The sequence below is a fragment of the Tasmannia lanceolata genome, unplaced genomic scaffold (genome assembly GCF_043159265.1).
Source record: "Tasmannia lanceolata isolate RefF3 unplaced genomic scaffold, GAP_Taslan_0.1 ptg000023l, whole genome shotgun sequence".
Classification (NCBI taxonomy): domain Eukaryota; kingdom Viridiplantae; phylum Streptophyta; class Magnoliopsida; order Canellales; family Winteraceae; genus Tasmannia; species Tasmannia lanceolata.
In genome coordinates, this window is record NW_027518700.1 from 16,267,578 (window position 1) to 16,339,666 (window position 72,089).

General features: G+C 39.1%; 1 protein-coding gene and 2 long non-coding RNA genes across 3 annotated transcripts; 1 reads left to right on the top strand and 2 right to left on the bottom strand.

The window, feature by feature from the left end:
* Positions 1-7,310: 7,310 nt before the first annotated feature.
* LOC143856572 (uncharacterized) lies at positions 7,311-9,915 on the bottom strand. Its single transcript, XR_013238275.1, has 2 exons — positions 8,832-9,915; positions 7,311-8,194 (listed from the first exon to the last, which is right to left on the bottom strand). It is a non-coding gene; the product is annotated as an uncharacterized LOC143856572 (long non-coding RNA).
* A 10,225-nt stretch (positions 9,916-20,140) lies between these two features.
* Positions 20,141-22,383, bottom strand: LOC143856656 (uncharacterized). The gene is made up of 2 exons (XR_013238293.1): positions 21,662-22,383; positions 20,141-21,024 (listed from the first exon to the last, which is right to left on the bottom strand). It is a non-coding gene; the product is annotated as an uncharacterized LOC143856656 (long non-coding RNA).
* A 27,682-nt stretch (positions 22,384-50,065) lies between these two features.
* On the top strand, positions 50,066-57,192 carry LOC143855873 (putative polygalacturonase At3g15720). The gene is made up of 9 exons (XM_077365927.1): positions 50,066-50,554; positions 53,750-53,863; positions 54,896-55,045; positions 55,149-55,169; positions 55,648-55,855; positions 55,963-56,044; positions 56,172-56,280; positions 56,624-56,746; positions 56,907-57,192. Exons 1-9 carry the CDS (start codon positions 50,066-50,068, stop codon positions 57,147-57,149), a joined length of 1,539 nt encoding a protein of 512 aa, XP_077222042.1. The 3' UTR covers positions 57,150-57,192.
* Positions 57,193-72,089: the final 14,897 nt, after the last annotated feature.

The following is a 72,089-nucleotide window of genomic DNA, read 5'->3' on the forward strand; positions in this document are numbered from 1 at the left end:
TGTGGTTCCCGAGTGGTTCCGCGGTGAAAAATGTGGTTCCCTAATGGTTTCGGGGTGAAAAATGTGGTTCCGTAATGGTTCCAAAGTAGAAAATGTGGTTCCGTAGTAGTTTCGGCTTATAAAATATGGTTCCCTACTGGTTCCGCGGTGAAAAATGTAGTTCCCTAGTGGTTCCGGGGTGAAAAATGTGGTTCCCTAATGGTTTCGGGGTGAAAAATGTTGTTCCGTAATGGTTCTGCCGTAGAAAATGTGGTTCCGTAGTGGTTTCGGCTTATAGAATGTGGTTCCCTAGTGGTTCCGGGGTGAAAAATGTGGTTCCCTAATGGTTTCGGGGTGAAAAATGTGGTTCTGTAATGGTTCCGACGTAGAAAATGTGGTTCCGTAGTGGTTTCGACTTATAAAATGTGGTTCGAAAAGTGTAATAGTTATGTTTTGGTCCAATTAATATCATAAGTGTACTAATAATGGTTCTTATTGAAACAGGGTGTGCAAAAATGGTGGAAAACAGGGCTTCTTTTATGTTACACGTTGATGGGTACTTGAAGGATGAAGTATCATTCCAATATATTGGCGGGACGAAAATGTGTTTAACTGTGAATCGCCATATAAATTTTCTAGAATTTCAGTCTCTAATTCACCAAAGGATTGGGACCACTGGATGTCGCATGTCATTATCTATAAAATGTCGATATGTCATGGATCCATATCAAATCGTGTTATGCGACATTCGAAATGATCATGACCTAGGTATGGTGGTGATGGTTTTTGAGAATAGCCTCTTTAATTCTATCAGCCTGTACATACGTAAAGAGTACAGAGTTGGAGAAATTATATCTGCACCCATGAAGAGGTAAAATATTAACTCAGCTGGACTTTGGCATTCTTTAAATTCTCATTCCATTAGAATATTATCTCATGTGGCAATTTTCATTGCTCAGAAATATAGTTCAGATAAATGAACATTATGAAGCGTCTACTCCAATCGAACCTGCTTTGAGTCCCAAAAATAATTCCGTTCATGCAGTGTCAGCAACACCTATTGCAGCTGAAGCTCCCAGCAAACGAAGACGACATGGCGAAGGACATACCAACAATAGGTACTATCCGTGTATGAAATTGTGATTCCATTGATGAATTTATGATTCCATTATTGTTACTCTAATGTTGATCGGGTTGGCAGATATTCAGTAGACTTGGATGAAGATTATGAGGATCCAATTTTTAATGAGACAGAGGAAGATACAACTGAACATAAGAGCACTTCCATGTAATAAATTAAAGAAATTATATTTAGTTGGGAGGTTTTATTTTTGTCTCATTGAATTTCATTCTAACCTAGTCCTTACCATACAGGCACGATGCACGGTTCAGTAGGGATTTTCATAGTGATATGCATGTTAATGATGCCATTTGCGAGGATGGTAATGAGGACTTTGATGAGGACAATGAGGACTTTGATGAGGACGATGACAGCCAAGGTGTAGAGCAGGATGGTGTAGATGATCAGGATAGTGTAGATAACATTATCGGGGACGAGGATGGTGTAGATAACATTATGGGAGACCAGGATGGCGTACATAACATTATCGGCGACCCGTTCGGTAATACGTATACAAGGGAGCCGATGGAAGTAGATGAAATGGTTGTGGATGAATTAAATGTGGGGAGAATAGAACTTGAGGAGTTGAAGGTGGGGGGAATCTTCCCGAATTTTAAAGTATTTAAGAACAAAGTTAGAGAATATGCAATTGATGGGCGTTTTGTATTCGTCCTAGTAGACTCAAAACCTACAAAGTATGCTGTTAGATGCAAGAATGGAAGTTGTCCTTTTAGAATTACTGGGACAAATTACCTGGATTCTGTCAGGGTGAACAGGTTTGTGCCAGAGCATACATGCTCAAGTACAATGAGTGGTAATGACCATCCCCTTGCCACAGCATCTTGGGCAGCTGAAACCTGCCTAGGGTTATTTCCCCGTCCAGGAGACGTGACACCTAGTTTGATAAGAGCATACGTCAAGGATAAGTGGAGTATAACCTTAAGCTATACGAAGGCTTTCAATACGAAGGTCATTATACACGAAATTATGTGTGAAAATGCGGAGGCTTTTTACCGCATCCTTCCTGCATATGCTCAGGAGATGGAGAGATGTAATCCCGGCACCATTATGCGTGTATACCGAACCCGGCAGCTATGGGCTAGTGGAGATGACACATTTGGTCGTTTATTTTGGTCATTCGGCCCCAGCATCCGTATGTTCAGTCGAACAGTTAGACCCCTGATACTAATTGATGGGACACATTTGCGGGGGAAATATAAAGGAATCTTATTAGCTACGACAACTCTAGATGGTGATGGTGGATTATTTCCGTTAGCTTTTGCTGTGGTTGAGAACGAGAACTTTGACAGTTGGCTATGGTTTCTTCTTTTACTCCGCCAGAGGGTAATGCCAGTAGAAAAAAACAACAATGAATTTACGATTTCCTCCGATCGGATGAAGGGTCTGGTTAGAGCTGTTGCTGAAGCATTACCGGGATCATACCATAGCTACTGTATTCGTCACCTCAATGCCAATCTGTTGAAGACCTTTAAGAGTCAAAAACTTTGTAAACTATTTTTGAGAGCGGCATATGCCTTAAGGGAGAGTGACCATAAGGAGGCGATGGAACTCATAAAAGCAAAGAATGAAAAAGCAGAGAAATGGATATCTGAGATTCCTAAAGAAAATTGGGCTAATGTACATTTTAAAGGGGCCAGGTGGAATGTGCTCACCACTAATGCAACAGAGTGCTTCAACAACATATTGAAGGGTGCAAGGGAGTTGCCGATTGCTGCTCTAGTCGATCACACTAGATGGAAAGTACAAGACTTCTTCCAGTTTCGCCGGAAAGCTGCGGCTACATGGAAAACGCATTTAACTCATAGAGCAGAAAAGTGGTTGGACAGATCATGTTCGTTTGGCAGTAAGTTTCTACCCCGCGCGTGTAGTTGGAATGAATATGAAGTGCTCTCATCCACTCATACAGATAGTGTGGATTTAGAGAAGAAAACATGTACGTGTGGTCTTTTCCAAACGATGGGATTGCCGTGTGGGCATGCCATAGCAGCTATGGGATTAAATAAGCTTGACCGATATAAGTACTGCCAGGATTGGTTTTTGGCTTCAACATATCAGAGTACGTATGAGGAGGTGATTCATCTAACTTTAGATCGAACACAATGGCCCGAGCCATCCTATGATTTAGTAGTACTATTGCCACCACGAGTAAGACGACAGCCCGGACGACCCAAAAAAGTACGAATAGAGAGAGGGCTGCAATTTGGAAAACATCACAACTGCAAATCATGTGGGGAACCTGGACATAACAAAAGAACGTGTAAAAATCCTCCCCTCGTAAATCGTCAGTTAAATATGACTCCCATCGGTCCATCCGCACCTACACAGAACAGGTATGTTTCATTATTACGCACTCGATATGATTTTCATATTAAACCCATAATTTTTATTGATTGTACCAACTTTCTCTTGTAGGTCCGGAGTGTCCTTCGCACCTCCTTTCTTTACTTAGAGATGGAGTTGTTGGTTTTTCTGTACAAAGTGGCAATGATTTTGGGAACCTTGTTACTACACATGATACTTACTCACACGAAAATTGTAAAAAGTGGCAATGATTTTGGGAACCTTGTTATTACACATGATACTTACTCACACAAAAATTGTTAAATTTATACGTTGTTGTACCTACTAGTTGCCCGGAACTGTACATTTTTTGGCACCACAATTTTGGAACACCTGCTTGAACAATTTTGTTTGGAACCACAATTTTAATTGCTATTGGATACACCCTGTTCATATTCGAACAACTGCTTCAACACTTTTGTTTCGTTATTGCCATGTTTATGTTGACCTCTCTCTATCTCTCTATCTCTCTATCCTCTCTCTCTCTCTTTCTCTCTCTCTGTGTATAGAGTTGGTTTCCAATCTGGGTTTATTTGGGAGTCCGAAAGAACCTTCGGAAGTCTTATCCGGAAGACCGACGATTAATTCGGACTCCCGAATTCATGCGAGTAGAATTGGCATCCAATCTGGGCATCATCGGGGATCCGAGTAGAATTGCATTAAAGTAAATTTTAGTTCGTTATGGATCATCGGGAGTCCGAAGGAATAATCGGACGCCCGACTCAGTATTCCGAATAGTCATTGGGCCTGCCGATGGATGTGCGGTATTTTTTGGTTCCAACATGACGTCCTTAGGGAGTCCGAATTCATATTCGGACTTCCGACGCGGAATTCCGACGGTTCATTCGGACTCCCGAAGGATGTCCAGTTGTGGACCCCGATCCGAGAGAGTCGCGGTGAGGGACGTGCCCCCACGCGCTAACAGTCTCAGGATCATCCACGTGAATGGAGAGCTCTACCAAGGAACTCTCGAAAGAAGTGCCCCTCACAGCATGAGTGGCGATAAAGGGTGAGATACCTCTCGATTCGGGGACTAGCCCAGATTCGAGGCGTACCTTAAACAAAGAAGAGTCGCCATCCAAGGAAGTGGGCCAAGGATCCCATACTATGCTCTGTTGCAACGGATAACCAGAGATATAAAAGAAGGTTCGTGCCTGGTTACGAATTCGGAAGGTCCAAAGAGCACCTCGTCCGCCCAAGTGCAAGCACCTGGTCTCTTATGCCATTTACTTAATGATTTTGAAGAGTTTTGGGCAAAAGTCATATGAAATGGGAATCAATATCTCCGAGAAGACGTCTATCTAATCATGCATGTCTCGGAGATGAATAATAAGCACACATAAAAGAAATGAAAGAAGTGTCGCCTAAGCAAAACTAGGTTATAAGTGACATGCCTAATGGGTGTCTAAGTTCTGGTGTGCAAACACATGCATGTTACAGCTAAATGTATAGGATCTGTACATGAAAGTAAGAAAACACAGCAAAAACATACAACACAAATCAACTCTATACCTGACTGGACAAAATGAGTCCTAACTCTAATGCGACCTGACTCGGACCAAGATGGCCGTCCATCCCAGCTGCTCTACGTATCCCGGCCTCGGGAAGAATCGGAGTCAACGTAGTTCGATGCCCTATTCTAAACTACTATGCCTAACCATCTAGAACCGCTATCCCAGACTCAATTCCACTAAACTCGACTGATTTTTAAAGCTTTTTTGTACAATTGCTTAAGTTCATGTGAGTTGTAATTTTTAGGACTCTATATGCCCTAACTAATGCAAGTTGGTTAGCCTTAAGCTAATGCAGGTGGGCCCTACATCCTACGTGTATCTAGGCTATGCAACCTAAGGAAAACCATGGGCTGACTATATGCTTCCTAGTCTAGCCATCGGTTGGACTAAGTGTCTAACCGATCAACTTGAGGCCTCCTAACTCTAGGGACACTCACACGACAGGACACACCATATCAACAAATCAGGACAGACTCCTAACTCTAAAACACCCTAAATAGCTAAGACAGACTCCTAACTCTAGGGGAAGATCTTTTTTCAAAAAGATTTCGAAGAATTTTTGTATTTTTGGAAAGGTTTGAAATGTTTATTTTTTTTTAAAGGTTTGGCTGGACTTGGGATGTGGATCCCAAGCTGCACTACGTACCCTGTTGAAAGGGATCAAGCCAACGTAGTTCGGAACAGATTTCCTAACTACTCCTAATGACTCAAGATTTTTGAGATTTTTGGTTTTTCAGATGTTTTTGATGTTTTTAAGTGTTTTTGAAATATTTTTGTTGTTTTTGACACCAGAGAATAGAATCCTATCATCATAAGGGTAGAGTACACTTCTGGAATCCCGCAAAGGTCGGACAGCATCCTATGCTTTGCGAGGGAAAAAGACAGAAACACGACTCTGCAAGGGTTGGACAGCATCCTATACCTTGCAAGAGCGGATAGAAGAACATGATCTGATGAGAGGTTGGATAAAATCCTAACCCCTATGATGATAGAATTTGATTCCTGAACAAGAGGACTGACTCTCTAGACTAAGGACGGATTCCTATGCTAGTGGACTATCAAACCAAAATAAAGCTCACAAGTAATAAGGAAAAAGAGACCCTGTGCATATTTGGCAAAGGTAAAACACCCAGCCGGGCCGGACAGCTACCTAGCCCTAGGGTGTAACAAATGTGCATCCCAATACCCATAAGAGTAGGGGTATGTTGCCAAGCCGAGTAAGGTGTTCTCCCAAAACCAAAGGACGCACAAAGAGGAGGTTTAGCAAGAGAATGAGACTGGGTAAGTCTCTTAGACACAGAGGTAGGATAGAGAAAATTGCTAACGAGACTAGGCAAGTCTCTTAGGCACAGAGATGAGATAGAGAAAAATGCTAGCAAGACTGGGCAAGTCTCCTAGGATGGGCTTGAGCTATCACCTTCATCGCCTTCGCAATAAAAGGACAAGTGTCTAAAGACATCTAAAAGGCTGGGCTAGCCTACTAAATAAAAGAGGGGAGAATGCTACTAGGACTTAGTAAGTCCTCTAAAATGATGGGCTTGGGCTAACGCCTTCATCGCCCCTACAATGAAGGAAAGAATAACATCAATGAGACCTAAGTAGTCTTGAATGACCAAAGGAGTAAATAGAAAACAATTTAAGCATATAATGACTATGATTTTAGAATAAGCAATTATGTAATCAAAGTAGCATATAACTATGTCCATATCCACAGTGTTAGAAATTCAAGACTTGGAATTCTTGCAAACAAAATACATCTAATTAGCCTAAAAATAATAATAATAATAAAAAAATCAACCAGAACGCATTCGGAAATCAAATATAGAATGTGATATAAAACCATGGATGAACTCCGATCACGATACAAGCATATATTGAGGGATATGTGACAAATTCCATCAAGCAATAAGAATATCACTTCCCAGAGGAAAAGGCAAACAAGGGATAAGTAATGATCATAAAAATTCACCCAACAGGCCATTAAAAATCTCAAAGGATCTTTCACAAAACATTTCCAAAAGAAGATACAAGCTATAGCAATACATTCAACAAAACTGGGTTGGCCCTCCCTGTTCCAAATAAAAATACCCAAACTAAATGGAAATAACTAACAAATATAACAAATATAACTATGCTAATATTTAATACTTTCAAAAGGAACAAATGATTCTGCAAACATATGAGTATAGAACTTCACAAGTGCTATTCTATAGTGCAATCAGAAAAACGAGTACAGAACTTCCCAAGTGCTACAAATGAAATGGGCTCATAAGCATGGGTTAGACAAATATTATACTATAGTTAAACTAAAATGGGAAATGATAACAACATCATCATGCTTTTAAAATTTCCATCAAGACATTTTGTTTTATAGTAACCAAAGAACTTTCAAATGCATTTACTAGCCTAATACTAGCAGACACAGTCCACTAAAACAGGCATAACTTTTTATCCACTGCTCTACATTTCGATCACGAGTACTTGCTGGAAAGATCTTGAAAAAAACTAAAACTTTGTAGTTTATCATTTTCTCAAATTCTGTCGTTTACTTGCCTAAAAATGCGGTTTAAAAACCGCCCAGAAACTGGTGGCGGGAATTGTACCTGCATCACAGAGTCAATAACAAGCACTCCAGTTTTATCAATAGAAGATGCATGCCTCACAATCTGTCCTGTTTCACTACAAAGTCCAAGCCGGCGCGTCTCGTCAAATCCTTTATGAAGGAATGCCACCTGATATGTACCACGAGTAATAGTTACGGCCTTCCACTTACTTCCAAATGCATCCCTTCCATTCTTGTCAATCTATCACCGGAGAAACACTAGATGCCTCTTTTGTCCTAGAAGCAATGGCGACCACCCTGATCTCTAGTTCAACACATGCAACTTCAAGAGCGAGAGGAATCTCATTTTACTTAAGAAATTGTATTGCCCCAGGGTCGTAACAAAAGAAACCAAAACATGAACAAGATCCATGTACATAGGATGTACTGGAATTTCTTCGCGGTTGACAAACATTGCTTCTGCGACTACCGGCCTAGGCTTAACAACATGGCTGTTACTAAGTATGATTCCCCCTCGCTTATCAACGACAAAACCAGCAGCATGGCTTGCCCCTGCAGCCTCTGTGTCAAACACTCGAGGAGTTGTCATCCTCGGCATGACCACTGCCGAAACAACCTTGTGCAAGTCTACTCCAATTTCTTAAAAAAATTGATTCCCTACGCGATGTCAATTAATAAGAATTCTAAAAGAAACAATAACAGTATCATGGAAATCTCCTTGCGTTGAGCTTTATACCAAGTCACTTTTACTTCCAATCAAAACTAACTTCATTAACACAGAATATGACATCTCCTAAAGTTCTGAACATCTAGTCAAAAGGCCAAAATTTATTTCTCTTTTTTTTTTAAATATTAGCAATACATGTTTATAAAAGAAAAATTACTAATGTTACTCTAATATACAATCAGTGCGCAAACGAGAGACACAAAGCAAGTGATTTATCTCCATTGGGAAACAGAGTCTCCAATTCTTTATGCTATCTCTTTCTTTTTGACAAAACAAAATTCAAAGACGCAAAATAATACCAAACTTGAACCTTCCTGTAAATGAATTCTTCTTATAAAATCAATCTCTAGAACTGTTATATAATTAGGTGATTATCAAAGAAAGCAAGCACAAGACAAAACTGTTGTAGATCCAAATCAAAGGTAGCGAACCTCGTATGCTACAAATCAAAATTACAAAGGAATTTCCTTATTTAAACAGTACAAAACTTCAAATATGAATAAGCATAAATGATTTACCTGATTGAACTGAAAATGAGTTATTGAATAGAACTTCAAAACAACTGACCTTCTCCTTTTGCAAATGCTCGAATGAAAACCACAACGGGCAGATTTCTAGCTCTTGTTTTCCTCTTCTTCTTCTTTTTCGCTCAAATTCTCGTATGCTCAGATCTGAATTGGGCTCATCAAAATCAGGGTGATCACAAGTAGATTTAATGGAATCATTGCTCGGATTTATGACTAAAAGCTAATATAAACAAAACTTGAGCCATTAGATCTAGGGTTTATGAAGAGGATGGGGTTTAAAATACAAAATCAAAGCTTCTAGAGAAAGGAAAACAGCAGCCTAGGGGTTAACTAAGAAGACAAATCAAAAGGAGGATGCCGGACGGAGTTTTAGCTGGATTTTGCCGGAGGCTGACCGGAGAAGAAGAGAAAAGGGTTTGGGGGTTTGGTTTTCTCCCTCTCTCTCTCCCTCTCTCAGATTTTATGAGAAAATGAAAAACACCTCCTTCCCAAAAATGAGGCTTTGAATGAGTATTTAAAGGCATTATTGGGGATTGATATTTGCACTATCAGTTGATGGGCGCACCATTGGGCGGAAAATTTGATAAGCGCACATTGAAATCGTGTCTTATTCAAAATCTGCTCTGCACCGTTCCAGGATAATTCACACCCCTTTTCTGGTTTACACTACGGACACTCTCCCATCTCGTTCGCTAGGCAAACGCGCTCGGAATTCGACGAAATTTTGTAGGGACCTAGATGGGATCCTAAGCTAGCTTAGTATGAAATTTGGGGTGCTAACTCATTGATTTGGTCGGGGTTTTGCATAAAATTGGAGGGTTTAGGGTACGGTCAAAATGGGGTGTCTACAGTTGCCCCTCTTTGGCAGAGCGTGCTTATCGCGCGAATGTCAAAGCTGAACAGACAATCCATTTTGGCTGGCCCAAAAATGATTGGAGAGAAAGAAGAATGAAGAAGATGATTTTGTGAATATTGGATTGTTGGAATGATCAGATACCATAGGGGTTGTGATATGGAATGGATGCCTCAGGGGTTTGAAAATGGAATGGGTGCCTCAGGGGTCTTGAAATAGGCTTTTGATTATTTGCTTGATGCTCTCAGAGATGCTCTAAGAGAGATTTTGTTTTTTTTTTTTTTCTACGCTCGGGGCGAATGCTATCAAGGAGAATTTGGTTTTAAAATTTCTCATTCAACATGACTTATGAGTAATTTGGTGAAACGCTGGACACATAACTCAGCATTCAAAACAAATTGGTGAGATAGCCTCCCACCAGACATATAACTCGAGTAACACATCGATCACACAGGTATTCCTGACTCCGCACTTGGGTGTCGGTACACTGTGGAACGACGGATCATGACTTGACTTTTTATTGCTAACAACAAAATAACTAGATAGAGCTGCGGTCCAGCCTTTCACCAAATTAGACAAGAAAGAACAACAGTTGAATGAAAATTTTGATCAAGGGTCTATGGCAATAAGCCACAAAGAGCCTTGCAGAGAACGAGGGTCCACGGTGGCAAACCATGAAGAACCAGGTAAACAGGAGTCGAGGGTCCATGGCAATGAACCATGAAGAGCCTCGCCAGAAAGACATGAGATGGTTGGTGGGTTAGAAAACTGGGAATCAAGGGTCCATAGCCATAAGCTATAAAGAGCCAAGAAGTAATCGAGGGTCCACGATGACAAGCCGTGAAGAGCCACGCAATAAGTCTGGGTCCATGGCAAGAAATCATGAAGAGCCAAGCATTGAATCTGGGGTCCATGGCAATAAGCCATGAAGAGCCCAGCCTTGAATCTGGGGTCCATGGCAATAAGCCACAAAGAGCCCAGCAAGCAGAAACAATGGCATGTAAAAGATATGAATGGAGTGACTATGAATAGTGGGTCCATGATATATCTGGAAGAACATATCGCAAAGAGCCACTCGGGGAGCATGGGTCCATGGTGTACCCAAATGGTAGACCATGAAGAGCCAAGAAGTAATCGAGGTCCACGGCAACAAGCCATGAAGAGCCACGCAAATGAATCTAAGGTCCATGGCCATAAGCCACGAAGAGCCTAGTACAAAATTTGGGGTTCGTGGTAATAATCCACGAAGAGCCCAACAAGAATAACAACAAGTAATGGAGATGAATGAAATGAGCATGGATAGTGGGTCCATGATATATCCTAAAGGACAGATCATGAAGAGCCACTTAGGAAGCAAGGGTCCATGGTGTACCTGACTGGTAGACCATGAAGAGCCAAGAATGAACAAGGATAATGACAAGCAATGGAGATGAATAGAATGAGTATGGATAGTGGGTCCAAGATACAACTTGAAAAGCAGATCATGAAGAGCCACTAAAAGCGAGGGTCCATAGTGTACCTGAATCGCAAGCCACGAAGAACCTTGGAAACCAACGGGTATTGCTGAGAATTGATTGATTTTGAATGAGAATTTTTTTTTTTGATTTTTTTTTTTTAGATTGATTGTCTCTTACCGAGAAAATTGAGAGTACGAGTTCCTTGCTGAGAATTGGACTCAGATAACTTGTAGGGATTTGGATATCGGCCCTTCTTTGACAGGTGAAAAGCATTCTGCTGAGGTTTTGAAGGTTGTGGGAGCAAATTCTAGACTCCGCTGGAGAAATTGATTTTCTTTGGAAATTGACTCTTTTAAAAAGAGGGCTCATTTGAGGAGTTTAGTGATTCGACTTTAGATGTGTTCGCATCTCTCTTACCTCAACTTGTTATAAACATTGGCACTGATTGCCTTTGTGTGCTTGATATCTTTTATGACGCAAGTCATAAAAGATGCCCCTAGTGTATTATACTTCCATGACAAGAGTTCCAAGGAAAGTAAAACCAGGATAGGTAGGAAAATTTGGGTTTACATAGGTTCTTTCTTTGGAATAAGGATGGGATAATGACTAAGCTCAAAGACTTCTCCTTTCGTTGACCACTATTTGAGGTTCGTTCTTTCCACCACCATCTGCTTGAAACTTGACATCTTCATCATGTCAGAACATGATGTTTCTTGCCTTTCTCTGATACCTAAACCAGGGTCTATTCTGAGAATTTTTTTTTTTTTCACTTTGGAAAGTATACACCCATTCTCCCAGTGCCAGACAACTTTGGACCTTGAAAGGAAAATAGATAAGAATGAGGAACAGACTTCCAAGACTCTATCAAAGAAGATGTACATTATTCAAGGGACTTGACTAACTTTTGATTCACCCTTAGACCTGATGTGTATTTTTAAATGGTAAGGCTAGCCGCTCTCAGAATAATTTCGAAAACCATGTCAAGAGGCACTAATTTCCTCCATCAGGATTTTTGTCATGGTTATTACCACCCCCTTTGGATTGCTCAGTTTCAATGCCCCTAGTTTAGAAAGGTGTCAAAGTAAATCTTACTGACACTACTTGAATTCTAAGATCCTGCCCTGTGTAGTGATGGCTTCTTCATCTCTTCGAGTCTCCTCTGGTGGGAACTCATGATTATTGCATTCCAGGTTTCTGGTCTAGCAAACCATTTGCCTCAGCTTTTGCCTGGAATCCTCATACTATTTAAACTTTAAAGTTCTCCATAATCGAGGAACTCCTTCCATGTCTTATCAGCTCACTTTTTGGAAAGTCTTCACCCTTGACTGGATTGACTCTTCAGTTCTCAATCCATCAGACTGCTACCCCCATTTTGCATAAGCCAGCTCATTTGGTTATTGACTTAGCAAACGCTTGACTCTAGGCCGCCCTTTCAGGTTTTCAACCTAGTGGGTCTTCAGACTCTCATTCCTTTCATTTTTTTCTGTTTTTGTTTTCAATTGCCTTGAACCTTTGCTCGTTTCACCAGAAGAACTTTATAGGTAGGCTCGGGTTCAAAAGGGTTGGATATCGGAAGTTCAAACGATTTGGACCGAATCTGGTCTTGCCAGACTACCTACGTACCCCAAAAATGGAGGATCAGATCCGCGTAGTTCGCTTTGGGGTTTAACAAAGAATGGTTTAGCTTTTTAGCTTCAAAATTTTGAAAGGGGGATGATTTAGCTTTTATCCCCAAAGGTTTTGACCGAATCTGAATTAATCAGACTGCCTACGTACCCCCGAAGAGTTGGGGATCAGGTCCGCGTAGTTAGGGTGCATAAAATGCCCCTGGTTTATAATGTGGTTGAAAAAATTGTTTGGTTTTAAAATGTTGGCTCAAAGGGCTCACAAAAGGATGTTTTTAAACATTGGGATTTTGGCTATAAAGGCTCAAACGTCCAAGGATGGCCTCCTGGTGTTTTGACATACAAGCTTTTTGAGAAATAAGGTTCAACAGCTTTGAATATTTTTGTCGAGTAGTCTGGCGGTATTTTTGAGCAAGACTTCAACCACGGTGCTCCACTTAAACTTGTGCGCTTCTCGAATATCTTGAATGCTCAAGATTATATCGCTCTCGATAGTCTCCAAATGTTGGAGACAATTCTGATATTCAATCTATCTCATAAACTCCATCACTTGGGTCTTTGATTTTTTCTAAGATGTTGTCTTAGGGACGCATTCCCTTCTCCTTCTGTCTTTCTTTCATATTCTTTTTTTTTTCTAGACATTAGGCATGTCCTTACTCTTGAAGCATTCCATCTCGGAATCTCATTGAAAATATGTAGCTCAAGTGCCCTTTTCGGGCTCAAATTGATGACTTCATTTTCTGAAGGTCTTCGCTAAATTTCTCATTAGCTTGACTGGGTGTCTGATGCTCCACTCTCTGGGATTTTGCTTTTCGACTGATATCTAAAGCTGATGGAGTCTTGCTTTTCACAACAACAGGGCGTTCTCTCTGTTTATCCTTATAGGATCAAGCAAGACTACCTCGAACCCCCTCTAAATAGGTTTATCAATTCTTCGCTCTCCTCGGGAGATAAAGTTTTGCCAATCCATCTTTCCCGAGTTTCGGATTTCAATACCACTATCAACAGCTTTGATTTCTTCTTTGAGTGGCTATGCTCGACGCTCTTCCTCTCGTTTGATCATGTTTCAGATCTCGAGGGGAATTTCGTCTGCATTTTCATCCGAGAAGGGTGTCTTTAGTTATTTTTAACATTAGATCTAAGAGTGAATCATAGAATAACAAAGATATGAAATCAACAACTTTATTGAATTGAAAATTGGATGTACAATGGTAACACTCTTTCTTTCCTTTCTTTTTTCTTTTTTTTTTCGACGCGCCTCAATGGGCTCTACCTTAGACTTGACAAAGAACGGAAACAACAAACTTTGAATGAACAAGACTGACAAACATGACTCTTTCTTTTTATTTTTCTTTTCACATTGACACAATAAGACTTACCAACTTTGAGAGAAAAAAGTTGGTGTACACTCAACGAAAAACAAACTTAACAAAACAAAACCCTTCTTCGTCAGTAATGGGCTGGCACTGAAGGTTATGGGTGGCACTCCTTCCTCCATGATATCCATAACTAGGGATTCAACCCTGGTGTAGGTCCTGTTGACCCGGCTTCAAGATGATCTTCAATAACTGGTATCGGTAACGATGCCGCTGGCATATAACTACCTCCTGACATTTCTAACTCTGACATTCCCAAATTTGCAGCCGAAGTATCTCCTAGTTCAAATGTGGGATGAATGATGACGGAGGGATCTTCAAAAGGTTCAACCGTCAAGTTAGATTTAGTAGCAGCTTGAGAAATATCAACACGTCTAGGTGAAGGATTCTGATTAGCATTAAACCCGGGCCAAATGGGACGGTCCCTATCTATGAGGTCCTGGATCGCAAATTTGAGGGAGCGACAACGATTGGTGATGTGACCAAGGCCTTGGTGATATTCACAGTATTCATCCTTGTTGTAGAACCTTAGAAGAACCTTAGGAGGTGGCTTCTGAGCCATAAGTTTCAACTGTCCATCCTTAACAAGTTTTCGGAGAATGACCGCTGGAGGTTTCGGTAATGGAGTGAACTTCTTCTTAGGCTTCTGTGCTGGGTTCTCTTCTCCTTGACCAGACTTCTGCATGACATGTTGAGGTGCTTGATGAGATGACTCAATAATGTTGATCTTCTTAGAATCAACAACTGATTTGTTATCGTTCCTTGGATTCTTCACGCTTTGGTGATCAATGGTTAATTCTTCAATTTCTTTAACACGCTCCTTCACCTTTCCTACTGAAATGAGAGATGAGAGACACTTCTCTTCGACATGTTGCTTGCCCTTGGAATTATCAATATGTGATACTGGGACCGAGACAGGAGTAGGGATCAAAGGAGACAGCTTCTCAACCTCGTCAGCAAATTCTTTCTCCTTTCCTACGACAGTAGGAGGTGTAAAACACTTCTCTTCAATAAGTTCTTCTTCAGAATCACCAATATGTGCTATCATGGAATTGATAGGATCAAGAGTCACAGGAGGATGATTTTGGACTACAGAGTCCTCAGAGATCATGGATTTTTCATCATCTTTTGTTTTCAAAAATGCCACTTCCTCCTTCACACTTGACATTTCTCTAGATACTTCATTCAGTAATTCTACCATTTCAGAAATCACGGATTGTCCATCATCTTTTGTTTTCAAAAGGGCCACCTCTTCTTTCACACTTGACACTTCTCTAGATACTTTCCTCAAAACTTCTACCACTTCCGCTAGGATGTCCATAGGTAGAGCCATTTTATCAGGGTAAAATGAAAGGAAACCGGTGCAGCAGATGGGTAAAGTCAATTAGGTCTGACTCCTGTCATGGAAATGACAAACACTAATTTTAGTTTGAGACAATCTCGTTGATTGTTATACACAAGTTGAAACAAGAGATAATACAAACACATCTCTCCCTTGGGTAAGAACCAACAGCATAACAATTGGAAGAAGGATTATGGTAAGATAAACACATGACTCATCAACAATCCCAAAAGATGGCGATCACACTGAAAATGTGTTGGGTAAAAATTGGCAGCATGACGGCCACACAAAGGGACCCCACAAGTCATTTCAAGGGTATATGAATAATCTCTGTAGTATAGAACTCCCAGCAAGGATACTTGCACTCAAATGATGGTGGCAAGATAGGCTCATGAGTGAACAACAGAATATGGTCATCGGAGGGATGTGAGGGACTGACCATGAATGACGACATTTAGAGATGGGTTGAATTTGCAACCAAAAGATCTAAGGATAGATCGTGACCATAAGAATGATGATTAGAAGCCATCGATCTGATCATAATCTAAAAGAATGAATAGATAGGGATAATTGATTAGATTAGGAATGAAAACCTAACTAAGAGGTAAACCCTAATCTAATAATGAACAACACGGATCAATTTTAAAACAAATAGATCAAGGAATAGATCATGGATAAAGAACCAATAATCTAATGATAATCCACAGAATGGATAACTAGAAATAATTGATTAGATTACGAGGGAGAACCTAACTAAGAGGTAGGCCCTAATCTAAATATATGGAATATGGATCAATGATACAAGGTATGAATCAGATCTATGATCAAAAGATTAGAAAAAAAAGACCATGGTCATAACGATGACAAATAGAAGTCACCGACCAAATCTAAATCTCAAAGAAAATGACTGATTGGATTAGATAGGAAACATTACAAAGGAGTAAGCCCTAATCTAATAATCAATATATACATATATATCCTAACCAGGGGCACCAGCCCTAAATATAATTCCGCAGAGTCAGGAATCTTGACTCAAGACAGACATGTGAGTATACTAGGACCGCGTTGTAGCCACATAAGGTGAGTTACAATAATCTATGGATAGGATATGGCTCCTAAATCTAGGCTCCAACAAGTGTAAGCAACACATGTTCGTCCTTATATGAATGCAATATATATATAAGCACATGCAACTCCTAATTAGGTTTTACTAAATCAACAAATATATCCAAGTACATAATATATGTAAAATGAAAGTGGAGCTCCGGACTCAATATATCGGGTACTATGCATATGATCCATACTTTAAGTATATAACACAAGTACACCGAGTGTTATATACAGTATGCTTCATTGCTCACCGGCTGCTGTAAACACAAGTACACCGAGTGTTTACGACTGCAGCACTGGCGCATAGCTTGGTAATAGATACAATAGCACCATCTGGATAGTGATATCCCATGAGGCACGTATTATATCTATCCCGTGGAGCCAATAATAATAAAATCAATAATAGAAAATTAAAAAACAAAATGATGTATGCTGTGTAGTGTGTGAATCCCTTGTTTTAAACACATATTTGGTGCCCCTGGATTCTAAGCGATTAAATTCCCATTTATAATGATTTTAGCTCAAAATTCTTCAAAATTAATAACAAATGGCATTTTAACAGAGTTAGGCAATATCTCGAAAGATATCCCCAGCAGAGTCGCCAGCCTGTTGACCCCGATCCGAGAGATTCGCGGTGAGGGACGTGCCCCCACGCGCTAACAGTCTCAGGATCATCCACGTGAATGGAGAGCTCTACCAAGGAACTCTCGAAAGAAGTGCCCCTCACAGCATGAGTGGCGATAAAGGGTGAGATACCTCTCGATTCGGGGACTAGCCCAGATTCGAGGTGTACCTTAAACAAAGAAGAGTCGCCATCCAAGGAAGTGAGCCAAGGATCCCATACTATGCTCTGTTGCAACGGATAACCAGAGATATAAAAGAAGGTTCGTGCCTGGTTACGAATTCGGAAGGTCCAAAGAGCACCTCGTCCGCCCAAGTGCAAGCACCTGGTCTCTTATGCCATTTACTTAATGATTTTGAAGAGTTTTGGGCAAAAGTCATATGAAATGGGAATCAATATCTCCGAGAAGACGTCTATCTAATCATGCATGTCTCGGAGATGAATAATAAGCACACATAAAAGAAATGAAAGAAGTGTCGCCTAAGCAAAACTAGGTTATAAGTGACATGCCTAATGGGTGTCTAAGTTCTGGTGTGCAAACACATGCATGTTACAGCTAAATGTATAGGATCTGTACATGAAAGTAAGAAAACACAGCAAAAACATACAACACAAATCAACTCTATACCTGACTGGACAAAATGAGTCCTAACTCTAATGCGACCTGACTCGGACCAAGATGGCCGTCCATCCCAGCTGCTCTACGTATCCCGGCCTCGGGAAGAATCGGAGTCAACGTAGTTCGATGCCCTATTCTAAACTACTATGCCTAACCATCTAGAACCGCTATCCCAGACTCAATTCCACTAAACTCGACTGATTTTTAAAGCTTTTTTGTACAATTGCTTAAGTTCATGTGAGTTGTAATTTTTAGGACTCTATATGCCCTAACTAATGCAAGTTGGTTAGCCTTAAGCTAATGCAGGTGGGCCCTACATCCTACGTGTATCTAGGCTATGCAACCTAAGGAAAACCATGGGCTGACTATATGCTTCCTAGTCTAGCCATCGGTTGGACTAAGTGTCTAACCGATCAACTTGAGGCCTCCTAACTCTAGGGACACTCACACGACAGGACACACCATATCAACAAATCAGGACAGACTCCTAACTCTAAAACACCCTAAATAGCTAAGACAGACTCCTAACTCTAGGGGAAGATCTTTTTCAAAAAGGTTTCGAAGAATTTTTGTATTTTTGGAAAGGTTTGAAATGTTTATTTTTTTTTAAAGGTTTGGCTGGACTTGGGATGTGGATCCCAAGCTGCACTACGTACCCTGTTGAAAGGGATCAAGCCAACGTAGTTCGGAACAGATTTCCTAACTACTCCTAATGACTCAAGATTTTTGAGATTTTTGGTTTTTCAGATGTTTTTGATGTTTTTAAGTGTTTTTGAAATATTTTTGTTGTTTTTGACACCAGAGAATAGAATCCTATCATCATAAGGGTAGAGTACACTTCTGGAATCCCGCAAAGGTCGGACAGCATCCTATGCTTTGCGAGGGAAAAAGACAGAAACACGACTCTGCAAGGGTTGGACAGCATCCTATACCTTGCAAGAGCGGATAGAAGAACATGATCTGATGAAAGGTTGGATAAAATCCTAACCCCTATGATGATAGAATTTGATTCCTGAACAAGAGGACTGAGTCTCTAGACTAAGGACGGATTCCTATGCTAGTGGACTATCAAACCAAAATAAAGCTCACAAGTAATAAGGAAAAAGAGACCCTGTGCATATTTGGCAAAGGTAAAACACCCAGCCGGGCCGACAGCTACCTAGCCCTAGGGTGTAACAAATGTGCATCCCAATACCCATAAGAGTAGGGGTATGTTGCCAAGCCGAGTAAGGTGTTCTCCCAAAACCAAATGACGCACAAATAGGAGGTTTAGCAAGAGAATGAGACTGGGTAAGTCTCTTAGACACAGAGGTAGGATAGAGAAAATTGCTAACGAGACTAGGCAAGTCTCCTAGGCACAGAGATGAGATAGAGAAAAATGCTAGCAAGACTGGGCAAGTCTCCTAGGATGGGCTTGAGCTATCACCTTCATCGCCTTCGCAATAAAAGGACAAGTGTCTAAAGACATCTAAAAGGCTGGGCTAGCCTACTAAATAAAAGAGGGGAGAATGCTACTAGGACTTAGTAAGTCCTCTAAAATGATGGGCTTGGGCTAACGCCTTCATCGCCCCTACAATGAAGGAAAGAATAACATCAATGAGACCTAAGTAGTCTTGAATGACCAAAGGAGTAAATAGAAAACAATTTAAGCATATAATGACTATGATTTTAGAATAAGCAATTATGTAATCAAAGTAGCATATAACTATGTCCATATCCACAGTGTTAGAAATTCAAGACTTGGAATTCTTGCAAACAAAATACATCTAATTAGCCTAAAAATAATAATAATAAAAAAAAAATCAACCAGAACGCATTCGGAAATCAAATATAGAATGTGATATAAAACCATGGATGAACTCCGATCACGATACAAGCATATATTGAGGGATATGTGACAAATTCCATCAAGCAATAAGAATATCACTTCCCAGAGGAAAAGGCAAACAAGGGATAAGTAATGATCATAAAAATTCACCCAACAGGCCATTAAAAATCTCAAAGGATCTTTCACAAAACATTTCCAAAAGAAGATACAAGCTATAGCAATACATTCAACAAAACTGGGTTGGCCCTCCCTGTTCCAAATAAAAATACCCAAACTAAATGGAAATAACTAACAAATATAACAAATATAACTATGCTAATATTTAATACTTTCAAAAGGAACAAATGATTCTGCAAACATATGAGTATAGAACTTCACAAGTGCTATTCTATAGTGCAATCAGAAAAACGAGTACAGAACTTCCCAAGTGCTACAAATGAAATGGGCTCATAAGCATGGGTTAGACAAATATTATACTATAGTTAAACTAAAATGGGAAATGATAACAACATCATCATGCTTTTAAAATTTCCATCAAGACATTTTGTTTTATAGTAACCAAAGAACTTTCAAATGCATTTACTAGCCTAATACTAGCAGACACAGTCCACTAAAACAGGCATAACTTTTTATCCACTGCTCTACATTTCGATCACGAGTACTTGCTGGAAAGATCTTGAAAAAAACTAAAACTTTGTAGTTTATCATTTTCTCAAATTCTGTCGTTTACTTGCCTAAAAATGCGGTTTAAAAACCGCCCAGAAACTGGTGGCGGGAATTGTACCTGCATCACAGAGTCAATAACAAGCACTCCAGTTTTATCAATAGAAGATGCATGCCTCACAATCTGTCCTGTTTCACTACAAAGTCCAAGCCGGCGCGTCTCGTCAAATCCTTTATGAAGGAATGCCACCTGATATGTACCACGAGTAATAGTTACGGCCTTCCACTTACTTCCAAATGCATCCCTTCCATTCTTGTCAATCTATCACCGGAGAAACACTAGATGCCTCTTTTGTCCTAGAAGCAATGGCGACCACCCTGATCTCTAGTTCAACACATGCAACTTCAAGAGCGAGAGGTATCTCATTGTACTTAAGAAATTGTATTGCCCCAGGGTCGTAACAAAAGAAACCAAAACATGAACAAGATCCATGTACATAGGATGTACTGGAATTTCTTCGCGGTTGACAAACATTGCTTCTGCGACTACCGGCCTAGGCTTAACAACATGGCTGTTACTAAGTATGATTCCCCCTCGCTTATCAACGACAAAACCAGCAGCATGGCTTGCCCCTGCAGCCTCTGTGTCAAACACTCGAGGAGTTGTCATCCTCGGCATGACCACTGCCGAAACAACCTTGTGCAAGTCTACTCCAATTTCTTAAAAAAATTGATTCCCTACGCGATGTCAATTAATAAGAATTCTAAAAGAAACAATAACAGTATCATGAAAATCTCCTTGCGTTGAGCTTTGTACCAAGTCACTTTTACTTCCAATCAAAACTAACTTCATTAACACAGAATATGACATCTCCTAAAGTTCTGAACATCTAGTCAAAAGGCCAAAATTTATTTCTCTTTTTTTTTTAAATATTAGCAATACATGTTTATAAAAGAAAAATTACTAATGTTACTCTAATATACAATCAGTGCGCAAACGAGAGACACAAAGCAAGTGATTTATCTCCATTGGGAAACAGAGTCTCCAATTCTTTATGCTATCTCTTTCTTTTTGACAAAACAAAATTCAAAGACGCAAAATAATACCAAACTTGAACCTTCCTGTAAATGAATTCTTCTTATAAAATCAATCTCTAGAACTGTTATATAATTAGGTGATTATCAAAGAAAGCAAGCACAAGACAAAACTGTTGTAGATCCAAATCAAAGGTAGCGAACCTCGTATGCTACAAATCAAAATTACAAAGGAATTTCCTTATTTAAACAGTACAAAACTTCAAATATGAATAAGCATAAATGATTTACCTGATTGAACTGAAAATGAGTTATTGAATAGAACTTCAAAACAACTGACCTTCTCCTTTTGCAAATGCTCGAATGAAAACCACAACGGGCAGATTTCTAGCTCTTGTTTTCCTCTTCTTCTTCTTTTTCGCTCAAATTCTCGTATGCTCAGATCTGAATTGGGCTCATCAAAATCAGGGTGATCACAAGTAGATTTAATGGAATCATTGCTCGGATTTATGACTAAAAGCTAATATAAACAAAACTTGAGCCATTAGATCTAGGGTTTATGAAGAGGATGGGGTTTAAAATACAAAATCAAAGCTTCTAGAGAAAGGAAAACAGCAGCCTAGGGGTTAACTAAGAAGACAAATCAAAAGGAGGATGCCGGACGGAGTTTTAGCTGGATTTTGCCGGAGGCTGACCGGAGAAGAAGAGAAAAGGGTTTGGGGGTTTGGTTTTCTCCCTCTCTCTCTCCCTCTCTCAGATTTTATGAGAAAATGAAAAACACCTCCTTCCCAAAAATGAGGCTTTGAATGAGTATTTAAAGGCATTATTGGGGATTGATATTTGCACTATCAGTTGATGGGCGCACCATTGGGCGGAAAATTTGATAAGCGCACATTGAAATCGTGTCTTATTCAAAATCTGCTCTGCACCGTTCCAGGATAATTCACACCCCTTTTCTGGTTTACACTACGGACACTCTCCCATCTCGTTCGCTAGGCAAACGCGCTCGGAATTCGACGAAATTTTGTAGGGACCTAGATGGGATCCTAAGCTAGCTTAGTATGAAATTTGGGGTGCTAACTCATTGATTTGGTCGGAGTTTTGCATAAAATTGGAGGGTTTAGGGTACGGTCAAAATGGGGTGTCTACACCAGTAGTTTTTGGTTCCAACTGGGCATCATTCGGGAGTTCGATTGCATCGTCGGAATCCGATAGTTCCATCGGACTCCCAAAGGATCTCCAGTACTTTTTGGTTCCTACTGGGCATCATTCGGGAGTCCGAATGCATCTTCGGACTTCCGATCCGGAATTCTGACTGTCCAATCGGACTCCCGAAGGATGTCCAGTAGTTTTTGCTTTCACTGGGCATCATTCGAGAGTCCGAATGCATCTTTGGACTTCCGATCCGGAATTCCGACGGTCAAATCGGACTCCCGAAGGATGTCCAGTAGTTTTTTCTTCCACTGGGCATTATTCGGGAGTTCGAATGCATCGTCGGACTTCCGCTACGGAATTCCGACGGTACAATCGGACTCCCGAAGGATGTCCAGCAGTTTTGTCTGTCACTGGGCATCATTCGGGAGTCCGAATGAATCGTCGGACTTCCGAAGGAATTCTGACGGTACAATCGGACTCCGGAAAGATGTCATGTTGCTTTTTTGGTTTCAACTGGGCATCATTCGGGAGTCCGAACTTCCTATTCGGAATTCCGATTCGGAAGTCCGAAGCATAATTCGGACTCTCGAATGATACACAGTAGTTTTTTGATCAACTGGGACAACGAAGAGGAAGAAGGAAAGATCAAAACTTTGGTAAAAATCAGAGAAAACCTTTTGAAGCCCGTGGTCGAGGAGGGAGATTAGAGGGAGACAGTACTGAAGTGTGTTCCAACGAGATGGGGGAGGACTAAATAGGGGATGGTGGTTTGGGTTTGACCAGTGATTGTCAGCAAAAGTTGATCTCTTTTAGGTTTATAGACTTCTGACAGACAAAAAGAAAGAAAGAATGTCTTATGTACCTACGATGTGATATGTGAGTTGCGTTATTTGATAGGATCTTATCATGAACGTAGGATAAGAGTTTTGCGTTAGTTTTTAGAATTAGGACTCTTCGAATAATTGTCAGTGGAGTTATAAATGTTAGTTGATCCTATCTTTAGAACAGTGATAAGATTATGTCCCTTAGCTCTTAAGTGGTTTTTTATTTGATATAAATACCTTGTAATCTTCCATTTTCCAAATCGATAATGAAATTTATCCAAGAATTGTGTATTTCAGCAGAAAGGAGGGCTGACCCATCCCTCGACATGAGACAAGAGGTTGATCTTCGCTCTAAGAAAACCAATCACATTGCGAATGGATTTGGGTTCGTAACAACCAACTAGCTTATCACATCCCACACGTAACAGAATGGAGTGCAATCAAAACAAAAATTTTAACAAATTTCCACAACTGTTTTAAACGGATGAATCAGATGAATTAGTTTGGTACCCACAATGAGATACTTTCTCCCAAAAGTTAAATGGATACTTTCCCATACACCCCATTTAACATTTTAGAAAATAGAGAAGTTCGCATAGCTGTAATATCTTTCTGCGTGAAATCCAAACTAGCGTCACGGCTGAGATATTCCATCTCTTTCAAAATGAACAGCCCACAATCGTAGCTGCAAAACATGAAGAATATGCAACAATAAGAATTAATCGTTTACGTAGGTTTCCCTAACTCAAGTAATTGGAAGTTACATCACCCGTTATTTTGTATGGGCCGAACAACGACTTCATCAATGGGGAATGCACTTATATCTATGTCTTTCACCCTTTTGAACCATTCAACAAGGTAATCAACCTACAAATCAATAATTAAGTACGTTATGCCAGTAGTCAGCAGAAATTAATATTTGGCTTACGAAATTGGACTTAGGGTAGTACTCACAAGGGGTTGCACCCTTGTAGGATCCGTGCGAGCGACTAGAGAGTCGTAAAGAGCGAAGGTACACTGACCCATATCCAAGAGTAGAAGAACCCAATGAACGAAATCTATGTTGACTGGAATGAGTACTTTTCTTAGCTCTTTAACTAAGATATGCTCTAGACGGTTTACGAATCGGGAACATACTTCGGGATTTTCACATCTATCGGTTATTATAAGTTGCTGCAACCACGAATACAAATGTTAGAATTGCCGGCAGCTTCAAATACAGAAATCATTACTTGTAATGTAAGTCACTTGAATCTCACAGCTAGATGGGTAGTAAGGCAAATGCATGCTCCCTTTTGTTCTTTTCGCAAACATTCGTCCCGCAAGTTCAAGTAGTCCGTATATACATTAACGATCTACAAAACAGACCATTGGTCAGCGAGAAGGAACTTAATAAGAAATGTGCGCTCACTCTTTACGTTACTCAATGAACCATATCTAAGAAATAACATAAAATCTTACCGGAGATGATAACCACCCTCTACGATCGCTTAGTAGAAGCAAGTCTTCTTTACACATGTAGTACCCATCACTTTGAATGACTTTGTCACTGCACATCCAGTAAAAAGTCATCTCTCTCTATGGACCTTAGCTCAGATCATTCTACTGAAACAACCTATCTATGAATTTGATCGGAGAAGATAGAGTTCCAAAAAGTGGAAAACGGGCGTTCCAACACAATCTAAGGTATAAGGAATTTACCAAGGTTGTAGCGCTGCCAATGCATCCACCTTGGTCGCTGCAGGCCTGGTGACTTTGGCAAGAACATCCTTGAATTTCCGCTGCCCTATGTAATATGGTGATCTCATTGCTCTACTAGGTCTTGTTCGCCTTCGACGTTGCTTTACATTATTTTCAATGCTCCATTGTTTACTCTTCATTTCGGGAGTGTCAAGCAAGATAGCAACTATATTAGCTGCAGCCTCTCGGTCATCCTCTGTAATTTGACCATTAATATAGATCTCGTCTATTCGATCAAAAACCACATCTTTCCCAACATCATACCGAAACTCTACAATATCCATCGTCTTCGGATCTTCTACTAATCCACCCTCCGAACATCCCTTATCACTCCCTATCCCAACGTCCCCATCTTTCTTTTCAATATGTCCTGTTTTATCCATTTCTTCATCATCATTTCTTTGCTTCTTCTTTCTTCGACTATATTTCTTTTTATCCTTCACTACCTTCTCCTCCTCACCCGATAACTGTACACCTTTCTTCTTCAATGAATCTGTCCCTTTCAACTGACTCAACTCACTTTTTAGCTCCCTCACTTCACGTTCAAGTTTCTCTATCCTCTCCAACGAAGAACTATGAAATGCAGATTCCTCTACTTCTTTCAGAAGTCCCTCTCTTACTTTCATCCCTCTCCTTCTTCATTCTCTCCCCTTACATGCCACAATTGGCCCGATCGCATCCCCCACTGTAGGCACAATTGCCCCAATCGAATCCCCCACTGAAACCTCTACAACACTAACAACGTCGTCCTCAACCTGGGGGAGCAGTAGGGCTTCCTCTCTCGCCATAGTTTTAACCATCAGAACCACCTGAAATAAATGTCATATTTTTTTATTACAAATACGAATGTAAGAAAACAACACGCAAGACATACATACAACGACCAATTAACATTAATCTCTCACCTCTGTTGGTTTTACCATCCCATCACCAACACGGTCAATCAACTTTCTATGCTCCGTCTTCTTCGTATCCTCACCGATCCACTTAAATAGATGTGGATAAGCATCAGGGTAATCAGGTACCCAGAACGTGGTATGCTCAAATAGCCATACCTGAAATCACGCTACATTATTTACGCAGTCCTAATAATTTAGAAACAAGTAACTATAAGGCATGAATGGAAAATTACCTGTAAAATGATAGAGCAACCCAATATATGCCCCTTCCCACCAAGTGCAGCATGTGAATTTAAGGACAGGACCAAGAATTCATGAACGAGATAAGCCCACGCAACATCTCCTATAGTCCCCATATCAATATAAAGGAACAGGCAAGAACATGCCTTGTGATCCCTCTGTGCGAACAAGACAGTACTGCAAAATAACAATATCATATGTTTCACTGTCGACTTTATCGACTCTTCTTCATTTGAATCCATTTCCGCATGAATAACATTTACGACCTCTTCGAAGGTGACTGTTGGAAGCCCAAACCTCCAACCATCAACCATTGTGATGCTATCCCAATCTAGTTGCACCCTCTCCCCTCTCATAGTTAAGCCTAATATTTTGGCTACATCACTAACTAGAAAAGGAACTACAATGCTCCCCAATCTAAATGCTTTCCGCTTCGGATCCCACTTTCTCACCAATGTCGACAAAATCCTCTTGCGCAACTCCACATCCTCGAGGTTCTTGTGTAGTAGCAAATCTCTGAATGGGGTCTCATTTATCAAATTCTTATGCGCATCATGTAACCGGAACGTTTTGAAGGACTCCTGGAAGCGAGAAGGACAGCATCTAGAGAAGACATATTTGGCCTGCAAAAAAAGCTATTAGGAAACAGTTGAGGTAGAAAGTTAAGGAGATGCAAATGGAAATGGAGAAGTTAATCACCATGACGAAGCCGCAACGAAGGAAATGGGAACCTTTGTATCCTTAAGTTAAACACAATCTGTACAAAGCAGCGACAACCACTTGAAACACAGTGTTAGTCCCATGCACAGGTAAACAGAATAAAAAATTGTCCATAAAGGCCTCACAAATATCCCCAACTCACTTTAGAGTTGTACCATTCATTGGATTAGTAGGACCATTGCTATTCATAACAACCATGAAAACATACCATTCATCCAAGACAGAGAAATTGAACAACCATAATAACATATCATCCATTCATCCATCCATAATAACATATCAAACCCAAATATAACATACCTACCATCCATCCATCCATAATATCAACCATAATAACATACCATCCATATACATGCCAGAAAAACTAAACCAAAAAGTAAATAACTGCATAGGGATCATGTACAGCTCTCATCGGCAGTAACAACCTAATGATCTGGGGGCAGAAGGCGGCGGACAAACTCGCTGAGTGAAGAAACCTGCTCAGTGAGGGAGGTGAATGACGTCCCATACTCCTGCCGGAGAGTGGAGACCTCGGTGCGTAGGGCGCTCACAGCCTGCTGTGTCGCGACATGGTCCTCATGATGAGATGCATGGAGCTGAGAAAGCGCAGTAAACTTCTCGTCAAAGTACTGACGATGGGCAACGAGCTCCTCTGCCGATACACGCTGAGCCTGCGGATGAGGTGGTGGAGCGGGCCTCTGGTCATCAAGTCGCATTGCCTTTATAGCTGTACAATTCATTGGATTAGAAGGACGAACGCGTTCTTCGCTACCTTCGATCAGCTTCTCATGTTGGAAGATACGTGTCAGAAGCATCCCAAATGGTAGACTAGCCAAGGCCTTTGTCCTCGTGTCCTCCATGAAGCTAAGTATGATATAGCCAAGGTGAAGGGGCTGGCCCTTTAGAAGTCGATACATAATAAACGCCTCAAAAGGCCGGACCATGTCACTATTACCTCCGCGAGGCGTGATATTGCTGATCAGAATCTTGTGTAGGACTTTGCACCTACGGCTAAGGGAATTGTAGGACACGTTGGTTGACCCGTCATTAGGTGGGGGTCTGCAACCAAGCTCCCCATAAGCAGTGACAGGATCAACCATATAACGATCAAAGTCATCCATGGTACCGGGCCAGAAGAAACTCTTGTCGCCTGTGGTGGAAGAGAGGCGACTTCACAAAACTTCTCCATGGTCATGCGAAAGGTTTTATTATTGACTGTGGACTGGAAGAACTTATAATCTTCGTCGACTCTATAATTGGCATAGAATTGTTTCACAAGAGTCGGGTATGAATCGCAATGTACTCCGAGAAAATTGACCCATCCAAAGGCCACAAAAAGGGATCGAACATCATATGCGGCAAGATCTTCAAAGACGATTTTCCTACCTCGCAATATGCCCTTCCTTTCTATACGACGGACGGAGGATGCCGCCTTTACGGAGCCGACCTCGACATCCTCCTCTCCTTCGCCCATATATTCGGCTTCCTCGGAGGGAGGTGAGGGAGGGGAGGGCTCACGGACAACCTTCCCTTTCCGTTTGCGGCTGGAAGAGCCTTCGGGCACAGTGGCAGTCTTCTTCGCGTTCTTCGTGCGCGGCATGATCTCTATATTGGGGTTTTGGCTTACGCTTTTAGGGGGTTGCAAATACGAAAAAGGGAACCACTTCCACTTCTTCTCTGCAGAAACCAGGACAAGATACTTGAACGAAAACAAACTTCAAACACACTATTATTCCATTCACAAAAGTACGATGCAGTATAACACACTTCAAACCACATTTAATTACTATTACACACATGGAACACTATATAGATACTTGAATTTAAAACATTTAAAACTTCAAACAAAATCACTCTTTACAGACTTCGAACGACTTCAAACCACTGTCACAGGATCCTCAGAACCACTAAAACAACATTTCGAATCACATATTACGAAATTAGAATTAGTATTTACCGCAGAGAGGATCCATTCATACCATTGAAACCACTCAAAACCATTGAAACCCCAAGTGAATGAAATGCATTGAATGAAACCCTTTCACACCGAAAATGAAAAATGCTGAAATACCAAGTCAAATGAAACCCTTTCGAACAAAAATTTCGACAGTTGGAACCACATATTAGACTGTTGGAACAGATTACTGATTAGCGGATCCAGGGAACCTTAAATTACACAGTTGGAACCAATATTACTAGATAGAGGATCCATCGAATACTGCTTCCAACTTTCTAATATTTGGTTCCATGGATCCAACTTCCATGGAATACTGGTTCCAATTTCATAAGCCCTAAATAAAACCTTTTCAAACCCCAATGCAACCATTGAAACCCTAATGCTCTATTTGGTTGCCGGGTTTTTTCTGTTCCTGGGAGTTATGTGGGAGAGTTAGTTAAATTTTGGTCCCATCCCATGTTTGGTTGCCTTTTAGCACTACGTTTATTTTAATCCCACTCTTGTAATGATTACTTGTGGGGTGAATTTTTTAATCCCACTTTTGTAATGATTGCCTTTTCATCCCATCCCAAGATAACCCCAGGAACTAAAATAAACTCAGGAACCAAAAATAAGCTTCAGAAGAATTGTTTTCTACCCAACAGTTCAACCAACCAAACAAAGATTATTTTTTTCCCACCATATCTCCCAGGCTATTTTTTTCTCCCACATAACCAACCATGGGATTTTTATTTTACCAGGATACTTCTACGACTTTTTTTTCCCACCTATCTCCCAGGGAATTTATTTCTCCCACATAACTCCCAGGAACAAAAAAAACCTGCCAACCATACAGAGCATAAATAAATCCTTCAAACCATTAAATCCATTAAAACCCTATATGAAACACTAATGTTCTGTTTCGTTGCCGGGTTTTTTTGTTCCTGGGAGTTATGTGGGAGAGAGTTAGTTAAATTTTGGTCCCAACCCATGTTTGCTTGCCTTTTAGCACTAGGTTTATTTTAATCCCACTCTTGTAATGATTACTTGTGGGGTGAATTTTTTAATCCCACTTTTGTAATGATTGCCTTTTCATCCCATCCCAAGATAAGCCCAGGAACAAAAATAAACCCAGGAACCAAAAATAAGCTTCAGAAGATTTTTTTTCTACCCAACATTTCAACCAACCAAACAAAGGTTTTTTTTTTCCCACCATAATCCGGTCAACCAAACATGGGATTTTTATTTTACCAGGATACTTCTAGGACTTCTTTTTTCCCACCTATCTCCCAGGGTATTTTTTTCTCCCACATAACTCCCAGGAACAAAAAAAACCCGGCAACCATACACAGCATAAATGAAACCATAAACCATTGAAACCTTTTCAAACCTTAAATGAAACCCTATGAACTAGAGTGAAATCCAACATGAAATATGCCGAAACCATTGAAAACCTAAATGAAACGTTTTCAAACCATTGAAACCCATTGAAATCCTAACTGAAACCCCTTAAACCATTGCAAGCATTGAAACCCTAAATGAAAGAATTGAAACCCCAACTAAAACCCTAACTCAAACCATTGACAACTATTGAAATCCTAAATCAACCCTAAATTTTACCCTAAATCATTGAAATACTTTCAAACCCAAAATGAAAATAATGAAACCCTACATGAAACCCTTTCAATCTCAAAATGCTGTTTGAAACCCTAAATGAAACCCTTTCAAACCATTGAAACCATTGAAACCAAATCCTAAATTAACCCATTCAAACCACTGAAACCATTGAAACCCTAAATTAAAGCATTGAAAAGCCCTACATCAAACCCTAAACCATTCAAACCCATTGAAACCCTAAATGAGATCATTGAAACCATTTAAAGCCCTAAATCAAACCCTTTCAAACCAAAAATCAATGCCCAACCATTGAAAACCTACAAACCCTATATCAAAATATTTTGTTCCTAACAATTAATAGTTCCAGCCCATTGAAACCCTCAAAATTCCAAAACCCTCCAAATGAAACCCCTTCGAAACCATTTCAAAGCCTTAAAAATTACATACTAATGCATATCCGTTTCACACACTAGTCAAGAGGCACTTAAAAGAGCTTCAGAGAGCAACATACATTGTTGGAAGTGTGTGAGATCCAACCCCTAAAAAATAAACCCAAAATAAAGAAAACCCTAGATGAAATATTAGAAAATTACCTTCGTGTAGGGGAGGAAACTGAATTCCGGCGAGAGGGGGTGGTTTCCGCCGACTATGTCGTGCTGCCGGCGAGTAGAACGGGCTTCGGGAGAGACGTACGCGGTCGACGACGAGTTTCTCCGGCGAGATAAACCGTCGTTTGGGAAGAGAGAATGGGAGAAGTGACAAACACTGAAAGTTTATGGGTCTCCTGCTTCCGGCGAGTAGAACGGCCGTCGGGAGCGACGTAGGAGACGAGGTCGACGGCGAGTTTCTCTGGCGAGTCGTTTGGGAAGAGAGAAACAGAGAGAAGGTTAAAACGTAAAAAAAATGGGTAAAAAGTAAAAATATGGGTTAATAAAAGTAAAACTAAAGAGGGGTATTCCAGTTTTTTAAAAACCTGACAACCCCTCTTTAACAAATTCTGCAACTCTACCCTTACTTCACAATATAACTAAAACTCTGCATTTTCCTAACAAATTTTCCTAGATTCTATTCTTCTTTATTATTATAAAAAAGAGAACCCACAATCAAGCCATTCATAATACCACCAAGCCCTCTCCAATGAGCATTTTCTTTTACGAGGCATTTGATGCCTATAAAGATTCATGGATATGCTCTTAAGATGGCAACATTTCACTTGTTAGTCTATTACATAGAAGCACTTTTCGTTCAATTTTGTTTGATATGTTAGTTGTTTGATTGACCTAATATATATTCTTACATTACATACAAAATACACTGAGGACATGTTTCGATCTAGGGAAAAAATTATGCAAAGGGTTTAAAAGGGAGGTGTAGTAAGGTTGAAATTTTCCTAGAAAATATGGATTTTTTTTTTTTGGAAAATATTTCCATGTAAAATTAATTAACTCATTTTTCATAAAAGTTCTTTACCAAGAACAATTATCCTTGCATCCCTACAGAAGCATCTCCTTCATGGATTTTATAAAGAAGTCTCTATAAAGCTTGTATATTTTAACAAAATTCTCTTAGACTTAGTATCTTTCTTCATTTTGACACTAGTTAAATGGTCGTGCCAACATTTTTTTTTTGAAAAATGACAGTGCCAGGTAATACCCTACAAACTTTTCCATTAGAAACCATAAAGCATCTTTGTTTTGGCAATCCAAACATTTTTGTAGATTAAAGATTTTAGTTCTTTCTCATGTAATTTTTTTTATACATCTTATAAACATAAATTTATGAGGAATGATAGATACAAGGGAGCCCTTGCATAAAGAGCCGGAAAAGGGCCCTTGATTGGTTCCACATCATCAAGTGTAACCGAATCAGTTGAAAAAGTAAATTCGGTTACACTTGATGATGTGGAACCAATCAAGGGCCCTTTTCCGGCTCTTTATGCAAGGGCTCCCTTGCATCTATCATTCCTCTAAATTTATATGTTTATCAGTTTATCCTATGGTACATGTACATGCATACACACGTCCATATAGTCCAGTATTTTTCAGAAAGTATTGTAAGGTTTCACCATAGGATGCTCCAAACTGTCCATTTGATGGGGCACGTCATATATGGAAATGATTTTCGGGGCACAACCTATTTATGTTGTCGCCCATCAAATGGACAGTTCCTATGGTATAAGCCATTCGGTACTTTTTGAAAATACTGGACTATACGGGCTTATACAATATAAAATATCGATTTTATTATATTATATATGTATTTATGAACCTTGTAAAGTTTATTTTTAACCATTAAATACCTTGTAAATAAATCTAAAGTTTTTTCACAGCTATTAAGCATCTTATACATGTGTAAATTTATCTCCTATTAAATAATTTATAAATGTAAATTTCTATATAGCTTTAAATACCTCACATAATTGGCACTGTTTTTACTTGGCACTGTACAACAACAAAAGAAATAGCGGGGACCATATTATTGGAAATCATTCATTTCTTGGGCAATTACAAATAATAAAGGGCCTCTAGCTAAGATAACCTCAATATGATGATCCTAACTCTAACTCTCCCTAATCACTTGAGGTTCTAAAATGCATATGAACCTCTGCAGATAAAGGGTTAGTATGTTCCTATGGAGAGATTTTGGAAAGCCAACTATATATAGAAGTCGAGGCCAAATAAATATACGAGTTTTTATATGATCTCTTGTGTGTATTTTATCATATTTCTCATTGGTATGGCCGAGCCCGCCCCCCATCATAGATAGGTTGGAACCCCAAATCAACTCCAAATGATGATCCTACCTTGGGATCTGTACAAAGAGACTACATAATAGAAAATCTACATATCAGAGGGTTAGGATCTTTTGGCGATTATTTTTTAAGGGGAGTGGGGGAATTCAAATGAATGATTTGCTTCTTTAAACAAGCTGAGCACTATCATACCTTTTTTTTTATTTTTTTAAATGGTATCTCCTTTCCGAGTCAAGCCTTTACCATTGTCACAGGCACAAGCATTGAGATGGAGACGGATTAACTGTAACTTTCTGCTTTTCTTATTTGTATAGAATTTCAGATAATGAAAAATTTCGTAACTTTTATAGTCAAGAAAACTCTGGTTCAATCCACCCATCGCTTGGCCCAAATTACTCTAAACATAGATAAAATACCTTTGTTAGAAACAATCAAAAGAAAATATCTGTTTATACGTAATCAAAAGGGAAATTAAGTGTTTTCCAGATCAAAAAAAGAGGGTGGTTGTGATAGACATATTTTCTAATACTTAATATTCTCTAATATCTTATATAAAATGATGCAACCAAGAATATAAAATATAAGAGCACCAATTGTAATTGGTTGTTTCACTTGGCATCACAGCTCTGCCTCACAGCATGTCCTGAATTCAGAACCCAAAAACTCCTTGGTATTAAAAATCATTTGTACGGCCAACCCAAAAGAAGGACCACACGTGCGCGAGTACAGTCACGAATAGAGACGATAACATCAACTCTTAACAGATAAATTTTTTTAGAGTAATTGGTTGTAGATTAAGATTTTGTAGTAATTGGTTGTTTCACAGCTACACAAATGGCTTAGTTGATATTCCCCTGTTTTGCATATGTGCAATTGGGGTTAGTCTTCATGGGGATTAGATATCCTTGTATTAAGTTGTTCTTGGGATCTCTTGAAAATTCTCTTGAAACTCTATGTTCGTTTTGGATATCTTGAAAATTGATTTTGACTCTCATTATTAGATTCAAAATAAAGAACCATTCGTTTTAGACTTTTGACAACTGATTGTGGGACCAAAACTGATTATTGGGCTCAAAATTTTTTTGAGCCATTTGAGCCTAATAATCAGTTTTGGATCCACAATCTGATTATTGGATTTAATGTTTATAATTCAATAATCAGTTTTGGACTCAAAGTATAATATCAGTTTTAAAAATGATTGCACGGCCCAATGCATGGGATGATCCAAACGGTTAATTTGTTGGGCCCACAACATAGATAGGTGGTGCCCCAAAACTCATTTCCATAAGATAATCCTAAACCTCCTATCTATTGAGGTTGTCTCTTTATAGATTGGAGGTATAAATATGTTTTTTGGGGCACAACCTATTTACTGGTCCATAAATGAACGATTTGGATCTTCCCATACAGCCATATTTGAAAAATAATGGATCGTACAGCCACACACCATATCAAGTCTCCTATTTTTTGCTCTTGGCCCTCAAAATGGCTCCTTATCCGAATTCGTAGAAATGAAGACTTTAGAGAGAGATTTCTGTTGCTATTTGAGAGAGAGAGAGAGAGAGAGAGAGAGAGAGAGAGAGAGAGAGTGGTTTGGAAAGTTTCCTAAGACAGAAAATCTCATGGAAAAAGAAACGGTGGTGAGAAGTGGAAATTTATGTTTGAAAGTTATGGTCGAGAAGATTAGAGAATTATAAAATGGAAACAATTTACGTTTCTAATTTGAAATTAGTTGCAAAATTAAAGCAAAAATCAAAATAGAAACCGTTATGTAATAGAATTACGTACAGCCTTCTAGATAAACACATATTTGCAAGAATTCCTTTTATATAACAAGATAATAAATCCAACCATTGTAACATATCTTTAATCATGTGTTAGATATAGAAATTTGAGTAACCTACTAGCTAATTTTGATGGATTTACAAGATAAAGATAATGATAAGGATAGGATTATCTCTTGTCTTATTTTAGAAACTGAAAAATTTATCTATAACCGGGCTTACAGTTGTGAAAGCATAGAAAAATTTTCAGTGCAGTTAATTCATAGTTAGCATACAGTGATACCATGGTGAGAAGTAAATTTTTAACATCTGTTTCTCTCATTTTGGCTTGTTTTCATTAGTTCCTTATAGAAGTCTTTCTTTAAAGTGTTAGAATAATGAAACAAATCACTCCTTTTCTTTTAACATATTTTTTTTTCTGCATGCAGCATCTTTTCACCATTTTTGTTTTCTTATGCCTTGCATCCTTTGGGTGGGCACGCAATGATTTTAATGTTGTTGACTATGGAGCGGTTGGAGATGGCATAGCGGATGATACCAACGTAAGATTCCTATTGAACGGGATTGAGCCTCTAGCTCAATGCTAAAGGCATTATTAATTAGCCTTCGGCATTGAGGTTTGAGGTTCGGTCCCAACTTACCAACCCAAAAGAAAAAAGAAAAAAATTATTCTTCTTGAAACCTTTATCACAATACCTGTCTCTCCCTGTCCCTTTCGTGTACGTGCACGCATGCACGTATTTTGCATGCATGCAATCTCCCTCTCTCCCTCTCTCTCTCTCTCTCTCTCTCTCTCTATATATATATATATATATATATATATATATATATATATATATACACGTGTATTTTGCATGCATGCATGCATGCAATCTCCCTCTCTCCCTCTCTCTCTCTCTCTCTCTCTCTCTATATATATATATATATATATATATACGTGTATTTTGCATGCATGCAATCTCCCTCTCTCCCTCTCTCTCTCTCTCTCTCTATATATATATATATATATATATATATATATATATATATATATATATATAGAGAGAGAGAGAGAGAGAGAGAGAGAATGGTTCCTACACATGTGTAGAGAGTTCTCTACACACTAGCTTAAAATACAGTGGGGGCCCACATTGTTTGGGTGATCCAAGCCATCCATTTTAAAGGCCCTCACATAGATAGGGTGTCTACAAAAAATCAGATCCATAGGATCATCCCAACCCTACGATGTGTGGAGGTAAAATGGACGTCTTTAAACCTTCACAAATTAGCCCATTTTTTGCCTCCACAGTTCGAATGGTTAAGATGATCCTATGGATCTGATTTTTTGTGGACACCCTATCTATGTGAAGGCCTTAAAAATGAATGGTTTGGATCACCCAAACAATGTGGGCCCCCACTGTATTTTAAGCTAGTGTGTAGAGAACTCTCTACACATATGTGTAGGAACCGTTTTCTCATATATATATATATATATATATATTTATATATATATAAAACTGGCATGGTTGCAAGCCATGCAGTGTCCCCTATACGTGTGACGGAGGAGACTCATCAGGCAGCGTATCATGTATGCAGCAATAATGTGACAGAGGAGACCTATAAGCCAGCGTATCCTGTACGCAGAAATAATGGGCAAGAGGAGACTTATAAGCCAGTGTATCCTATACGCAGCAATAATGTGCAAGAGGAGACATACCGGCCAGATCATCCGGTGGAAGATGATACTTATAAAGTACGCAGCAATAATGTGCAAGAGGATACTTATCGGCGGTTATCCTGTGGAAGAGGATACTTATACTGTGCGTTGCACCAATATCTATCATATGCGCTGTAGCTGCCCCAATGTGCAAGAGGATACTTCTCCTCCACTCTGTAATGTAAGCTGCAACTATTTGAAACGAAGCCCTAATCTTCCGGAGGATAGCAATCCGCTGCCCGATGCATCCCTCCCCGATTCAAGCAGTCCCATTCTTCCAATTTCGTATGCATGTGATGCTGCTGCAAGGTGAAATATCGCGATTCATTGTAGTTTCTATTTTTGCAGGTATTATCTTAGGAATGGAATCTCTCTCATCACGATGTTTTATATATTCTTACTATAGTTTGACTTGAATGAAGATGTGGAGGAGGAGGTTCCTCCTATAGTTCCCGATGCTAATTATAATCCAACGGGGATGCAATTCACCTCGGTGATGATGACATGAACTACTTGTATGATATGGGTTTTGAGGTGGGCGTGGATAAGGCAACCGACGGAGACGACAATGGGACTGGGAATGAGGCCGGAAAAAATGCTCAGTTATGTTACTCACCTCTACCCAATGATGACGGTTCCAACCCGAACGCATATGATGACAATGACATGGTCAACTACGAACTTGGTGATGCATTTGGAAGTGAGGAACAGGAATTGAAGGTTAGAGCCATATTTGAAAGTCTCACGACATTCAAAAAAGCAGTCGCCCAATATGCACTACGCCGGTGCTTCTCATTCCGTGCTGCTGATAGAAACACGAAGAAGTATGCAGTTGTGTGCAAAACAAAAGAGTGCCCCTGGAGAATAAGAGCAACCCTGTGGAAAGGTAATGCGAATGTCAAAAAGGGATAATACAAGCAGTGAATGATGTATTCCCAGAATCATATCACTCATATTACCTTAGGCACATCCAAGCGAACATTAAGGAGCACTTTAAGGACGAATATGTGGAGGATCAATTCTGGACGGCAGAAACTACCTTGAGAGAGGATATTTTTCAGACGACCATGGCCAATATAGAAGCAGCCAATAAAAAGCATATGAATGGATATGCAAGATTGATAAACAAAATTGGGCTAGTGTCTTCTTGAAGGGGAGGAGATTCAATATTTATACATCAAATGCATGTGAGGTCTCAAATGTTGTCCTGAAGAATGCCATAGAATATCCTATTGCCACACTAGTGGAGCACACGAGGCGGAAGGCGTCTGAATCATTTGCAAAATGTAGAGAAGCCAGTAATCGTTGGAAAGGTCCTCTGACTTCGTACGCCGTTAAGATCATCCAATCAGCTAGTGATGCGGGAAGGAGGATGAATGTTAGTACTCTCGATTCGCTTCTCTTTCAGGTGTCCTCGAAGTTGCACCAAGACAGAGTTGACTTAGGAGAGAAGACCTGTTCATGTCGTGCGTTCCAAACTTTCGGGATACCATGTGCTCATGCTATGGCAGCCATTGGTATTAGAAAAGCTGATGCGTTTGACTTCATTGAGAAATGGTATTGGTCGGAAAATTTGCGTGATACGTATAGAGAAGTGATTGACACAACACTAGACAGGTTGCAGTGGCAACAACCTGAAGGTAGATTGCTGCCCATCGATCCGCCAAAATTTGAAAGACTTCCTGGAAGGCCGAAGAAAAAGAGAAAAGAATCAGCGTTTAGTTCTGGAGTACATAACAGATGTGGTAATTCCGGTCAACTTGGCCACAACAAATGAAGATGCACGAATGATCTGATCAGGAGACACACAGTTGATGTTGACCGCCTCCTACATTCACGGTCGTTACCTAGGTAAAATCTACAGCAAGATTTTTTTTAAACAGTATAACTTAGTGTCGCTTGTAATCCAATAATGTGATACCCTTTGTCTGGTTGATTGCAGGTCAGAAATAGTTGGGCAACTGCCTTTCTATTCGTGAGTATGTACGTAGAATACTCATTCCATTACCAGTTGTCTTCCTCCTAACTCATCCAAGAAACGCAATGAATTCTATCCATTTGGTAACTTCAGGATTCCCCAGTTGGTAACTGGGTAAATTTCAGTTAGAATTCCGGTGCCGTTCCCAGGTTCATTATGTGGTTCATCCACGATGAAAATGGCTGACAAACACATGTAACGGTGGCGTAACAGGTTGATTTATTTATTTGCTCTCTGTTGTTGAAGTTTGTCTCTACTTAATGTGTCTGTGACTTATTATAGAAACAGTGACGTTAATATGTATTGAACAAGTAACCCTAACCCTAAGTCGTTTCGTTTTTTCTCTCTCTCTTTCTATATATATATATATATATATATATATATATATATATATATATATATATATATATATAAGGACTCTAAGGAAACCCTAGAGCAGAATTGCTGCCGCAGCTCTAAGGGTTTCTTCGATTCTCCTCCTGCACAGATACATTTTCACCAAATACCTTGCAAGATTATGGGTAGGAAGAAGTACTTTGTAGTTTTCAGGGGACGCCAACAGGGAATCTCACTTCATGGCCTGAGTGGGAGCGCCATTTAAGATGCTACAGTGGTGCCGTCCATTATTCTTATACCACGCTGGAGGAGGCGGAACAACAACTAAGGGAGTACAGACTTCGGCAAGTGCCATTGTCAGAACGAGGGGAAGTAGAGGATCCTGTGCACGTCCAGCCTACACCTACATTGGGCATTACTCTTCTGGCGTTGCTTCTTGTAGTGTTGTTATTGCTTATTGTAGCAAATTTACTGTTAGTATAAGCGATGTTGAGGGTGAGAAGGCGAGCAGATTGCCTCCGGGCGGGTAGGTAGTATCATTTACTCCTAATTAATGTACAAGAGTAGTTTTTGGTGACGTATTGTTGTACGGTTGAAGGTAGTAGTAGGAAGAGGGTGTGGGGAAGTAGTAGTAGAATCTGTACGGCTCCTTATAAGGTTAATGTTCCCACTTCTCTATAGCAAGTAATCAGTAACGTTATAAGTAGCTGTACACTCTCTACTATTGCTTCCCCATCCCTTCTTCCGACTAATTCCTTCAACCGTCCAACTTTAGGTCAACCAAAAACTACGCCTGCACCTTAACAGTAAATGGTACTACATCCCCGCCCGGAGACAATCTGCTCGCCTCCTCACCCTCAACATCGCTCATACTAACATCAATATATTCGTGGGAATGTCAATGTAAATGTGTGGAAATTATTAGTGACAAATGGCATTGTATGATGTAATGCTTGATAATTTATGCGACTAAATATATTATAATTTGCGTTCGTGCAAAATATTGTACCGCTTACTCTTGTTTCCCCACCCCTTTCTTCCGACGAATTCATTTAAATCATATTATATGGTACAGATCCATAGAGGGAAATAAACTCCCACAGAATAAGTGGGGTAATTTCATTCCAAATTACATTGATAGGTTGTTGGTGGATTTTAATGTGGAGCTGGATGAGAAGCTAAGTAAAGTTCAATGTGCACGCCACCTAATATTTTTAATAGGCCACCGGTTCCTAGTGGTACGCCACCGGTACGAACTGGTACGCCGCCGGTTCATACTGGTACGCCGCCGGTATTACATGAAAACCACTGGAAATTTTGGTATGACGGAGTAAACGCCACATGAAACGCCCCTGGAAATGACAACGCTATTGCTTTTACCTAGTTGATGGGCAAAGAAACTTCATGCGGAGCTTAACCAAGCGCTACCTGGAAGTTCAATGCGCTGCTGGACTCGTAGTGGTACACCACCAGTTCCTAGTGGTACGCCACCGGTTTGTAATGGTACGCCGCCGGTACGTAATGGTACGCCACCGGTATTAGATTAAAACCACTGGAAATTTTGGTACGTCGGAGAAAACGCCACCGGAAATGACAACGGTATTGCTTTTACCCAGCTGATGGGCAAAGAAACTTCATGCGGAGCTTAACCAGGCGCAACGTGGAAGTTCAATTGGCACATTAGAAGAAAGATATTGGTTAAATATACGCTTTGTCCAGGTGGGAATCAATTAGCACATTAGTAGAAAAATATTGGTTAATAGAACCCATTGCCAATGAAACTAAAAACAGAGTTATTAGTTAACAGAATTAACTACTAACAGCGGTCACAAAATACCATTACAGGTCAAGAGCGTACTCATGCTCGTACAGATGAAAGAAATTAGAAACTATTGTTAAAATACAACTTTAGTTCATAAAGAAGGTGATCAATTTAACATCCACCCTTTCACCGCTCACAATTAAAAGTTCCTCAGTGCCGCAACCAAGCTTCCTTTTGTTTTCAACGGTGGCGTACCTTATGTCGGTTGCAGTTGGTTAGATAATGTCCTTTCTAATGAGCTCATGCCCATAGTGCCTTATGAGATAAGGTATATCTTGCTGATAAGAAGAAAATATACTGTAAGATACATGATATAATAAATAGGGGTTTTTGCAAAAGAAGTCTTCTACTTCGTTTTATTTGCAAAAAGAGTCTTCTTGTTCGACAATTTGCAAATAGAATCCTAACGTTTGAGAGAACTTTGCAAATCAGGTCATGTCATTGGTTTGTGACCAAAATGCCCATTGTAGATTTCTTTACTCATAAAATGACCAAAATGTCCTTGTATTTAAAAAGACAAACTACCTTATAAAAAGACAAAAATTCCTTCTGTATATACTAGCATTCTTATACATGAAACGACAAAAATTACAGGCCCTACTCTATGCATGGGCTCGGGTGGAGATGTGGGACCCACCCAATCATAGCATTCTTTGCCTATGCTATGCATAGGTGTAAAAACAAAGAGCCCAACGTATCACAACATATGCTGTAAAATTGTGAACCCTTTTTAGGCTCTTTATGCAAGGGCTCCCTTGTATCTATCATTCCTCTTATTATTATCATTATTATTTTATTATTATCATTATTATTATTCTGATCAAAGCATCAAGCTCCGATCGATCATCACGGATTAGTGGTTTGCTCTGATACCAGCTGTAAAACCTTAAGTAACTTTAAGTGGAAAGATCGTTACCTTCGCCACGATGATCATATAGAAGCAGTTGATGATGCACGAGGTCAAACAGTTGAAGACACTCCACGATGAACGCACAGACTCGGTTCTGACGTAGTCTTCAGATCTATCCAAGACTTATGCTTAGATCAATGGAATCACGGGCCGTTCTTGGTAGATATGGCACCATACCTAGAAAACCCTAAATCCAAGTTTTGAAGGAATGGAATGGTTGCTCCCATTAAGCAACACATGTATTTAAGCTTGTGGGAGTTGGGTTGGTTTCCCAATTACACTAATACTCTTTCCAATTTAGGATTCTTAATGAGAGTTATCTTTAGTAGCCAAAAACCCACTTCACAGAACGTCTAAAATTTCCAAATCAGAGGTATATCAATTATGGGCCCCCAAATTGGAAATAAATTTCCAACATTTGAATCCAACTCTCATTATTAGGTTCAAAATAAAGGACCATTCGTTTTAGATTTTGACAACTGATTGTGGGGCCAAAACTGATTATTGGGCTCAAAATTATTTTGAGCCATTTGAGCCTAATAATCAGTTTTGGATTCACAATCTGATTATTGGATTCACTGTTTATAATTCAATAATCAGTTTTGGACTCAAAGTCCAATATCAGTTTTGGCCTCACAATCAGTTTGTCAAAGTCTGATTATTGGTCTCAACAAAATTAAACATAATTTTGAGCCCTTGTAGGTTTCGGACTCTCAATCACCAATCAGTTGTCATAATCTAAAACGAATAGGATCCAAATGTTATTTTGATTCCAATAATCATTTTTGGAGTCAAGATCGATTCTCAAACTCCAAAACGAAGTGGCCCAAATGCATAGTGGATCGTCCAATAATGTGACCACTTTAGTTTTTTTGGTTATTTACCGTTAAAAGTGAATACCATAAAATGGCTATTGATATCCACACTAATATATTTTGATAACAAGTAGGGTGTGCCAGAAAAATCATTTCCATACTATGATCCCATCCCTTCGACCTAGAGTGGTTTCCATAATATGTAGTTCTTCTTTGGATCGGAGGGCTGGGATCATCCTATGGAAATGACTTTTTGGGCACAACCTATTTATGTTGTGGCCCATCAAATGGATGGTTTGTATCAGCCTATGGTGTAATCCGTACAATACTTTATGAAAAAGACAACTATAGGGGCTTCACCATATTAAATCTTGCATAATCAAGTTTGCTGATTTGTAGCAAGAATTTTTCGACATGCATTGTACCCTAAAAATGTCATGGAGAGAGAGAGAGAGAGAGAGAGAGAGAGAGAGAGAGAGAGAGAGATGGGGTCTAATTTATGACTTAGTCGAATTCAATTATGCAACTCGAAGCCAAAAAATTGTTACTTGAAGCGAAAATTACTTTCTTTTTAAAAATCCAGAAGCGATATAAAAAACAGATGGTATATCTCTTTTGAAGAAAAATTTACTGTAAACAAGATTGAAAATGAGAATGCTGAGTCGTGTCACTTGGTCACTCTCCTTAAGAATCATATCTGTCCCCTACCGGTGCAACCAGGATCCACGAATCGACGCTTCAAGATAAAACAACCAAATATGGCTCCAGTCCACGTGCACTCACTGACTGGTCCACCCAGAATTATCGTCGAACTGTGCTCAGATGTATGAACGGAAGGAATTGATGAACATAAAGATAAGAAGAAACAGAGGCTTTCATCCTTTTCCAACTCTCAAGATCTATGCAAACCGTGTGTTTTATGTATCTTAAAAAACGTTGTATCTTTCCCTTTTATAGACCTGAAGGTGTCTATTGGGGAGAGCCACCATCAAGGGTAGAGTTCTGACTGTTGAGAAAAAGTCACCATTAAAGCCATTAACAATTCTCTCCTAATAGTCCCATTTGTGACGGTTGGAGATAGAAACGGTTTGTACTTAAAGGGGTGTCCATAGGAAAAACAAAAATCAATCCCTTTTTTGCACTAAAAAGAATCTTTTCATTTAAACCCACACCCGGACCCAGACCATGGCCACGGCCCGACGCACGCATGTGTTTTTACACATCGGCTTGTGTTCCTATAAAGCCCAAGGAGTCAACAAATTCCATGCCCCTTGAAGGCCCAAGCCTTCTCCCAACTCTACACTTTATAAAGGTAAGAACTACTTTCTCTATGAGCAATGTGAGACTCTTAAATTTGCCTTGATTTAGAGAACACAACGCGCACTTTAAAATTACACACACTCCAAGGTTTGGGTTTCAAGTCCCAAGAAAAGCACTCAAACGATTCTAGCTTTTTAAAAAAACAAGAGAGAATCAAAATTTTGAATCTCCCTCCAATTTTGAAGTCTAACAAAAAGAAACCACTTTTATATTTGACATTGGGTTTTAGTAAGACTTTTGTCTTAGTCTCTTAAAATTCACACGCATATGGAGAGAGAGAGAGAGAGAGAGAGAGAGAGAGAGAGAGAGAGAGAGAGAGATTTGGTCTATGGGGCAGAAAATGGTTATCATAGCATGTTAGGCCCAAACTTTCACGCTTCATCTTTTGATAGGTGGGGTCCACCATCTCCCCTAACCCATGCATAAAGTGAGCTCACAATTTACCTATCATATGTTGATGTACGGGGGCACACGATTTAAATCTTATTTTCTGATGGATGAGGCCCCACTATTTTACTATGGCCCAAGAATGCTAGATTTAATAAATTCCAATCTCTCCCAACCAACCCAAAACAAAAAATAAATACATAAAGGAAAAATTCTCAAAAAATTGTGATTTTTATGCAAAAATCTCAAAAAAGGGTTAAGTTGGGTAATTTCTCAAAAAGGGGTGAAACGCATCCCCAGGAGTGTTTTAGTACGAAAATGCCCTTGGGTTACTTTTCACCTACCATGGACTTACCTTCTCCCTTTTACCTCTCATTTTTTTCCGTTTTTTTTTAAACAGAAATCTCCCTCCTCCTGAAACAACGAGCTATTGGCCGGGGAAGACGAGATTTTCGCCGAAAATCTCCTTCCTTTTGCTACAAATCATCTTCCTTTCGTTGCAAATCTCCTTCTCTACGGTATGAGTTCGAATTTGAGATTAGGGTTTCCTTGTTTATGGTTTCTTCATCAAAATATTTTTATAGTTTGATTTGGTTTATGGTTTTCTTCATCAAAATGTTCGAATAAGAAACCCTTGAAGCCATTAATTTGTTGGTCATTTTAGGGTATTTGTTCTTTAGGGTTTCGGATAGGGTTTTTATGCTTTGATTTGGTTTGGTCATTTTCGCAATCGTTCAAATTTGTTGGAGGGTCTGTAACCCTTTCAATTCAGTGATAATTAGTGGTTCCATATAATTTTCAGCCTTGTTATAATTAGTGGTTCCATTTAATTTTTGATTTAATTTTGTGGTTCCATTTAATTTAATTTCTTGGAGGGTCTGTAACTCTTTCAATTCAGTGATAATTAGTGGTTCCATATAATTTCCAGCCTTGTTATAATTAGTGGTTCCATTTAGTTTTAAATTTAATTTTGTGGTTCCATTTCAATCCAGTGATAATTAGTGGTTCCATTTAATTTTCAACCCTTTCAACCCATTAATTATCAGCCTTGTAACTGTGGTTCAAAGGATGCTATTAATTTTCAACCCTTTCAACCCTTTCAACCCATATAATTTTCAGCCTTTCAACCCATATATTTTGAATAATTTTTGGAGTTGTATGAAGTGAGAATCAATAACAATTAGTGGTTCCATGGATGGTATTATTGTTCCTTGCATGTTTAGACAATTGTTACCGACATTTTGGAGAGTGTAGGATCCTTGGAACCACTAAGTGCTTCGTAGGGTTGTAACAGTGGTTTGAAGGCATGTAACTGTGGTTCAAAGGCCTTTGAAACCATAACTCTTACATTTTGAAGAGTCTAGAACTCCTAGAACCACTAATAGCAGTAATTAGTTTATTAGTGGTTTCAGTGACTGTAACTGTGGTTCCAAGTATCTGAAACCAATATTGTTTACATGTTCCCTTGAAAGCACTGTGGTTCGAGGCAATTGTTAGTATTTAATTATTGTTCCTTTAATGTAAATGTAACTCCATGGACCCTACAACCCAGTAATAATTATTAGAAGGAGGTGATACAATTGTTTCCGAGAGTCGGGATAGTTTAGGACCCTTGGAACCACTAGATTGATGCACGGTTTTAAACAGGGGTTACAAGGGTTATAACTCTGGTTCCAAGGCCCTCAAAGCAATAAATTTGAGATGTTTAAGTGTTTAGAACCATTGAAACCAGTAATTGAAGGCACTAATTCTGGCTTCCCCTTGTTTCTCCAGATAAGAGCCAGAAGTTGTTATTCCATCTGCAGCTCCTCTCATGGTGATGAACTTTTCCCTTTTCCATTTGAATCTCCTCCAAGTACCACTTCAACTGTTAATGCTTCCATGTTCCATTTGCAGGCAAACTATGTTATATCTAGATGTTGTCTTTCCCGCTTTTACGACTCTGTCGAGGTGTTTCACTTCGGGGAGGCACATAGAAATTTGATAAGTAAAACCCCGTTTCGAGATTTGATACTACACCTTGGAGATGTTGAGTTGCACATGAAGATTTTGACGACATTGGTGAAATCATGGGAACCGAAATGGAAAGCTTTCAAAATAGGTGGCATTTTGGTTCCGTTTGTAGCTAGTGATGTAGCGAAAATTTTAGGTTTAACTACGAGAGGCGAGAGGCCGAAATTAGTTTGGGATAGCACGGTTGTTGTGGATGGATGGAGGTTCGAGGGTCCAACAGCCACCTTTGAACAGATTTTAGAGCTAATAAATGACGAAATGATTTCAAATGAGGAAGAATCGATTAGGTCCACTGTGAAGTATGTGATATTGCTATTTTGTAGCACTTTCTTGTTTGCACAGAGGGATCAGAAGGCATTTTGTTGCCTATTTCCATATATTGATCTGGAGACGGTAGGAAATGTTGCATGGGCCTACGTTGTCTATGACTTCTTGATAGAGTCATTAAATTCATATACTGCGAATGGAAAGGGGCATATAGTGGGATGCTTTATCTTATTACAGGTAAATTTCACATGCAGCCTTTAATATTTCATTTTTGTTAAGTATTGGATTGTCTAAACCATATTGGTTGATTTCAGGTATGGCTATTTGAGCATACCGTGTTATGGGTACCTTCTTATCCCAATGCGTATCCACGTCTATTGAAGTGGACCTGTAAGATGGATACGAGGAGGAGGGAGCATAGAAAGTTGATTACGCATATTGCTGACGGGGTGTTGGAAGCATCACAGGTGAGAGTATAATTCCTATTGGTCGTTGTATTACATGTCTATTGGGTTATTATAGTCGAATTTGTGATAAAAAAAAGAAATGCATTTCAGGTTCTGATGCGGCTAGAAGCTGAGGGAAGAGAAGAATGCCTCCTAGTCGCCGAGGATGAGGTTGACGGCGTTGGAGTTGCGGATGATAACATCGGTCTAAATATTTCTCTGGTGGGAGATGAGGGGAGAGAGGAAAGTTTTCCGTTGAAGAGGGAAGAAAGGAGGAGGAGGAAAAGAAGAGTAGGAGATGGGAAGGTGGAGAGAGGAAGTTTATTGTTGAAGAGGGAAGAAAGGAGGAGAGAGAGGAAAGGAAGAGCTTCAGATGGGAAAGCAGGGAGAGAAAGGTTTTTGTTGAAGAGGGTAGAGAAACTTGAATGTCAAGTTAGGGAGTTAGAGAGTGAGGTGAGAGATTTAAAGAAGAGGAAAGTGAGAGATCTAAAGAAGAGGAAAGTGAGATATTTAATGAAGAGGAAACTGAGAGATTTAACGAAGAGGAAAATTATAGGGTCAGTGAGTGTCCCTGATGAGGAGGAGATGGGGGAGGATGGAAAAGAAGATGCTTTAAAGAAGAGGAAGATTGTAGAGGAAGAATGTGACCTGGAGAAAATAGTGGAGGGTCAGAAGAAAGATGTGGTGTTGGATGAAATAGTGGAGGAAATAGGGGAGGGTCAAAAGAAAGATGGGGATGACGATGAAAAATACCCTTTGTACGCTAACATCCCAGTGAGCATAGATGGGAAAGACCATATCTACAACGTTGATAGCCAAGTCAGCATATATGAGAGGGATGAAGTTGACATAATTCATATCTTAAGTGATGCTCAAGAGAAGAACCTTCTGGTTGGGAGCATTGAAAAAAAAAGTGAAGCAACACCAGAGAAAAAGGAAACCTAGTAAGGCATTGAAGTCACCATACACCGTACGTAGCCAGAGGAAGAAGGACAATGTTGGCATCGTCACCGGGCTAGATCCCAACATGTTGGCGTCATTGAAAGCGCTTGAACCGGAGTAAATTTTCTAACTTACTGTGGTTGATTTGTCATAGATAAGATGCTAATATTTAGGACAAACTAAGGTTCATTTGTTTCCTAAGGATCAAATCAGCTAAGGGGTAACTGTTTTCCTAAGGATGAAATCAACTAAGGTTCATTTGTGTTTTTGCAGTGAGAAGGTCATTCATAGTGATGAGTATTACATGTGTTCACAGGACTTGCTTATACTTACCAAACGTAGAGGGTGGTTAAGTTCTCCGGTATTGTTTTCATATCGATGGTTGCTTGATAGTGTTAATTGGCTTTTAAAAAACTGAATTATGCTTTGTTTTGTAGATTACTAACGTATATACAGACTATTTAAACAAGCGGGACGAAGATTACCAGAAAGAAGGAAAGGGAGCAAGCGTTTGCCTTTCTACCCATCTGTATGTAAGATAATACTGGTTCATATCTCTTGCATTCTATGTATAAAGGTACATTAAATTATGGCATATCTTTTCATGTTTGCAGCAATGTATAAGTAATAGTGGTTATTCCGGACCTGAGGCATGTACGAGGTTCGTACAACGTCTACAGACGATCCCGATTAAAGAGCTTAGAAAAGTCCTTGTTCCAATCAACACTACGGTTCATTGGATTCTTCTAGTCTTGGATATGGTTCGGCGAACCTTCTTTCTATACAACTCTCTTAAAGGTCCCGTGTTTTCTAAAGTAGCACAACCCGTTGTGAGTAGAACCCTAAGGTTTATTTATAGGCAAAATATTAATTCGTAGGAAGTATTGCGCTAACTTAGTAATTAGTGATTCCTAGGTTGAATTCCTTGTTGAATGGTTCAAAAGAGTAAAGGATGTTGATATGAGTGCATACCCTTTGGAAGAAGTGGCTAATCGGCCCATACAAAAGAACAGGTGATGTAGCATGTAATTAATTATTATTAGTTGGTTGACATTGTGTTTCTTACTGATGAATACCCTTCCTATTTTGCAGTAACGATTGTGGGTTGTTCGTTTTGAAGGAAATAGAGTACCTCACCCGTGACGCCACTTTTGATTTCAGCCAGCCAGATATTACGGCTATGAGAGTGTCTCTGTTATCCGAAATGTTGCAGGGGGTATATGGGAGAGTTACCATATAGTAAATGGATTTGTAAAATTCCTGCGAATGTTGGTAATTAATTTGCATTGGAAGATTATGAGTGGATGACATTTTGTGGATGGTTGGATGGTTCATGTATTGTATTGGTTCATGCATGATAGATTTTCTCATTGTACACATATATCCAGTTTTGGGTATTGTATTGTTACATGAATGTAATTGGTTCAGATGTTGGATGATTCATGTATTGTATTGGTTGAAGAATGTAATTCTTGATGGTTCATGCAATTTCATGTATTGTATTGGTTCAAAAGTACATGAAATTTCTACAGCTTCATTGCTTGTACACATATATGTTTCTACAGGTTAATTTCTTCAGTTTCGTGAATGCTTAACCATGGCCCCCCCAATTGGGTACTCCTCCCCCCATATTGGATCATCTCAGCAGCTATCTGGAAAAAAATATATATCCGGTCGACCTTTTCACCTACTTCGCAAACAGGTGGGAATTAGCCTAAAAAGGCCGACCTGCCGGTCGACCTTTTGACCACATTACGAAACAGGTTTCAAAACGGTCGACCTTTTATTCTACTTAGAAACAGGTAGGAATTGTCCTACATAGGTCGACCGGTTGTTGCGAATTTTTTAAAAAAAAACCCCAAACGTCGTTTGCTGAAACCCTCCTAAATCCCTTCACTCTCCACCCTCCACCAAACCCTAAGATCCATTACACAAACCCTAAATCCAAACGTCGTTTATTTTCCTCCCCAAACCCAAAATCCCTCCACCATAACCCTATGATCAATTACATCTAAAACCGTAAAACCCTTCTAAAACCCTCCTAAATCCCTCCATTCTCCACCCTCCACAAAACCCTATCTTCGAACACCCTAATCCTTTGCCATGGCTTCAAGAGTCTCACAGAGAAGGGGCAAAAGTACAGCAATGGCGTCAAGGGGAAGGGGGAGAAGCGGTGAGGGCTCCTCAAACCCAACCGCAGAGGCCCAACCAACCAAGATCGAATCGTTGTTCTTGGTCAATGATGAAGAGCGTACACTCTTCCACGAGGTTGGCTTCCGTGACATCCTATCCGGTAGGTACGTAAACTTTTCCGCAGTGAATCGTTTTGCTAGTGCTCCATATTTTGATGATCAAGGATGGACCTCCCTCTTACGTTTGGATATTCCCATCTACCCTAACCTAATCCATTTATTCTATGCCAATCTTAGCCTTTCTGATGACCACCTAACCATTCAATCGAATGTGAAATCCATCCCAACTGTACTCTCTAGGAAGCGCTTTTGTCAAATCCTAGAAATTACTGATAGTGGTGAGCCTATCTTTTTCTGGGAAATGGGTCTGCTTGACAAACAAGGTGTGGACAAGGATTCTATCTACTCGGCAATTTCTGGAGCATATAACCCCGAATTGAAGGTCCATTCTTGACACCTCGATCGCATTTATACCTTGGAACCACTATTTATACCTTGGAACCACTAAATACTGGTAAATAATGGTTCCTAGGTAAAATTAGTGGCTCCTAGGTCTAATTAGTGGTTCCGAGTGTTTAAAATCTAATAAATACAGTCATTCTCACTATTTATAGTAGTTTTGACTGCATTGCTATTTCAATCTTAAAATTTAAACTCTCAGAACGGAACAAGTACTAGGCCATCTAAATTATGAACCACGATAAGATCTGACTGTTTAGACAACTATTTAACCCATTCTTCATACATTCATTACAACTTTGACATCTACTGAAGTAATATTAGATTGTGTGAACCACTATTTATACCTTGGAACCACTAAATACTGGTAAATAGTGGTTCCTAGGTAAAATTAGTGGTTCCTAGGTATAATTAGTGGTTCCTAGGTCTAATTAGTGGTTTCGAGTGTTTAAAATCCAATAAATACAGTCATTCTCACTATTTATAGTAGTTTTGAGTGCATAGCTATTTCAATCTCACAATTTAAACTCTCGGAACGGAACAAGTATTAGGCCATCTAAACTATGAACCACGATAAGATCTGACTGTTTAGACAACCATTTAACCCATTGTTCATACATTCATTACAACTTTGACATCCACTGAAGTAATATTAGATTGTGTGAACCACTATTTATACCTTGGAACCACTATTTATACCTTGGAACCACTAAATACTGGTTAATAGTGGTTCCTAGGTAAAATTAGTGGTTCCTAGGTATAGTTAGTGGTTCCGAGTGTTTAAAATCCAATAAATACAGTCATTCTCACTATTTATAGTACTTTTGACTGTATAGCTATTTTAATCTCACAATTTAAACTCTCGGAACGGAACAAGTATTAGGTCATCTAAATTATGAACCACGATAAGATCTGACTGTTTAGACAACTATTTAACCCATTCTTCATACATTCATTACAACTTTGACATCTACTGAAGTAATATTAGATTGTGTGAACCACTATTTATACCTTGGAACCACTATTTATACCTTGGAACCACTAAATACTGGTAAATAATGGTTCCTAGGTCTAATTAGTGGTTCTAAGTGTTTAAAACCCAATAAATACAGTCATTTTCACTATTTATAGTGATTGTAATTGTATAGACATGAGTTTCATCCTGGTTTACTCTAAATAGAAACATAGAGGGCAATAGAGAGATAGAGATATTATAATAATACACCATAGCATTGGAAAGAGGATGATGACAATAACAAATGTCTAACACAACCATAACAAATCCCTAACAAGTAAACAAGATGACAATACACCATAGCAGTGTAAGGAACATGTTAAATGTATGCACACCTATTTGAGAAGCTTAGGTTTGATAGTCAAAGAAAAGATCCAATAAAATCTACATTTTAGGAGAGGGGAGTTTCACCTCTCTGCAATGGATTTTCGTTTGGGATTTTTACGACAGCCAATGGAGTTTGATTTTGCTGTGGAAAGAAGAAGGTGAAAAAGTCAAATTGGTAGGTGAAAAACATTGGGATTTGTTGCTCATTTTCTTGGAGGGAAAGACAACATAAGGGCATTTTAGTCCTAAAACACTCATTGGGATGCGTTTCACCCCTTTTTGAGAAATTAGCCAACTTCACCTTTATTTGAGATTTTAAGATAAAAATCACATTTTTTTGAGAATTTTCCCATAAATAAATTGACTTTATGTTATATGTTGTGCACACATTAAATCCAGTATTTTTCAAAAAGCACCATGTGGCCCACTTCATATGATGATCCAGCAATTCACTTGTTTGCCCATAACATAAATGGGTTGTACCGCGTATATCATCTCCATAGGATGATCCCAACCTTATATCTATAGAGGTTTCTATAACGAGCAATGACATGGTAGATCAGAGGGTTTGATCATTCTATTGAGATGATTTAACAGGTGCAACGTACTTCCATTGTGGCCCAACAAATGAACAATTTGAATCATACTATGAAGTGGCCGGCCCCCACATTAGTTTTTGAAAATACTTGAAGTTCAGGTGCAGCCAACATATAAAATCTCACAATTACCTATTTGAGTTTTATATGGTTTTGTGGCCGTATTATCATTTTTCAAAATGGAATGCACGGCCCAATGCATGGGATGATCCAAACGGTTAATTTGTTGGGCCCACAACATAGATAGGTGGTGCCCCAAAACTCATTTCCATAAGATAATCCTAAACCTCCTATCTATTGAGGTTGTCTCTTTATAGATTGGAGGTATAAAATGTTTTTTGAGGCACAACCTATTTACTGGCCCAAAAATGAACGATTTGGATCTTCCCATACAGCCATATTTGAAAAATAATGGATCGTACAGCCACACAACATATCAAGTCTCCTACGTTTTTTTTGCTCTTGGCCCTCAAAATGGCTCCTTTTCGGGATTCGTAGAAATGAAAACTTGAGAGAGAGAAAGAGAGAGAGAGAGAGAGTGTGGTTTGGAAAGTTTCCTAAGACAGAAGGGGTTTGGAAAGTTTCCTAAGACAGAAAATCTCATGGAAAAAAAACGGTGTTGAGAAGTGGAAAGTTATGTTTGAAAATTATGGTCGATGAGATTAGAGAATTATAAAATGGAAACAATTTACGTTTCTAATTTGAAATTAGTTGCAAAATTAAAATAGAAACCGTTATGTAATAGAATTACGTACAGCCTTCTAGATAAACACATATTTGCAAAAATTCCTTTTATATAACAAGATAATAAATCCAACCATTGTAACAAATCTTTTATCATCCATGTGCTTATCTAAATAGAACTTTTTAAATAATGGCAGCTGACACTTATTTTTATCATGTGTTAGATATAGAAATTTGATTAACCTACTAGCTAATTCTGATGGATTTACAAGATAAAGATAATGATAAGGATAGGATTATCTCTTGTCTTATTTTAGAAACTGAAAAATTTATATATAACCAGGCTTACAGTTGTGAAAGCATAGAAAAATTTTCAGTGCAGTTAATTCATAGTTAGCATACAGTGATACCATGGTGAGAAGTAAAATTTTAACATCTGTTACTCTCATTTTGGCTTGTTTTCATTAGTTCCTTATAGAAGTCTTTCTTTAAAGTGTTAGAATAATGAAACAAATCACTCCTTTTCTTTTAACATATTTTTTTTTTCTGCATGCAGCATCTTTTCACCATTTTTGTTTTCTTATGCCTTGCATCCTTTGGGTGGGCACGCAATGATTTTAATGTTGTTGACTATGGAGCAGTTGGAGATGGCGTTGCGGATGATACCAACGTAAGATTCCTATTGAACGGGATTGATCCTCTAGCTCAATGCTAAAGGCATTATTAATCAGCCTTCGGCATTGAGGTTTGAAGTTCGGTCCCAACTTACCAACCCAAAAGGAAAAAGAAAAAAATTATTCTTCTTGAAACCTTTATCACAATACCTGTCTCTCCCTCTCACTTTCGTGTACGTGAACGCATGCACGTATTTTGCATGCATGCAATCTCCCTCTCTCTCTATATATACATATATATAGAGAGAGAGAGATTATATGGTGCGAGCCGGCATGCTTGTGCAAGAGCCACCACCTTTGATATTTGATCCAACAGCTGCTACTGTTGGATCAAATATCATGGTGACGTGCTCGTTGTAGCATGCCCGCTCGGACAACATATAATTTCTCATATATAATGCTTTTCACCAAATTGACTACATATATTTTTCCCTCCATTAATTTGCTTGTCTCTGCATCACTTTCTTAGTAAAGAATCTTCGATGTGGGGAAAAAAATCAATGTGGTTATTATCAGTTTCTCCCTGCTTTTGAAATTCTTTGCAAAAAAACTAATGCATTACAATGGATCATAAAATAAAGTCATTTTGAGGAAAACATACAAAAAGCTGTAAAAAAAGAAAAAGCAGAAGAAAAGGAGCAAAAATATCATTTTATACTGGCGCTTGTGCTAATGATTATAGACATTAACTTCTGATTGATTTTCTAACACTTCCCCTAATAAATACATAGCAAAAATTATTTGTTGTCTTTAGGCGTTTAAACAAGCATGGACGGATACATGCACAAGAGCGGGCTCCTCCATCATATCTAAGCATCCCAGCGGGGAAAATCTTTAAATTGAATACAATAACTTTTGAGGGTCCATGCAGTGCTCCCAATATTAATATCCAGGTATTCTAAGTAAAAAAAACATATGCATTCCAAATTAATTTTTTGCTTATACACTTTATTCCATAAATATCAGATTTATTTAGCGTATGCATTTATGGCTATTATCATAAAGGTTCAACTTGTGAATGGATGCAGATATTTGGTCGCATAGTGGCACCCACCTCTCAATCATCAAATTCTAACTCGCAGAATTCTCAATGGATTACATTCACAAAGGTAAATGGACTCACCATTGGAGGATCGGGACTGATCGACGGTCAGGGTTCCAGCTGGTGGAACAGTGAAGTGAGCTATAGTAACCTTGTCTCTTAACAAAATTTCTTTTTATATTTTTTTTAATGTGAAGATTTCTAAAATTGCATTAATATTGAGTTTTTTTTTAATGCAGCAACGCGTGACGGCTCCTGATGTAAGTTTTTCCCAATTTGGGAATCCCAAAATCCCTACTCGCCACCTTCCTCTCGTTTTTTATATTTGTTTGAGTTATGATTTTTTTAAAGATTTGATGATCACTGATCAAACACAACCCTCCTCTCCCACAAAGGTGGTGGCCCACTGTAGTTGCCCATTTTCAACTTGTAAAATATAGGGATGGTATAAATCGGACGGCCACAATAGCATAATTTCCGTGATTGGGGGGCCATGGCCCACCCGCATTCTAATAATCATAGAATGCTCTGCACGTACAAGGTGTTGAGAATCACACAAGAAAAATCAGTGTGTTGACAGAGATCCTGTGTAATAGAAGCTTTCCCTTTTCATTTATTTCTTTTATAGGATTGTTTCTTAAGATATCAACAAGGTGATGGCTTTTTCACTAATAGATTTTATTCTTAATGCCTTGTGTAAGATTTTATGCATTGCTAAATATTCTTTCGAGAGTGTAGGCACTTGGAATCTTCAACTCCAACAACGTCAACTTGAAAAGCTTCAAAATCATAAACAGTCCAAGGAAACACATTGGCATACATGGCTGTAGTGGGGTTCATATATCTCAACTCACAATAACTGCTCCTGGAGATAGCCCAAACACTGATGGTATACACCTTCAAGATGCCACACATGTTGAGATTTTAAACTCTAACATAGCTACCGGTACTCTTTCCACTTCTATCCTTAACTACCCTAACCCTTTTAAGCCTTAAGATATAACCACAAATCTGATCTTTTATTTTCTTTCTTTGTATGTGCCAAAACATTAGGGGATGACTGTATTTCTATTGGCCGTGGATCCATTGATGTTAATATCACCCAAATCACATGTGGTCCCGGACATGGCATAAGGTTTGTTTCTTGCAACCAAATTTACAACACAAAAGCCATGTTAGAGATAATGAGAACAAACACACGATGGCTTTGGATGAAAAACTTACAAAACTGTGTTATGAACTAGTTTCTTTTGTTCTTTCAGTATTGGAAGTTTAGGGGTCAATGAGGCTCGAGATACTGTCAAGCAAATTCACGTATCACACTGCAATTTCTCAAATACCCAGAATGGCGCTAGAGTGAAGACATGGCAGGTAACTGTAAGAATACGTAGGGATAGGTGTAGTTGCCTTAACTGTAGGGAAATGATATATTCACCCCCGACCCTTTTCTCACTTGGGACAGCCTCATAAATAGACCAGAGGGGGCTGTCCCAAGGCGAAGATATCACTTGGCTAACTATATTCTAAGATCTATAGAGAGTATATTATACAATAATTTTTAAATTCTTTCCATGTCATTTTGTCACCATATTCGTCTTTTCCCTTTTTCTCTCCTCCAAACTTTTAATGAGTTTTGATTCGTGACATTTTCATCTCTTGCTTGTTTCTTATTGATTTTCTCTGTATCCATGTTGAATCATATTCTTTTGTGTAGGGAGGGTCAGGTTTTGCAAAAGATATCACGTTTGAGGATCTCACCATGACCGCAGTGGATCATCCTATTGTCATTGACCAATTCTACTGTGATAGACAAAGACAAAAAATCTGCCCAAACAAGGTAACACCCTCTTCTACTTGTGTTATCTAGAACAATGAATGACCAGCAATTTAGAGAAATATTTCTAGAATTTGCTGGCTCTAATAAGTTTCTATTGATAGTACCATTCCAATTTACTGATGGAAATTTATTTGGATCTGTATTTCTATCCACCGGGAAGCCGTCGGCCGTGCAAGTGAGTGATGTAAGCTTTATCGGTGTGCACGGGTCTACAACAAGAAAAGATCCCATTCTGCTCAAATGCAGTGCAAATGTTCCTTGCACTGGAATTGTACTAAGCGATGTTCTGCTCAAACCGATTGATTCAAAACCAGGAATGCAATTATCATCAAACTGCACCAATGTCCAAGGAACTGCAGTTGATCCGGTGTTTCCGGACGTCCCTTGCCTTAAGAGAACTTAATAGTTGATTATTTAAAGAGGTTAACAAACGGATTATGTATATAGGTAGTAACTTCTAGCTGGATTAACAATTCATATTCTTTTATCTCTTGTAATTGTTAATTGGTTTCTTCTTCGTTTGTATCCTCGCTTATCTTCGATTTTTCAATATACCGTCTTTGTTTTATGGTTTCATCTTTCCATATTTCTTTTCTGTTTGTTTCAAAGTAACAGTGGGCAACAAAATTCAACAATAATTATGCACCCCCCACGCACCCACCCACCCACACACGCCAAGATGGAAGCAATAGCTAAGGATGCGACAGGGACCGCAAGTATGCAAGGTCTAGGTCTCAATAAAGCGGTGGCCTGGTTCTATCAATGTGTGACCGGGAGAAAAAGAAAAAAAAAAGCTTGCTAGCTAATGGATATTACTAATGAAACCATGCTCAAGGAATTCCCTGACGTAGTTTTCGCTTAGTGGCTCTTAAAATGAATAGATAAAAACAAAAATGTGTAATGGTAAGATTGAAAGAGGACTGAGGTCACTCCATGGTTACAAGTGCTATCGTTTATACAGATTTGCAATGACGGTCAGATTAGAAACATCGATGTGAAATGACCAACCAATGGCTTTCCCCTTTTCTTCATTTCCATAATATACCAAAACAATTGAATAAATCTCCTTTTCTCAAACATATAAAATCTCACAATTACCTATCTGCGCTTTATATGGTTTTCTGGCCGTATTATCATTTTTCAAAAAGGATTGCACGGCCCAATGCAGGGGATGATCCAAACGGTTAATTTGTAGGGCCACAACATAGATAGGTTGTGCCCCAAAACTCATTTTCATTAGATAATCCTAAACCTCCGATCTATTGAGGTTGTCCCTTTATAGATTGGAGTTATAAATATGTTTTTTGGGGCACAACCTATTTACTGGCCCAAAAATGAATGATTTGGATTTTCCCATACAGCCATATTTGAAAAATAATGGCTCGTACAGCCACACACCATATCAAGTCTACTACGTTATTTTTGCTCTTGGCCCTCAAAATAGCTCCTTATCCGGATTCGTAGAAATGAAAACTTTAGAGAGATTTCTGTTGCTATTAGAGAGAGAGAGAGAGTGAGATTTACGAGAAAAAAATGTAGGGCTTTCCCTAAAGAAACTCTAAATAAGCCGGAAAAATTCAAGGGGGCAATTGCGAACGAAACTTGGCTCAGGTCGGGGTCTGAGGAACTAACCTCAGACCCCTTGCTAATAGTCTAATAGCTAGGGGTGTGGAAATATTAATTACTTATGAAAATAAAAAGTAAGCATGGAGTTGATATTTCCACACCCCCACACTCTTTGCCATTATAGGGTACTCAGACCCTGACCTGAGCCAAGTTTCGTTGGGCAATTGCCCCCTCTTTCCACAAAAACGCTAAATAAACCTATCATTGAAAAAAATCCTTATTTTCAGGGGGACAATTGCCCTCCCTCGCCCCCCCCTTGCCTCCGTCCCTGGGTGGAGATTTTTTGGGTACGCTCGTAAGCTATATTCAGCCCGCTAATGCATCTCCAAGTAACTACAGTTTCTAAATCAGGCCGCTAATAAGCAAAAAAATTGTCTTAAGTCCATTTTACATTAAAAGAAATGATTGAAAAAAAAATGAAATCAATTAGAAACAGGGGTTACAATGGTTATAACTCTGGTTCCAAGGCCCTCAAAGCAATAAATTTGAGATGTTTAAGTGTTTAGAACCATTGAAACCAGTAATTGAAGGCACTAATTCTGGCTTCCCCTTGTTTCTCCAGATAAGAGCCAGAAGTTGTTATTCCATCTGCAGCTCCTCTCATGGTGATGAACTTTTCCCTTTTCCACTTGAATCTCCTCCAAGTACCACTTCAACTGTTAATGCTTCCATGTTCCATTTGCAGGCAAACTATGTTATATCTAGATGTTGTCTTTCCCGCTTTTACGACTCCGTCGAGGTGTTTCACTTCGGGGAGGCACATAGAAATTTGATAAGTAAAATCCCGTTTCGAGATTTGATACTACACCTTGGAGATGTTGAGTTGCACAAGAAGATTTTGACGACATTGGTGAAATCATGGGAACTGAAATGGAAAGCTTTCAAAATAGGTGGCATTTTGGTTCCGTTTGTAGCTAGTGATGTAGCGAAAATTTAGGTTTAACTATGAGAGGCGAGAGGCCGAAACTAGTTTGGGATAGCACGATCGTTGTGGATGGATGGAGGTTCGAGGGTCCAACAGCCACCTTTGAACAGATTTTAGAGCTAATAAATGACGAAATGATTTCAAATGAGGAAGAATCGATCAGGTCCACTATGAAGCATGTGATATTGCTATTTTGTAGCACTTTCTTGTTTGCACAGAGGGATCAGAAGGCATTTTGTTGCCTATTTCCATATATTGATCTGGAGACGGTAGGAAATGTTGCATGGGCCTACGTTGTCTATGACTTCTTGATAGAGTCATTAAATTCATATACTGCGAATGGAAAGGGGCATATAGTGGGATGCTTTATCTTATTACAGGTAAATTTCACATGCAATCTTTAATATTTCATTTTTGTTAAGTATTGGATTGTCTAAACCATATTGGTTGATTTCAGGTATGGCTATTTGAGCATACCGTGTTATGGGTACCTTCTTATCCCAATGCGTATCCACGTCTATTGAAGTGGACCTGTAAGATGGATACGAGGAGGAGGAAGCATAGAAAGTTGATTACGCATATTGCTGACGGGGTGTTGGAAGCATCACAGGTGAGAGAATAATTCCTATTGGTCGTTGTATTACATGTCTATTGGGTTATTATAGTCGAATTTGTGATAAAAAAATGAAATGCATTTCAAGTTCTGATGCGGCTGGAAGCTGAGGGAAGAGAAGAATGCCTCCTAGTCGCCGAGGATGAGGTTGACGGCGTTGGAGTTGCGGATGATAACATCGGTCTAAATATTTCTCTGGTGGGAGATGAGAGGAGAGAGGAAAGTTTTCCGTTGAAGTGGGAAGAAAGGAGGAGGAGGAAAAGAAGAGTAGGAGATGGGAAGACGAAGAGAGGAAGTTTATTGTTGAAGAGGGATGAAAGGAGGAGAGAGAGGAAAGGAAGAGCTTCAGATGGGAAAGCAGTGAGAGAAAGGTTTTTGTTGAAGAGGGTAGAGAAACTTGAATGTCAAGTTAGGGAGTTAGAGAGTGAGGTGAGAGATTTAAAGAAGAGGAAAGTGAGAGATCTAAAGAAGAGGAAAGTGAGATATTTAATGAAGAGGTAACTGAGAGATTTAACGAAGAGAAAAATTATAGGGTCAGTGAGTGTCCCTGATGAGGAGGAGATGGGGGAGGATGGAAAAGAAGATGCTTTAAATAAGAGGAAGATTGTAGAGGAAGAATGTGACCTGGAGAAAATAGTGGAGGGTCAGAAGAAAGATGTGGTGTTGGATGAAATAGTGGAGGAAATAGGGGAGGGTCAAAAGAAAGATGGGGACGACGATGAAAAATACCCTTTGTACGCTAACAGCCCAGTGAGCATAGATGGGAAAGACCATATCTACAACGTTGATAGCCAAGTCAGCATATATGCGAGGGATGATGTTGACGTAATTCATATCTTAAGTGATACTCAAGAGAAGAACCTTCCGGTTGGGAGCATTGAAAAAACAGTGAAGCAACACCAGAGAAAAAGGAAACCTAGTAAGGCATTGAAGTCACGATACACCGTACGCAGCCGGAGGAAGAAGGACGATGTTGGCATCGTCACCGGGCTAGATCCCAACATGTTGGCGTCATTGAAAGCGCTTGAACCGGAGTAAATTTTCTAACTTACTGTGGTTGATTTGTCATAGATAAGATGCTAATATTTAGGACAAACTAAGGTTCATTTGTTTCCTAAGGATCAAATCAGCTAAGGGGTAACTGTTTTCCAAAGGATGAAATCAACTAAGGTTCATTTGTGTTTTTGCAGTGAGAAGGTCATTCATAGTGATGAGTATTACATGTGTTCACAGGACTTGCTTATACTTACCAAAGGTAGAGGGTGGTTAAGTTCTCCGGTATTGTTTTCATAGCGATGGTTGCTTGATAGTGTTAATTGGCTTTTAAAAGACTGAATTATGCTTTGTTTTGTAGATTATTAACGTATATACAGACTATTTAAACAAGCGGGACGAAGATTACCAGAAAGAAGGAAAGGGAGCAACCGTTTGCCTTTCTACCCATCTGTATGTAAGATAATACCGGTTCATATCTTTTGCATTCTATTTATAAAGGTACATTAAATTATGACATATCTTTTCGTGTTTGCAGCAATGTATAAGTAATAGTGGTTATTCCGGACCTGAGGCATGTACGAGGTTCGTACAACGTCTACAGACGATCCCGATTAAAGAGCTTAGAAAAGTCCTTGTTCCAATCAACACTACGGTTCATTGGATTCTTCTAGTCTTGGATATGGTTCGGCGAACCTTCTTTCTATACAACTCTCTTAAAGGTCCCCTGTTTTCTAAAGCAGCACAACCCGTTGTGAGTAGAACCCTAAGGTTTATTTATAGGCAAAATATTAATTCGTAGGAAGTATTGCGCTAACTTAGTAATTAGTGATTCCTAGGTTGAATTCCTTGTTGAATGGTTCAAAAGAGTAAAGGATGTTGATATGAGTGCATACCCTTTGGAAGAAGTGGCTAATCAGCCAATACAAAAGAACAGGTGATGTAGCATGTAGTTAATTATTATTAGTTGGTTGACATTGTGTTTCTTACTGATGAATACCCTTCCTATTTTGCAGTAACGATTGTGGGTTGTTCGTTTTGAAGGAAATAGAGTACCTCACCCGTGACGCCACTTTTGATTTCAGCCAGCCAGATATTACGGCTATGAGAGTGTCTCTGTTATCCGAAATGTTGCAGGGGGTATATGGGAGAGTTACCATGTAGTAAATGGATTTGTAAAATTCCTGCGAATGTTTGTAATTAATTTGTATTGGAAGATTATGAGTGGATGACATTTTGTGGATGGTTGGATGGTTCATGTATTGTATTGGTTCATGCATGATAGATTTTCTCATTGTACACATATATCCGGTTTTGGGTATTGTATTGTTACATGAATGTAATTGGTTCAGATGTTGTATTTCTACAGCTTCATTGCTTGTACACATATATGTTTCTACAGGTTAATTTCTATAGTTTCGTGAATGCTTAGCCATGGCCCCCCCAATTGGGTACTCCTCCCCCCATATTGGATCATCTCAGCAGCTATCTGGAAGAAAAAATGTATCCGGTCGACCTTTTCACCTACTTTGCAAACAGGTGGGAATTAGCCTAAAAAGGTCGACCTTTTGACCACACTACGAAACAGGTTTCAAAACGGTCGACCTTTTATTCTACTTAGAAACAGGTAGGAATTGTCCTACATAGGTCGACCGGTTGTTGCGAATTTTTTTAAAAAAATACCCCAAACGTCGATTGCTGAAACCCTCCTAAATCCCTTCACTCTCCACCCTCCACCAAACCCTAAGATCCATTACCCAAACCCTAAATCCAAACGTCATTTATTTTCCTCCCCAAACCCAAAATCCCTCCACTCTCCACCCTCCACAAAACCCTATCTTCGAACACCCTAATCCTTTGCCATGGCTTCAAGAGTTTCACAGAGAAGGGGCAAAAGTTCAGCAATGGCGTCAAGGGGAAGGGGGGGAAAGGGGAGAAGCGGTGAGGGCTCCTCAAACCCAACTGCAGAGGCCCAACCAACCCAGATCGAATCGCTGTCCTTTGTCAATGATGAAGCGCGTACACTCTTCCACGAGGTTCGCTTCCGTGACATCCTATCCGGTAGGTACGTAAACTTTTCCTCACTGAATCGTTTTGCTAGTGCTCCATATTTTGATGATCAAGGAAGGACCTCCCTCTTACGTTTGGATATTCCCATCTACCCTAACCTAATCCGTTTATTCTATTCCAATCTTAGCCTTTCTGATGACAACCTCACCATTCAATCGAATGTGAAATCCATCCCAATTGTACTCTCTAGGAAGCACTTTTGTCAAATCCTAGAAATTATTGATAGTGGTGAGCCTATCTTTTTCTGGGAAATGGGTCTGCTTGACAAACAAGGTGTGGACAAGGATTCTATCTACTCGGCAATTTCTGGAGTATATAACCCCGAATTGAAGGTCCATTCTTGACACCTCGATCGCATTTATACCTTGGAACCACTATTTATGCCTTGGAACCACTAAATACTGGTAAATAATGGTTTCTAGGTAAAATTAGTGGTTCCTAGGTATAATTAGTGGTTCCTAGGTCTAATTAGTGGTTCCGAGTGTTTAAAATCCAATAAATACAGTCATTCTCACTATTTATAGTAGTTTTGACTGCATTGCTATTTTAATCTCAAAATTTAAACTCTCGGAACGGAACAAGTATTAGGCCATCTAAATTATGAACCACAATAAGATATGACTGTTTAGACAACTATTTAACCCATTCTTCATACATTCATTACAACTTTGACATCTACTGAAGTAATATTAGATTGTGTGAACCACTATTTATACCTTGGAACCACTAAATACTGGTAAATAGTGGTTCCTAGGTAAAATTAGTGGTTCCTAGGTATAATTAGTGGTTCCTAGGTCTAATTAGTGGTTTCGAGTGTTTAAAATCCAATAAATACAGTCATTCTCACTATTTATAGTAGTTTTGAGTGCATAGCTATTTCAATCTCACAATTTAAACTCTCAGAACGGAACAAGTATTAGGCCATCTAAACTATGAACCCCGATAAGATCTGACTGTTTAGACAACCATTTAATTCATTCTTCATACATTCATTACAACTTTGACATCCACTGAAGTAATATTAGATTGTGTGAACCACTATTTATACCTTGGAACCACTAAATACTGGTAAATAGTGGTTCCTAGGTAAAATTAATCGTTCCTAGGTATAATTAGTGGTTCCTAGGTCTAATTAGTGGTTCCGAGTGTTTAAAATCCAATAAATACAGTCATTCTCACTATTTATAGTACTTTTGATTGCATAGCTATTTCAATCTCACAATTTAAACTCTCGGAACGGAACAAGTATTAGGTCATCTAAATTATGAACCACGATAAGATCTGACTGTTTAGACAACTATTTAACTCATTCTTCATACATTCATTACAACTTTGACATCTACTGAAGTAATATTAGATTGTGTGAACCACTATTTATACCTTGGAACCACTATTTATACCTTGGAACTACTAAATAATGCTAAATAGTGGTTCCTAGGTAAAATTAGTGGTTCCTAGGTCTAATTAGTGGTTCCAAGTGTTTAAAACCCAATAAATACAGTCATTCTCACTATTTATAGTGGTTGTAATTGTATAGACATGAGTTTCATCCTGGTTTACTCTAAATATAAACATAGAGGGCAATAGAGAGATAGAGATATTCTAATAATACACCATAGCATTGGAAAGAGGATGATGACAATAACAAATGCCTAACACAACCATAACAAATCCATAACAAGTAAACAAGATGACAATACACCATAGCAGTGTAAGGAACATGTTAAATGTATGCACACCTACTTGAGAAGCTTAGGTTTGATAGTCAAAGAAAAGATCCAATAAAATCTACATTTTAGGAGAGGGGAGTTTCACCTCTCTGCAATGGATTTTTGTTTGGGATTTTTACGACAGCCAATGGAGTTTGATTTTGGCGTGAGAAGAAGAAGGTAAAAAAGTCAAATTGGTAGGAGAAATGCATTGGGATTTGTTGCTCATTTTCTTAGAGGGAAAGACAACATAAGGGCATTTTAGTCCTAAAACACTCATTGGGATGCGTTTCACCCCTTTTTGAGAAATTAGCCAACTTCACCTTTATTTGAGATTTTAAGATAAAAATCACAATTTTTTGAGAATTTTCCCATAAATAAATTGACTTTATGTTATATGTTGTGCACACATTAAATCCAGTATTTTTCAAAAAGTACCATGTGGCCCACTTCATACGATGATCCAAGCAATTCACTTGTTTGCCCATAACATAAATGGGTTGTACCGCGTATATCATCTCCATAGGATGATCCCAACCTTATATCTATAGAGGTTTCTATAACGAGCAATGACATGGTAGATCAGAGGGTTAGATCATCCTATTGAGATGATTTAACAGGTGTAACGTACTTCCATTGTGGCCCAACAAATGAACAATTTGAATCATACTATGAAGTGGGCCCCCACATTAGTTTTTGAAAATACTTGAAGTTCAGGTGCAGCCTGTCACGCCCCGAACCCAGAATTCGAGGTAAGGCGCACGTGACAGCCACCGCATGCGCATAGGGTCGCCCCCACAAGCATGCAAGGCTCCTTTAGAATCAACTATTCTCAACATTCAGAGTAACTAATAAATGCGGAAATTTTAGTCTCAATTAGAGCTCAAATGAAATACAAATATAGATTAGGTCCATAAGTCTAAATCCAAACAATTCTTATTAGACGAGAATCACCTTAATAAAGTAACAAAAGTCTCTAACTCGAATAATGAAAGAAAGCAAGAAATTTCCTAAGCTCCAATCCAAGTGCCTGATCTCAGCAAGTCTACTGTCGCTCCTCTGTATCTGAAAATTAACTGTCACGCCCCGAACCCAGAATTCGAGGTAAGGCGCACGTGACAGCCGCCGCATGCCCATAGGGTCGCCCCCACAAGCATGCAAGGCTCCTTTACAATCAACTATTCTCAACATTCAGAGTAACTAATAAATGCGGAAATTTTAGTCTCAATTAGAGCTCAAATGAAATACAAATATAGATTAGGTCCTTAAGTTTAAATCCAAACAATTCTTATTAGACGACAATCTCCTTAATAAAGTAACAAAAGTCTCTAACTCGAATAATGAAAGAAAGCAAGAAATTTCCTAAGCTCCAATCCAAGTGCCTGATCTCAGCAAGTCTATTGTCGCTCCTCTGTATCTGAAAATTGTTAAACCACATAATGAGCTAACAGCCCAGCCGGTTTTCCAAATCCAAGCCAGCTAATAGGAAAACAAAAACAAAGCTGGTGCGGAAAAGAAGTAACATGCCATAAAATTTAGCCAATGCAGAAATTGATAAGAATCAAGAAAATCATTTCTACATAAGCTATATAAGAAAAATACATGTTTTTACAAAAACAGTTCCAACCACTCGGTTATGCAGTTCCAACCATACTATGAAGTGGGCCCCCACATTAGTTTTTGAAAATACTTGAAGTTCAGGTGCAGCCAACATATAAAATCTCACAATTACCTATTTGAGTTTTATATGGTTTTGTGGCCATATTATCATTTTTCAAAATGGAATGCACGGCCCAATGCATGGGATGATCCAAACGGTTAATTTGTTGGGCCCACAACATAGATAGGTGGTGCCCCAAAACTCATTTCCATAAGATAATCCTAAACCTCCTATCTATTGAGGTTGTCTCTTTATATATTGGAGGTATAAAATGTTTTTTGAGGCACAACCTATTTACTGGCCCAAAAATGAACGATTTGGATCTTCCCATACAGCCATATTTGAAAAATAATGGATCGTACAGCCACACAGCATATCAAGTCTCCTACGTTGTTTTTGCTCTTGGCCCTCAAAATGGCTCCTTTTCGGGATTCGTAGAAATGAAAACGAGAGAGAGAGAGAGAGAGAGAGAGAGAGAGTGGTTTGGAAAGTTTCCTAAGACAGAAGTGGTTTGGAAAGTTTCCTAAGACAGAAAATCTCATGGAAAAAAAAACGGTGTTGAGAAGTGGAAAGTTATGTTTGAAAGTTATGGTCGATAAGATTAGAGAATTATAAAATGGAAACAATTTACGTTTCTAATTTGAAATTAGTTGCAAAATTAAAATAGAAACCGTTATGTAATAGAATTACGTACAGCCTTCTAGATAAACACATATTTGCAAAAATTCCTTTTATATAACAGGATAATAAATCCAACCATTGTAACAAATCTTTTATCATCCATGTGCTTATCTAAATAGAACTTTTTAAATAATGGCAGCTGACACTTATTTTTATCATGTGTTAGATATAGAAATTTGATTAACCTACTAGCTAATTTCGATGGATTTACAAGATAAAGATAATGATAAGGATATGATTATCTCGTCTTATTTTAGAAACTGAAAAATTTATATATAACCGGGCTTACAGTTGTGAAAGCATAGAAAAATTTTGAGTGCAGTTAATTCATAGTTAGCATACAGTGATACCCTGGTGAGAAGTAAATTTTTAACATCTGTTTCTCTCATTTTGGCTTGTTTTCATTAGTTCCTTATAGAAGTCTTTCTTTAAAGTGTTAGAATAATGAAACAAATCACTCCTTTTCTTTTAACATATTTTTTTTGTCTGCATGCAGCATCTTTGTCACCATATTCGTCTTTCCCCTGTTTCTCTCCTCCAAACTTTTAATGAGTTTTGATTCGTGACATTTTCATCTCTTGCTTGTTTCTTATTGATTTTCTCTGTAACCATGTTGAATCATATTCTTTTGTGTAGGGAGGGTCAGGTTTTGCAAAAGATATCACGTTTGAGGATCTCACCATGACCGCAGTGGATCTTCCTATTGTCATTGACCAATTCTACTGTGATAGACAGAGACAAAAAATCTGCCCAAACAAGGTAACACCCTCTTCTACTTGTGTTATCTAGAACAATGAATGACCAGCAATTTAGAGAAATATTTCTAGAATTTGCTGGCTCTAATAAGTTTCTATTGATAGTACCATTCCAATTTACTGATGGAAATTTATTTGGATCTGTATTTCTATCCACCGGGAAGCCGTCGGCCGTGCAAGTGAGTGATGTAAGCTTTATCGGTGTGCACGGGTCTACAACAAGAAAAGATCCCATTCTGCTCAAATGCAGTGCAAATGTTCCTTGCACTGGAATTGTACTAAGCGATGTTCTGCTCAAACCGATTGATTCAAAACCAGGAATGCAATTATCATCAAACTGCACCAATGTCCAAGGAACTGCAGTTGATCCGGTGTTTCCGGACGTCCCTTGCCTTAAGAGAACTTAATAATTGATTATTTAAAGAGGTTAACAAACGGATTATGTATATAGGTAGTAACTTCAAGCTGGATTAACAATTCATATTCTTTTATCTCTTGTAATTGTTAATTGGTTTCTTCTTCGTTTGTATCCTCGCTTATCTTCGATTTTTCAATATACCGTCTTTGTTTTATGGTTTCATCTTTCCATATTTCTTTTCTGTTTGTTTCAAAGTAACAGTGGGCAACAAAATTCAACCATAATTATGCACCCCCCACACACCCACCCTCCCACACACGCCAAGATGGAAGCAATAGCTAAGGATGCGACAGGGACCGCAAGTATGCAAGGTCTAGGTCTCAATAAAGCGGTGGCCTGGTTCTATCAATGTGTGACCGGGAGAAAAAGAAAAAGAAAAGCTTGCTAGCTAATTGATATTACTAATGAAACCATGCTCAAGGAATTCCCTGACGTAGTTTTCGCTTAGTGGCTCTTAAAATGAATAGATAAAAACAATAATGTGTAATGGTAAGATTGAAAGAGGACTGAGGTCACTCCATGGTTACAAGTGCTATCGTTTATACAGATTTGCAATGACGGTCAGATTAGAAACATCGATGTGAAATGACCAACCAATGGCTTTCCCCTTTTCTTCATTTCCATAATATACCAAAACAATTGAATAAATCTCCTTTTCTCAAACATATAAAATCTCACAATTACCTATCTGCGCTTTATATGGTTTTCTGGCCGTATTATCATTTTTCAAAAAGGATTGCACGGCCCAATGCAGGGGATGATCCAAACGGTTAATTTGTAGGGCCACAACATAGATAGGTTGTGCCCCAAAACTCATTTTCATTAGATAATCCTAAACCTCCGATCTATTGAGGTTGTCCCTTTATAGATTGGAGTTATAAATATGTTTTTTGGGGCACAACCTATTTACTGGCCCAAAAATGAATGATTTGGATCTTCCCATACAGCCATATTTGAAAAATAATGGCTCGTACAGCCACACACCATATCAAGTCTACTACGTTATTTTTGCTCTTGGCCCTCAAAATAGCTCCTTATCCGGATTCGTAGAAATGAAAACTTTAGAGAGATTTCTGTTGCTATTAGAGAGAGAGAGAGAGAGAGAGTGAGATTTACGAGAAAAAAATGTAGGGCTTTCCCTAAAGAAACTCTAAATAAGCCGGAAAAATTCAAGGGGGCAATTGCGAACGAAACTTGGCTCAGGTCGGGGTCTGAGGAACTAACCTCAGACCCTTGCTAATAGTCTAATAGCTAGGGGTGTGGAAATATTAATTACTTATGAAAATAAAAAGTAAGCATGGAGTTGATATTTCCACACCCCCACACTCTTTGCCATTATAGGGTACTCAGACCCTGACCTGAGCCAAGTTTCGTTGGGCAATTGCCCCCTCTTTCCACAAAAACGCTAAATAAACCTATCATTGAAAAAAATCCTTATTTTCAGGGGGACAATTGCCCTCCCTCGCCCCCCCCTTGCCTCCGTCCCTGGGTGGAGATTTTTTGGGTACGCTCGTAAGCTATATTCAGCCCGCTAATGCATCTCCAAGTAACTACAGTTTCTAAATCAGGCCGCTAATAAGCAAAAAAATTGTCTTAAGTCCATTTTACATTAAAAGAAATGATTGAAAAAAAAATGAAATCAATTAGAAACAGGGGTTACAATGGTTATAACTCTGGTTCCAAGGCCCTCAAAGCAATAAATTTGAGATGTTTAAGTGTTTAGAACCATTGAAACCAGTAATTGAAGGCACTAATTCTGGCTTCCCCTTGTTTCTCCAGATAAGAGCCAGAAGTTGTTATTCCATCTGCAGCTCCTCTCATGGTGATGAACTTTTCCCTTTTCCACTTGAATCTCCTCCAAGTACCACTTCAACTGTTAATGCTTCCATGTTCCATTTGCAGGCAAACTATGTTATATCTAGATGTTGTCTTTCCCGCTTTTACGACTCCGTCGAGGTGTTTCACTTCGGGGAGGCACATAGAAATTTGATAAGTAAAATCCCGTTTCGAGATTTGATACTACACCTTGGAGATGTTGAGTTGCACAAGAAGATTTTGACGACATTGGTGAAATCATGGGAACTGAAATGGAAAGCTTTCAAAATAGGTGGCATTTTGGTTCCGTTTGTAGCTAGTGATGTAGCGAAAATTTAGGTTTAACTATGAGAGGCGAGAGGCCGAAACTAGTTTGGGATAGCACGATCATTGTGGATGGATGGAGGTTCGAGGGTCCAACAGCCACCTTTGAACAGATTTTAGAGCTAATAAATGACGAAATGATTTCAAATGAGGAAGAATCGATCAGGTCCACTATGAAGCATGTGATATTGCTATTTTGTAGCACTTTCTTGTTTGCACAGAGGGATCAGAAGGCATTTTGTTGCCTATTTCCATATATTGATCTGGAGACGGTAGGAAATGTTGCATGGGCCTACGTTGTCTATGACTTCTTGATAGAGTCATTAAATTCATATACTGCGAATGGAAAGGGGCATATAGTGGGATGCTTTATCTTATTACAGGTAAATTTCACATGCAATCTTTAATATTTCATTTTTGTTAAGTATTGGATTGTCTAAACCATATTGGTTGATTTCAGGTATGGCTATTTGAGCATACCGTGTTATGGGTATCTTCTTATCCCAATGCGTATCCACGTCTATTGAAGTGGACCTGTAAGATGGATACGAGGAGGAGGAAGCATAGAAGGTTGATTACGCATATTGCTGACGGGGTGTTGGAAGCATCACAGGTGAGAGAATAATTCCTATTGGTCGTTGTATTACATGTCTATTGGGTTATTATAGTCGAATTTGTGATAAAAAAATGAAATGCATTTCAAGTTCTGATGCGGCTGGAAGCTGAGGGAAGAGAAGAATGCCTCCTAGTCGCCGAGGATGAGGTTGACGGCGTTGGAGTTGCGGATGATAACATCGGTCTAAATATTTCTCTGGTGGGAGATGAGAGGAGAGAGGAAAGTTTTCCGTTGAAGTGGGAAGAAAGGAGGAGGAGGAAAAGAAGAGTAGGAGATGGGAAGGCGAAGAGAGGAAGTTTATTGTTGAAGAGGGATGAAAGGAGGAGAGAGAGGAAAGGAAGAGCTTCAGATGGGAAAGTAGGGAGAGAAAGGTTTTTGTTGAAGAGGGTAGAGAAACTTGAATGTCAAGTTAGGGAGTTAGAGAGTGAGGTGAGAGATTTAAAGAAGAGGAAAGTGAGAGATCTAAAGAAGAGGAAAGTGAGATATTTAATGAAGAGGTAACTGAGAGATTTAACGAAGAGGAAAATTATAGGGTCAGTGAGTGTCCCTGATGAGGAGGAGATGGGGGAGGATGGAAAAGAAGATGCTTTAAATAAGAGGAAGATTGTAGAGGAAGAATGTGACCTGGAGAAAATAGTGGAGGGTCAGAAGAAAGATGTGGTGTTGGATGAAATAGTGGAGGAAATAGGGGAGGGTCAAAAGAAAGATGGGGACGACGATGAAAAATACCCTTTGTACGCTAACAGCCCAGTGAGCATAGATGGGAAAGACCATATCTACAACGTTGATAGCCAAGTCAGCATATAAGAGAGGGATGATGTTGACGTAATTCATATCTTAAGTGATACTCAAGAGAAGAACCTTCCGGTTGGGAGCATTGAAAAAAAAGTGAAGCAACACCAGAGAAAAAGGAAACCTAGTAAGGCATTGAAGTCACCATACACCGTACGCAGCCGGAGGAAGAAGGACGATGTTGGCATCGTCACCGGGCTAGATCCCAACATGTTGGCGTCATTGAAAGCGCTTGAACCGGAGTAAATTTTCAAACTTACTGTGGTTGATTTGTCATAGATAAGATGCTAATATTTAGGACAAACTAAGGTTCATTTGTTTCCTAAGGATCAAATCAGCTAAGGGG

What these genes read in the sequence shown, in the direction of transcription:
- LOC143855873 (XM_077365927.1), top strand. Translation starts at nt 50,066, where the DNA reads ATGGCGTCAAGGGGAAGGGGGAGAAGCGGTGAGGGCTCCTCAAACCCA. An exon ending in CTAGAGTGAAGACATGGCAG is followed by an intron (nt 56,281 to 56,623) that starts GTAACTGTAAGA and finishes TCTTTTGTGTAG; the next exon opens with GGAGGGTCAGGTTTTGCAAA. An exon ending in AAAAAATCTGCCCAAACAAG is followed by an intron (nt 56,747 to 56,906) that starts GTAACACCCTCT and finishes TCCACCGGGAAG; the next exon opens with CCGTCGGCCGTGCAAGTGAG.